At 40.7% G+C, this 72,089-nt stretch overlaps 1 long non-coding RNA gene across 2 annotated transcripts; it reads left to right on the forward strand.

Moving 5' to 3' along the window:
• The first annotated feature begins 10,773 nt into the window (after nt 1–10,773).
• Nucleotides 10,774–28,528, forward strand: LOC131922392 (uncharacterized). 2 transcript variants are annotated; one of them, XR_009382264.1, is made up of 4 exons: nt 10,774–10,886; nt 20,738–20,785; nt 26,124–26,375; nt 28,418–28,528. It is a non-coding gene; the product is annotated as an uncharacterized LOC131922392 (long non-coding RNA). The 2 variants fall into 2 exon arrangements; XR_009382265.1 differs by lacking the exon at nt 28,418–28,528 and adding an exon at nt 28,107–28,387.
• The last annotated feature ends 43,561 nt before the right edge of the window (nt 28,529–72,089 follow it).

The following is a 72,089-nucleotide window of genomic DNA, read 5'->3' on the forward strand; positions in this document are numbered from 1 at the left end:
CACATACAATCAGGGTTGACCCTTTTCATTGTCATACAGGTGTTTTGCACTTCTTCGTAAACTACAGGGGAAGTATGAACACATACATTTGTCATGTTCTGAAGAATTTCAATCACATCACCCATTCCGATGGAAAAATCAGTCCTGGTGATGGGAAGCCCTGGGTTCCATCTACAGAACCAGAGGAAGAGGGGGATGACAATGAGGAGCAGAAGGAGAAAGCAGAGGAAGAGAAGAAGCAGTGTATCTCCTCCACATGTTTATATAAAAGTGAAACATTTATTTATTTTTCTTTGAATTGGTTTTAACATATATCTGAGTCCTTGATGATGACAAGAAAACCAAAATTACCTCGGAGCAAACTGGACCCAGAAAGTGGCCATCTGATGTCTTCACTTTTGGAATACCCTGTGGCATGTGTCTCAGTATGACTTTGTGGGTGCTCCCACATTTGTCTGACCTGGTTGAGCTGCTTGCAATGCTTCAGTGCTCATCAAGCAGCTGCTGTGAGTCACTTCCACTGGTACTGTGAGCTTGGTGAATGAATTGCTCTTGAGAGCACTGGCCTGCACAATACCCTTTTTTGAAGACAAAACTATTATAATCAAGGCTTTTGATTTTCTACTGAAAAAAATTAACAACAAACAAAGCTGCTATGAAAAGAATATATATTATCTTAAGACTTATTGGAGAAACTATCTAAGTTAATAGTATTAATTTATCTTAGTATTCTGAAAATTATTTTAAATAATAGCAGAAACAATCCAATAGAAGTCTCCAATGTTGAGTTTTTAATGAAATGTATCTATAATATATAATATTTCCAATAATTAATTTTCTTATTTTGAATATCTGTGAGTGTGTTTATATGCATACGTATGTGTGTGAGGTGTATGTGTGTGGTTCATGAGCACCTATGTGGAGGACAAATGAGTATGTAGGCTGCACTGTTCTGTAACTTTCCATCTGACTCTTCTGAGACATGAACGAGAAGTAGGCCAGTGGTCAGCAAGCCCCACAGATATGCCTATCTCCTGCCTCATGGCACTGAGGTTACAGGTGCTTGCTTTTTACAAGGGTGCCGTGGATCTGAACCCAGGTGTGCATACTTGGCTAGAAAGCACTTTTATCTACTAAACCATTATTCCAGACCCTGGATATTCTTTTAAATAGCAAGAGAAATAATTTCATAGAAGAAATCAGGTGTTGTTATTGTTACTGCTTAAGAAAACAGAGCTCTGAGATAAGCTGGAGACCTAATACACACACTTGGCACATAGTACTTCTGACTGGTTCCATGGAACACTGCGTGCCTCAGTCTGATAACCATGAGTTCTGATCAGTTCCATCTTTTAGAGAACAGACAGAAAATGTAAATAAAGCAAAGATTAAGAAAGAAATCTGTTATCTTGTGTGTTGTGAAGCTATGAATCTCATTTATACCTCCCAAGAATTTTGTGACTAAAAATTATTATTAAAATAAAAATTGAAGAAGAAAAGACTATTTCTGGAATTTTATAGTACTTATCAGAGGGAGTAATGACTGCACTCCTGCAATTCATTCACTTCTCTTCAGTTCTTTCCTTGAATGGCAAAGAGGGTCTTCACTGTTAACTTCTTAGAAACCAGTTTGCTTTGAGCATGAATGCTCTTTGAAACACTATATTGAAATACTGGCAAATCTCTAGTAAGTTTCCAAATACCTATATTTTCTGGAAAGCCACTGGCAAGAAAATAGTGGTAAAATAATCCTTTTCTCAGAACCAGCCCTGCCCCACTAGACTACATGTTATTATACCAAGAAAAACAAAACAAAACAACTATAACTAGGAAGCAAAGCAAGCTGCCAAGAAATATGTTTCTGTCACTATTAAGAATGCTTGGTTACTGAACAAGTCAACAGTGGGAGTCTAAATAGACTATCCTGAATCAATTAGTAACATAAACCAAATCCCTTACTCCCCTTGGTGGGGCTTAGATTGCTGCTATCCTAAAACTTCAAGTAATCTTGATTAGAATGACAAATAAAACAGAATATTGTCCCCTGTGTTCTCTGCTTCATTCCTAACAGCTCAAGGCCTTTGTTTTCCAAACTGGCATATAAAGTATCTGCATACTGTCCCAAACATAGGATCTGAAGCTCAGCCCCGAATTGAGAGCAAAATCAGCTACTGCTCTCTGTGGCCCCTTAACCTCTGATAGATGGCCATGTCCAGGAAATGAGTAGCAGTGTTTCCATATAACCTGATTCTCCTACAGTTCCCTGTGAGGTGACTGTGCCCTTCACCTCCACATCCGTGTCCTCTCACTTGGCATGTTAGTGCTCTCTTAGCCCCTGCCCAATGTTCTTTCCTTCTTATACCAGACTCAGAATGCTTGACCTCTGGGGCTGGTCACTGGGCACCCAAAAATGCACTGAACTTCAGTAGTCCTCCCCAACAGTCCCTCTGCTTTCATGACCTATATATTTAAATCCAGATTCCACATGTTTAGTCCAAACATATTCCAAAATGTTTAGTCTTTCTTTCCCCATTCCTCACTCTTGTTTCCCTCCTTCTTCTTCTTTCCAATCCTTCCCTCTTCCTTATAGCCCTCCTCTACCCTTTCCTTTGTCATGTACACACACACACACACACACACACACACACACACACACACACACATGTTTCTGAGTCTAGCTTTTAAAAATTTTTACTAGGTCTTTGAATATTTCATAAAATATATTTTGACCATATTTACTCCTTCCCATATAGCTTCTTTTAAAAATTACTTTATTGTTTATTTATTTATTATTTGAGATGACAAAGGTCAAACCCAGCTGTCAGGCTTGGTATGATGTCTGCTGTATCATCCTGCCACAAGATACCTTATTTTGATTAAAATTGTGATCTCCATTCTTGTCCATTTTCCTTACATAATTTCTTTCTCCTTTATGACTAAATAGAATTCCACCATGTATATATATAATACATTTTCTTTATCCACTCACTTGTTGGTCCCATGACTTAGTTATTGTGAAGAGCACAGCAGTCAGGTGGATGTGCAAGTGTCTCTGAGGTGTGTTTGCATAAAGATTTCTACATGGTACAGTGAGGTCATATGGTAGATCAATTTTTAGTTTTATTTTAAAAACTCCATGCTGATTTCCATAGCCATGACTTTAACTTTCATTTGTTTCCTAAAATAATAAGACAGATTCCTGAATATTTAATAAATGGTTGATACAGGACATATATAGCATATCTGTATTACATTTTGGAAGTTACAGTTATAGTAACTGGTAACATTTATTAATCTATTTCAAGTTAACTAATAAAGCCCTCACAACAGGCCTTGGTATGTGGAGTCTTTGCTAACTATCCAAAGCATAATGTCAAGGGAGTGAAAGACTCACTGGAATGACCATACTTAGCAGCAAGAGTGGAGCTCAGCTAGCCCAAGACACTGTCATGTGGCCATCTGGCTTCAGAAACACAGAGAACACAGCTTTCCAAGGCTCTGATCAAATGGATCTAGGAAGTAGAAATTCAAAGCCAGGTACTAACTAGCCTTACTGAGTGACAGACTCCCAGAAAAGTCACTAATGACTTTCTGGAGGAGGAACAAAGCTAAAATCCACATGAAGAAATAAGATGGATAGAAGCCTTTCTCTGCTGTCCCCACCAACACAACTGCAAACCCAGAGGCAGCATAACGTTGTACTAGGAGGACTATGCATAGGTGAGAGGAGCACAGGTGAGTCCAAGACCCAAGAAGATAACACACAGTAGGGCTCACTCTCAAACAGAATAAGAACAGCATCACAAGTTCTGCTATTCCTAGCTCCCACTTAGAACAGAAAACATCCAGGTGGAATCATTTTCAACAATACTAGCAGAAGCTGACAAGAGCCCCAAGAGAATTCAGTACTATAGAGGAAGAGTTTCCTTTCTACTGAACCTTATAACACAGGTCTTTTCTGCTGAGACATGCAAAAGCAAGGGCTAGAGGCACAGAAGAGCAAGTAGCTTGTGAGAGCCTACCTAGTGAAACCTGATTTCCACTTCCACTCCTCAGTCTATCCCAGTGCGAGCCCTTGTGTGTCCTAGGAAATCAGAAGAACCAAGAAGACAAAAGCAACACAGAAGACTGATAATGACTGCCACCAGAGACTCAGTCCACAAACCAGCTTAGGACTATATGGATTGACTGCCTGCTAAAATATAGCTTACTTAGGGCTCAGAGTTTCCTAAAATCATAGAAAAATGCCCAGCATATAACTGAAAATCAGCATCATACCAAGAATCAAGAAGAGCAAAACCTGAAGGCACACAGAATAATATTGCCAACAGTACAGATGTTGATAAGGAGGGTCATTCAATGTCAGAGGCACTTAATAAGGATCTTTAAGAAACTGGCACAAAAGTGTTCCACAATTGTTAAAAATTCTCTTGAAATAAAAGAAAATATAAATCTTAGAAAATAAAAGATATTTTAAAATCCAAATAAAATCTATAGAACTGAAAACATACTAACATGTATAAAAAAACATATTTCAGAGACTCGTCGGTAGATTAAAAGTAAAGATGGATGTTGACTAAAATGCATGTTAGGACAGAACAGGGTTTACCCCACAGGAACAGCAGATGGAAAACAGAATTTTAAAAACTAATAGAATATTTTTAAGCATCTCTGGGACAGAAGAATTGACGTTCATATCATCCGATGTTCATATCTTAAGATTGTAAAAGGAAAAAATGCAAAGCCTGAGTAAATATGAAACTGCATCAATCTATTCAAAACCTATATTTAAAAAGTTAGACAAATTCTAATAATATTTTTAAGGTAACAAAAGAAACAGATGGTCAGCCAACATTTTTTATCTAGCAAAACTATCCCAGAATAAAGGGAAAATTACATATTCCCTGATGCATAAATTTGTGGAAATAATTGCTGGGATAATTATGGGTCAAAAGAAGATATACTCTTAAATATTTCCAATAAAATAAAGAGAAAAGAAATAATAGACGAAGGGATTGGGATGGAAGAAATAATAGAAAGAATATATATGAACACATACATACAAAAGATTATTTTGTTCTTTTTAAGTTTTACAAACCTGTGTGATTTATAAAAAATCATAATATGTTCTGACTCACAAGAAAAAGATACTTAAAAGTTGAAGATCAAGGAACCCAAAAGGAATTGAACTTTTTACCCCAGATAGAAAATGGTAAGACAGTGGTGCCAAGTGAAGTGTATATATCATGAAACAGCAATCACTACAAAAATTATTAAAGAAACACACTAAAATACTACCAGTAAATTAAGTGGGAACCCAAAAGCAGTACTAAGTAACTTACAGAACAGAAAGAATCACAGAGGGAAACAATAAAGATGGCACATTTAAGTATTTACAAGCAAACATCCACCTTGAATGTCAATTTTCTAAATATTTTAATCATAATCATAAATATAAGTAAACAGACTACACAAAGAAACATTACCAACTAAATGCTGGTTGCTTTTCTTTTTTAAAATATTTAAAAAAATACTTATTTATTTGTTTTTATTTTGTGAACATTAGTGTTTTGCCTGCATTCATGTCTGTGTGAGGGTGTTGGGTCCCTTGGAACTGGAGTTAGAGAGAGTTGTGAGCTGCCATGTGGGTGCTGGGAATTGAACTCAGGTCCTTTGGAAGAGCAGTAAGAGCTCTTAAACTCAGAGCCATCTCTCCAGCCACCCCCACCCTTCCAGGTGCTTTTCTTACACAATGACATTGGCATACTAAACACAGAACATTGAAAACAGATATATCAATAACATAGTGACTTTAAAGACCAATTTTATCTATATTCGTATTGATAAAATAGACTTTAAAACAAAGAAAATCATAGAAACAAAGAGAGATAACCTCTACCAATAAAATACCAAAATACAAGACGCAACTGAAAGAAATATTCACATCTACAAAACTACAGTTGATGGTTTCAATAGCCCCATAGCAATGACTGATAGCACTTCAAGACAGAAATCCAGAAGAAACAGGACCCAAACAATGATGCCAACCAGCAGGTCATAACTGACATGCACAGAGCATCCTGTGTGACATTAGGATAGGAAACTTTTTCAAGTATGTTTGGTATGTTTACTTATGTTGGGTAAAACAACAACAATAAACTTAGAAACATTAAAATCATACAGAACACATTTCTTAGCCACAATGAAATCAAACCACAAATGAGTAACAGAGACATCAGGATATCTCCAAATAAATTTCTAAAGAATTCATGAGTTAAGAAGGATGTCTCAAAGGAAATGTGAGGTGAAAACATGGTATAAGAGAGTACAACCAGAACAACATTGATCAGGAAAAACAGGGTGCAGTTAAAGTAGTGGTAAGGGAATACATTGCACTAAATTCTTAGAAATAACCAAAGACTCAAAGACTCAAATTCCTCCCTCAAGAAACTAGAAATAATAGCATAATAAATTTAAAGAAACAAGCCGGGCAGTGGTGGCGCACGCCTTTAATCCCAGCACTCGGGAGGCAGAGCCAGGCGTATCTCTGTGAGTTCGAGGCCGGCCTGGGCTACCAAGTGAGTTCCAGGAAAGGCACAAAGCTACACAGAGAAACCCTGTCTCGAAAAACAAAACAAAACAAAACAAAAACAAAAACAAAAACAAAAAAATTTTAAAGAAACGAGAAAGAAACCAATGAATAGCAGAAACCAATGAAGCTGAAAATATTTTACTGTTTTCAGGAAAGAAAAACAAATGAAACAAAATTCTACAAAAAAAACTTAATAATCATAAAGCTAACAAAAATAAAAAGAATGGCAGTAGGAATTTAGTAACAAAATTGGAGGTCTTTCTGCTGACCTTGCTGTCACTATAAGGTAATAAGGGGACACTATCACAAGGCTTACACTCACAAATTCTTAAACTTAAAACCACATGCTACACAAACTCAGCCTACATAAAAAAAAATCATCTGAATTGTTCTGTAGCCATTAAAGTCATTAAATTCATAATTAAAGCACTACCATGAAGTTAATTTTAAGCGCAATGGTTTTACTGGACTAGAGAATTCCACCAAAATTAAAAAAATATAAAACTAATTTTCCACAATCTCTTCCCAATAATGAAATCGAAAGGAATATTTCTAAACTCACATAATAACACAGGCAAGTTCAAACACAGAGAAAAGGGAAGAAAAGAACCGCATGCAGAAATAATGAAGTTTAGTCCAAAAATCCTCAATAAAACATTAACAAATTAAGTCAACTACATATAAAAAAATTTATAAGCCATGGTCAACTGAGTATGCAAAGGTGGTCACCTCAGCCTTTGAAAGGTGGCTGGTATATTACCTCTGCTCAGCAAGCCAATAAGAAAAGTTGAATTAATTGATGCTGAGAAAATATTTGAAAAAAGAAATTTCAAAACCATTCATGATGAAAATAGAAATTAGAAATGGAAGAATATTACTAGACATAAACCAGTAGCTACCCAAACCCTCACAACATTTTACATTTCACGTTTTTACTCTCTCTGTGTGTGTATGTGCTCCTGTACCACAATTAAAATTAGGTCATCAGGTTTGTTAGCAAATGTGCTCACCTACTGTGCTACCTCACTGGCCCCTAATATAATACTTAGTGCCAAAAGACTGGATATTTTCCCACCAAGATGGGGACACACTAAGGTTCTGTTCACTCTTACTTGGCACAATTGTAAAACTTCTAGCCACTGCAAAAGAGATAAAGAAATAAAGGACATGGGTATTGAAAAGAAGAAAAAAAGGCTGTATTATCACATTATACAATTTATGAAGATTATCCAAAGGAATCTACATAGAAAACTCCTTGAATAAATTAAGTTCAATAAGACCACAGGTACAAGACCAGTCTACAAAAATCACTTGCAATTCTCCCCAAAATGAACGTTCAGTGATTGAAATAAAACTCAAATTACCATTTATAATCATACAAAGAAAGAAAAATACTTAAACATATATCTAGCAAAGCATTTCCAAGACCTCTATGGTGCAAATTACAAAATGTTGATGACAGAAATTAAACACACACATACCATGTATTAGAAGGAGACTATTGAACAGTAGAGAAAAAGTCAACCTCTATAAACACTTTTATAGGGTAAGGACCTGGACCATGAAACACATATTTGGCTCAGATAGTGATATGCTTGCTTGCTTTCTGTTTTTGATTCTTGAGACAGGATCTTGCTCTCCAGTTTGCCCTGAAAATCGCTAGATTCACTGCCACTGTCTTTGTCTCCAGTGTGCTAAGAATTACCAGAGACAGCCACCTTGCCATGTTGGGTCACCTCACCATTCTGGGACAACTCTTTTGAAAAGGCTCTTTGGTTCCTTCCAGATTCTCAGTAAACAGAGCCACCACAATAATCCTAAATCACTGGAGATTCCTCCCCCTCCTGTCAAAGCATGTAAGGCCAGGCCTGTACTAGCTTTGATGAAAGACACATTACTCTAACCAGCCTCATTGCCACTGATTTTTATCCTGTCTCCATATCAAGCAGATCAGCTAATAGCCAATTTGCACAGTCAGACCCAGATTCTTTCCATCACTGTTTACTCAACTTTTAGCAAATTCATCAAAATATAGTCTGTGGGAAGAAAATGCACAAGCTCTATGAACCCAAAGTACCACAGTCTATTGCAAGGGTTTTGTGACTGAACCTTAAAACAGATAGCTCTGATGCAGTGACACAGGAGAGTTCTTTCCAAGGAAAATATCCCTGAAATCCAGAGCAGGACTCAGAATGCCCTGGCACACATCAAGGAAGTCACAGGAAGCTGCAGTTCTGAAATCATCCTCCCCCAGCCCCAGGGCCTTCCAAGCCAGTGGGACATCCCACTTCTGTTCTCCCAACTGGGCCCTCAGGGGTGCGCACCCTTCTTCTGCCGGTTTTCCTTTATAGATTTACACAAATCCAGTCCCTGCTTGACTGGTAGGGAAGTTCGGCCCTTATCCTAGGATGATTCCGTTAGTAGAAGTTTCTAGACGCGGTTGTTTAAATGGCTTGTTGCTGAACTGGAACCGCATCTATCTACATTTCATTTTAATTATTGGTGGTGACAGTCCAGGCTCTGCCATCATTTTGAATTTTCCCTCTCCACCGGCCATGTCAAAACAGTTTTGTAACGGTTTTATAGTTGGCTGATTTCTATTTTCATGAACGTTCTGAAAGGGAAAGGCTTTAAGGGCTCAGCCTGGCTGGACTGGATTCCACAGCTGGGGTAAAACCCGGAAGACCCCAAATCACGGCCACGCCCAAGAAAGCCCAGCGCCCAAGCCCGTGAGCCTGGGCACACAGCATGAGGACCGTTGTTGAGCAGGCAAGTCCAACTTTCTGCACAGAGACTCACACATGCCCTTAGCATCACGAACAGAAAACGCATCTTGCTTCCAATTCTGCTGTAGATAATGAAATTAGCTCCCAAATTACCAGAAACTGGAACAAGTAAACACACAAAGGCGGGAGCTGGGTTGCCAGGCTTCTCCTCCCATGCCCAGAAGAGATGGGTTGTGGCTTTGAGGCTGTTTAAATTCAAAGCAACGCTTCTGTTTTCCTAAGTCGCAATGCTGAGCCTGAGCAGATAAAGCACGCTCAGTGACACGGGGTTCAGAGCGGCTGTGTTCCAGCAGGGCAGCTCTGTTTACATCAGGAAATCCAGCCCCAGCGCACGGGGGCAGCGCGGAGGCGGCCCGGGCGCCGGCCTCCCTCGCGCTCGCCGCCGCGCTGCGCTGGCCCCTGGCGCTCCGCGCCTGACTCCATCCAGATGTGCCGCGGCTCCAGAGTGGCTGCCGCGCGCAGTAAATGGGCATCCGAGGCTCGTCAATCCCGGCCAGAGCAATTGCGGTCTCGCGGGCCGCCCCGCTGGCACGCGGAAACGCGCGCTCCAAAGGGGACCGTTGCAGGGGGGAGGGAGGGGGAAGCGCACCCCGGCTCAGAGGCGCGCTAATGACCGACCTGGGAAATGTGCCTAATGCATTTGTACATTTCCTTGTAAATGTTTTACACTTTGAAAGAAAGGAGAATGCTGAATATCAGTGGGAAATGTTGGCTGTCTATAGGTCCCTGTGGATATCACGGGGTTAGTACCGCTTGTAACAAGAGAAAGAGAAACATAAAAAAGTTGGGAAACACAGCCAATTAGTCATTACTGGGAGACTGTAAAAACAACAGAAAGAGAAAGAGGAGGGAGGAAAAGGAATCAAAGAAGAAAATGCCTCCGGGGAAGAAAAGAGAAGAAACTAAAGAAACTAGATGATTTGGGGAGCGCGGGGGGTGGGGGGTGTTCTCGGAATTGAATGGGGAAGCAGAACAGCTCGTGGCCTTCTAATCAGGAGCGACTTGCAAACTAGCAAACTAGCAAGTTCCAGGGTGCAGACGCCCCACCACCCTGGAGGCGGGGCTGAGACTTCCCAAACTACACCTATTTGCTGTCCCTGTAAAACTTGAGCTGGGTCAGTGGGCAGGCAGTGCGCTTTGGAGCGGAACCCAATTGTTCAAAATCCAAGTTAGACATTTATTTCTGATCTCCTGCCGCCTACACAGTCGTTACTAGCTGAGTCGTAATAAAAAGAAGACAGGAACCATTTTTTACAACCCTAAACTCTCACCAATCAAGCAGTGGGGCTGTGCCATGCTTGCTAGAACTGTTTTTAATTTTATAGTAATTCTGATGGTTGATTTTTTATTTATTTATTTTTTTTTGGTCAGACTCAAAAATCTAAGAACATACAGCATCACAATTTGAACAGATCTGGTCGAGCCTTCCGGTTCTCCAGTAACTATTGACCAATCTCAATACCCACAAAAATATGGTATATGGTAACTATCAAGTTCTTCAAAAACAGGTTTGCACTGCTTCTTCCAAGGAGGAACTGGTACAGTAGCTGAACCTCCCTGGGTGTGGTAGAAACAGGTAGACTGGAAGCTGGGCCTGGTCATCAGGGAAAGAGGCAAAAGTTTCTCCCTGCAGAACTACTTATCTCTTCAACAGGAGGGGACTCTGAGCCAGTCAGGCCTCCTTCGGCACTGAGTGATCTCAGTCCCCACCTCATCTGAGTCAGGAGGACTGACTGCCACATGTGTCTCAGATCCACTTTCTGGCAAGGGTACAAGTTTGCTAATAAGCTAGGGTTCTTTCTAGTGTCTGGCCACAAGACAGTAAGGGCACAGCTCAGCCTTAGCAGTACAAAAAATCTTGCATAAGATCTCCTTCAAAAATGAGCAGACAAGAGATAAAGTGTTCTTACAGAAGTACAAGTGTGTGTCCTCTCTCTTGAGCACAAAGCACTCTGGCAGGTGAGCATGTGGAGGCAAAGTGTCTCAAGGAATCATCTCTGAGGTTCAGCACTTCAGGGATTGGATAGAAATGAACACAGATAAGTTTCTTATCTGGCAGCAACTTTTACCTTTTTAAGGAGGATTTGAAGTTGACTGACTGAGGGGAACGCTACATTAAAGACAAACTGGAAAATCCCTGTGACCTGCAACCTTAATTTACCCACTCACATTGTTCATAACCTGGGCACATCTGACTAATGATAGTGCCCACCACCATTGTCATGTCTCTCCAGAAGACTCAAAACATACCATCCAGCTGTTGCTGACAAGCCTGTTCTAGTTGATGGCATTACTGGGTGGGTTTTTCTCTCTGCAGAGTTCATCCTCCATCTCTGGCTCTACTTGCAGCTCACCTCTCTCCTTCAACTCTACCTGATCCTGGTTGAACCCACTGTCTGAGGCTTTGACTCTACTGTTCTCTATAAATGTTGTCTTGGCATTGTCTCTCTCCTGATAGTTTTTACTAATAACACAGGATCTAAAGGTTAGACAGACAGAATCAGTACACTTTAACACTGCTATTAACATTTGCAAATGAACTTTACACCCTCCTTTTTTAACCCTCCTGGCAGCAATAAGGATATTCTGAAGAGAAACATTTGTGCCTCTCTTCCTATCAGAGTTATTAAAAAATGGTCCCGGAGGAGTTGTAATTTTCTCCCAAAGAGTCTGGAGGAAAGGGAGATGCTGGGAGAAAGGAAAGGGTAGGTCTGGTGCCAGTCAGAAAAGGAATTTGTTCCTCAGGAAGAGATTTCACACACTTCAAACAGTTTGTCAGACCACTTTACAGGAAATACTAGAGCCAAGATGGTGATGGGTCAGTGCTGAGGGACCCACACCTTAATAACTGCTTAGTGATGCATACTTCTTACCTTCCATTTAAATAAAGCTTCATGTTATTAGCCTACAGACAGACTGGAGTTTAGAGGGTTTCTCTTCCCATCTTGTTATTTGTTACTCTGACCAACATGGCCACATTGAATAAACCTGCTTTCTCAGCATTTTGTTATTGTTAGATTATAATTGGCATCTTGGGGCTGCCAGGGCCCAGGTTCTAGCAACTCAGATAATACTTTGAAGCTCAGTGTTTTGGCAAGGAAATGTATCCTCTTCCTTCCCAAACTAAACTTGTTTGGTCCCCCTGTCCTTCCAGTGTCTACCAAAGACAACATCACTGTCCTATCTCAGATGAATATCTGCAGAATTTCTCTTTAATTGATTTCCCTGTCTCATCACTCCTATGATAGCTCCCGTAACACACCTCTAAGGATCAGACCCTATCTCTGGCTCTGAGGATACAAAGGTGAAGAAGGCAGCTCACAACTACCCATGACTACTTGGCACATACTCATCATGTCTACTACATAGCTTCATGTTGTATCATAATTTCCTTGCTCAGAGTCTGGCAGTTCTTTATCTTTGCTCTATAGAAAACCTTGTGCTCACAGACATTGAAATTTCCATATTCAATGCTTGCTTCCTCTTCTATTATGACTGTCATCCTCCAAAGCCTTCCTGGGAAGAGGCTGTGTCTTCCCTATGTCCTGCCTGCTGAGGGTATTATACTACCATCCTGGAGAGTCACTCTTACTGTAGATGGTGATTTCTAGAAGGAAGTTTAAACTATTCTTTACTCTCTAATAGTAAAATCTAATCAAACCTTAAACCACAAATCAAGTCTATAATTCACTGCAGAAGACCATCTTTGATAGGGACCCTACATTCCAGTGAGATCTCACCATATTCTGAACCTCCAATTATTAATATCATCAGGTCTTCCACTGTCTACCAGCTTTCAGCTTTCAAGCCTACAAAATTTTTAGACTTCCAACATAAAAAATCTTCTTTTTTTTCATTTTTTTAAGACAGAGTTTCTCTATGTAGCCTTGGCTGTCTTGGACCTCACTATATACCCAGATGGCCTCAAACTCACAGAGATCCACCTGCCTCTGTCTTCCGGGTGCTGGGATTAAAGGCATGTGCTTCCACCGCCTGGCATCAAAAGTCTTAAAATCTAACTTTCTGCCTTTTCCCCTCAGTCTCTTTCTTCTTTCATAATTATCATTAACTGTGGTAATATTATATTCACACTCAAATCAAAACTTGAGAATAACCCATATTTTTTTCTTTTCCTTAACTCTAAAGTGTAGCCAGCTACTAAGCCCTGTCCTCTATGTCTTAGTGATGATTGAATGTATCCTCCAGAGGTTCATGTGTTAGAAACTTGTCTACATGTATTTATTTGTTAATTCACATTCATTTATTAATTTAACCACAAAGGTTCCATTCCCTGTTCCTGATCACTTGAACTAAATATACTTACTAATTCAAGAATTACACTATGACTGGGTGGGAGCTTCTCTGGCTAGAAAAAAAGCCCATTACAATGATTCAGATGTAATGACAGGTCAAGCCCATCTGAGACAAAGAAGTGTGGTCCTGAACTCAGAAAGCAGTGTTAAAAGTAGGACTGTTGTGACCTGACTTTCCCAGCATGACAGACACAGAGAAAGGAAGACCTTAAGCCTGAGAGCCCTCTCTTTCCTTGCCCTAAGGACCTAGCAGCTACATTTCAATTCTGTCTTCTGTAGTCTTTTCCAGTGACAGAGCCTATTCACTAACATTCATTTCCATCTTCCAGAGACAATGAAGAAAGGTCCCCAGTCTACAAGAGGGAGATTAGTGTCACATCAATTTAGGGAGGCCCCCAATGGAAAGCTTCACCAGGAGGGAACTCCCTGTGGATGAAGATGTCTCTCAGTTCAGTTAACCTCCAGTAATAAGACAATGGCTAGGTCAGTAACAAAGCTCTGCATCTCCTATCCACTCCTTCTGGTCCTCAACAATAGTAATGTCTGCACACTTGGATCTGAGAGAATTAGTAGCACAAATGACATGCCTGAGGCTCAATAACTGAAACCTCTATAAAAATGGTAGAGAGGTCCAGTAAGGCCTGGCACTGAAGTTTTGGCTCATAAAGTATTGGGGTGGGGACTGGTGGGGAGGGGAGTTTCCTGATGCATTCTATACAGATGTTTTTGTTTGTTTGTTTTTATCAGCATGTATTACAATCTACTAATTTTTGTGTTTGTATTTTTGTAGATTCAAAACAAAACCCATCTGAAACCTGCTGCATAAAACCATTGTTATCTCTCTCTCTTTGCAACTCAGAACAATTCCTAGCTGCCTCTTCTCATACTGGATGGAAGGAATAGCAAGGCCTTCCCAGAACTAACACCCTACAGTCTCAATCACACCAAGAAAAAGAGACTTACACAGGAGCACACATTAACACACACATGTGAGTAGACAAACATTTATGTGTGCAGATACACAAGGATACAGAGACATACACTGAAGACTTACACATCCAAACACGGGTAGAGAAACACAGACACGTACTCTTAAATATACAAAAATAGATCTCCTTAGAAAGACACATAGCACGAGTACGTATAATCATAGTGACAGAAGCAGTCACCACAAGTCTACAGGACACCGTTGATTATTGAAGGGTCAGCTTCTTTGACTTTATTCCTTTGACCTCAGTTCAGTCCCTAGGGAAAGGAAGATTTTGAGCACTGTAGGCTTCTAGGAAGTCTGGAAGAAAGAGCATGAACCACACAGTCTTGATGGGACCATCAAGTACTCTACCTATTCTGAGCCCCCACCCTCTTTTTGGTATTTATTTCTGTTGGGTCCGGGGTCACACAATAATAGGGGACAGACCACCAAAGTCTATTAAACTAGAAGCAAACTTTATTCCAGAAAAATGAAAATTAAAAAAATTAAAATTAAAATAAAACATCAGGAAGAGAGGCTAAAATCTTTTTAAATTATGGATTAGCCTATAGAAAAAATGTCTGTGGTTAATCAAACAGTGAAGGGGAAGATGAATAGGAATCCCACTTACACAACTTAAGTAAAACATAGCTCTCTGAATGGATGAAGATAGGTCTCTTCTGTATCCCAGAATCTAATCAATATTTATATGGATAATTCAGCTATCACTTGGCTTAAAAGTGCTTATTGGGAAATGCTATCATTTTTACTATTTTCTACAGGGTAAATATTTTCCAGTTTCAAATAACCCTGAACTTTTTAATTATAACCTGTTCTTATGTTCAAAAAATAAAACAAAATAAAATAAAACACTGCAGGGCACAAAAGCTGAGACCACAGCCAGTGTTGGAATTCTGGGCCTGTAGCAATGGAGGCTGTTACTGGGTCCCTTTTATAGCATCAGGCACAGGTGTATGCTAGGAGTCATGTAGGACCATCAGCCATGAGATGCATGCTAGAAGTCACATAGAAACAACTATTAAAAGTTAACTTTGGTCCAGGCAGTTGTTGGCTAGAAGGGGCAAGGGGGTTAAAAGTTAACCCCCGGCTGTTGACAGAGGAGCTGGCTGTAAAGCAAACAGCCCTTGTTAGCAGTTAACCTTTAGAGCTGATGACTGTCAGTTTTTATCTCTTAAGCTTATAATTTTATACTTTTATATTCCTAGACCCTTCAATTCAATTCAAGGGAGACAGTATACGGAAGTGTTGGGGTTTCGATGTGGTGGGAGTAGGATGTGTGTTACAGAATGAGCTTTTTCAAACAGCAAGGGAAAAAGTCCAATCAATGTGCCCTTGAATGTTCAGAATTGTTCTCAAAAAAGCTGGAATTAATTGTTCTGGTTGGTTTTTTGTTTGTTTATTTGTTTTGATTTTGGTTTTTGTTTGTTTGTTTGTTTGTTTGTTTTGGTCAGCTATGCCACACTGTGCAGCCTTTTTATTTATTGTTTTTTTATTTTTATTTTATTTTATTTTACAATATAATTTAATTCTACATATCAGCCACGGATTCCCTTGTTCTCCCCCCTCCCGCCCCTTCCCTTCCCCCAACCCACCCCCGATTCCCATCTCCTCCAGGGCAAAGACTCCCCTGAGGATTGAGATCAACCTGGTAGACTCAGTCCAGGCAGGTCCAGTCCCCTCCTCCCAGGCCGAGCCAAGCGATCCTGCATAGGCCCCAGGTTTCAAACAGCCAACTCATGCACTGAGCACAGGACCCAGTCCCACTACCTGGATGCCTCCCAAACAGATCAAGCCAATCAACTGTCTCACCCATTCAGAGGGCTTGATCCAGTTGGGGGTCCCTCAACCATTGGTTCATAGTTCATGCGTTTCCATTCGTTTGGCTATTTGTCCCTGTGCTTTATCCAACCTTGATCTCAACAATTCTCGCTCATCTAAACCCTCCTCTTTCTTGCCAATTGGACTCCTGGAGCTCCACCCAGGTCCTTGCCATGGATCTCTGCATCCAGTTCCCTCAGTCATTGGATGGGGTTTCTAGCACAACAATTAGGGTGTTTGGCCATCCTATCACCAGAGTAGGTCAGTTCCGGCTGTCTCTCGACCATTGCCAGCAGTCTATTGTGGGGGCATCTTTGTGGATTTCTGTGGGCCTCTCTAGCACTTTGCTTCTTCCTATTCTCATGTGGTCTTTATTTATCATGGTCTCTTATTCCTTGTTCTCCCTCTCTGTTGTTGATCCAGCTGGGATCTCCCTCTCCCCCAAGCTCTCTTTCCCTCGACCCTCACCCTTCATTACTCCCACTCACGTCCAGGCTGTTCATGTAGATCTCATTCATTTCTCCGTCATTGGATGATCCCCGTGTCTTTCTTGGGGTCCTGTTTTCTAGGTAGCCTCACTGGTGTTGTGAGTGGCAGTCTAGTCATCCTTATTCCACATCTAGTATCCTCCTATGAGTGAGTACATACCATGTTTGTCTTTCTGAGTCTGGGTTGCCTCACTCAGGATGATTTTTTCTAGATCCATCCATTTGCCTGCAAACCTCATGATGTCATTGTAATACTGAGTAGTATTCCATTGTGTATATGTACCACATTTTATTTATCCATTCTTCAGTTGAAGGGCATCTAGGTTGTTTTCAGGTTCTGGAGATCACTTCCTAAATATAACACCAGTAGCTCAGACACTGAGAGAAACAATCAATCAATGGGACCTCTTGAAACTGAGAAGCTTTTGTAGAGGAAAGGATATGGTCAACAAGGCAAAACGATAGCCTACAGAATGGGAAAAGGTCTTCACCAACCCCACATCTGACAGAGGACTGATATCCAGAATATATAAGGAACTCAAGAAATTAGACATCAAAATGCCCAACAGTCCAATTAAGAAATGAGTTATAGAACTAAACAGAGAATTCTCAACAGAGGAAACTCAAATGGCTGAAAGACATTTAAGGAATTGCTCAACATCCCTAATCATCAGGGAAATGCAAATCAAAACAACTCTGAGATACCACCTTACGCCTGTCAGAATGGCTAAGATCAAAAACACCAAAGACACCTTATGCTGGAGAGGATGTGGGGCTAGGGGAACTCTCCTCCACTGCTGGTGGGAATGCAAGCTTGTACAACCACTTTGGAAATCAATATGGCGCTTTCTTAGAAAATTGGGAATCAATCTCCCCCAAGATCCAGCTATACCACTCTTGGGCATATACCCAAGGAATGCTCAATCATACCACAAGGGCACTTGCTCAGCTATGTTCATATCAGCATTATTTAGTGTTTTTAATTCAAGGGATTCCATCAGGAACTCTTTCCTCCTCCTACCCCACGTATGGCCAGCTTGGGGCCCTGAAATCACAATCTCATATCAACCTGAAGAAGCTGAAGATTCAAATATATAACCCAGTGGTTCTTGGTTCCGTATTACAACATTCCTCAGGCACATCAGCAAAATCTGGATATATTTGAGGTTGCCATGGGTCTAGGGGATATGTGCTATTTGCAGATAGTGAGTAGAGATCAGGCTGTTTTTCCTATACCCTATAACACACAGGTCAATTCTGTCACTCCAAACACAGAATGATCTGGCCCTGAGCATCAGTGATGCCAAAGCTAGAAACCTCCTTTTTAACTTGCCCACCAAAGGCTCTTCAATGCAACTGTCTCACGGTGTTCTCTGACTTCATACCACAGCAAGAGTCACTGTGGAACCCACAGCTTCCTGGCAGGAAAACCCAGCAATCATGACTGCTAGCCAGAGCTAGAAGTCAATGCACACTACACAAGGCAAGAGCTTGAGTACAAACCTCCTGCAAAACTAAATTGAAATAAAATCAATGTCATCCTCAAACTATGGTCACCTTCTGCCAAGCAGTTAACAAGAATTACAGGCATATGATTTAAAAACAAAACCAAAAAGAAAAAAAGAAAAAAAAACTGACAACTTTATCTGGTGTCTTTCATACTAAAGGAAAGGAGGGCATCTTGCCCATGATGTAGTGGCTCTGTCCTTTTGTGGTCTGTTTTGGATTTCCTTGGACAAGATGCAGAGCTGTCAGGACTCTGAGGTCAGGATGAATGACAGCTGTGGTCATAGCCATCCATGGACCCTGCTTGTACTGCACAAGCCTTTACTGACTACAGACTGGGAGCAGACCTGGGGACATTTCTAGGGGGAAAGGCAGAAGTCTTTCTTGGACTAGCAGCAAGCTTTCTGCAGTTTCTTGTCCTGCTGCTGACTTTGTATGACTTATGAGGAGGTATCGTGTTTAGGAGAGAGTGTGGACAAGCTGCATTGGTGACCTTGGATAAGCTTGTTTCCTTCTGCACTTCAGTTTCTTCACCTGAGCTGCAGGATGTAATATGCAAAAGGTAGTGAGCAATGGAGAGCACTTGCCATGTGCCAAGTGTTGTCTAGGTAATTTTCACATGCCAATCTGATCTATCCCGACAGCCCCTGATGGTCACTTATACTACAAACAAGGAAACCAAGTCTCAAGAATGATTGTACTCGGGGCACACAGATGGAACTAAAGTTTTCATGTTTTTAACTGTTATGTGTTTTACTGTGGTTCTTGGCTGAAACAAATGGTGTGATATTTGCATTGTCTTTTGAAGAAGTTTTAAGCTTTTAACAGCTGGCAGCTGTCTTATAGGTCAATCACTTGGCTTGCTTTTCTGGTTCTTTATGAACATTTCTAAAGGGAAGCTGAAGGACCCATGTTCACACTAGAGAAGCACACAGTGGGTCCATCTTTTTGTTTTGTTTTGTTTGAGACAGGGTTTCTCTGTGTAGCTTTGGTGCCTGACCTGGATCTCGCTCTGCAGACTAGGCTGGCCTCGAACTCACAAAAATCCACCTGGCTCTGCCTCCTGAGTGCTGGGATTAAAGGCATGCACCACCACCGCCTCGCTAGTGGGTCCATCTTTAAGTGTAGCCACTTTGCGCTCTGTTATTTCCTGGGAGGCTCAGCCTTTAGAAGACTGATAGAGCTGAGACTCTGTAAGTAGTGATAATTATGACTGAGTTTTTGTAGGGAAGGAGTCCTTCCACTGGTCTACCCCAACCCTAGAAAAACCCTAGTCCTTGGATGCTGACTCTCTAGTAGGTTTGGGGAGCCCCACCCTGAGTGCCCATGGTTGCCACACTGAAGTAGATTGTCTTCTTCACTTGCAATTTATGGCTAATGCACCTGCTGTGTTTGGCACTAGATTACAGGTTCACATACAAGCTGAGAGAAAAGCTCCAAATTCACCCCTAACTGTTGACCTTGGTGGTGACTCCTAATCTGTAAGATTGGATACCCCATAAATATCTGTTAACTAAATTAGAGGCAAGGAAATAAATAAATAGAGTGAAACTCCAGTGTATTGAGTAGAAATACTTCTCCAAGAGTAGCACACAGGGTTCCACAGTTTTCTCCTATCAAATAACTTACTTGGTTGCATGATTGCACATTGCCCATTGTCACAGAATCTATTGCTTCTCTGGATCCACAATGTGGAAACAAGCCCTCCATACACAAAGGTTAGGTAACTGCACAGGGTGACACAGTTAGAACCTGACTTCCCATCAGTGTCATCCTCCCAGTCTGGATTGTATGAGGTTTGTTTCTGGCATCACAAACCCACTGGTTGGGTTTTTGTTGTTCACCATCACTGGGCATAGAGCACAGCCACATCTATTTTTGATGCTTCCAACACCTGTAGAGGAATCTTATGAAATCTGCAACTACAATATTAAGCAATGCAATCAGTAAGTGTCAAAAACATCCTGTTCTTCCCACAGTATTTCTCTCTGTATTCACACACAAATGCAGTTGAAAAATAGCAATAATAATAAGAGCACCTGTGGCAGTACCAGCCACACACAGCCTTGTTTATATTCTCAGTCTCTTCTGGTCAGAAAGCCTTACAATAAATAATTTATAGAGTCTATCTAAACAGTGGAGTAAAACTATGCATCTTATGAACACATGAACATAAAAAGAATTATCTTTGTGTGGTTTTATCTTTGAAAGCCTCACAATTTTCTTTTTCTCTTTAACATCAGTGAACATCTACTGGACAATAAGGAGTCAGCTAAGTGAACCAACCCCAGGTGAGTCAAGCTTGCTCTTTCACTTGTCTATACTTAGAAAGTCCCAGTATGGAGCAAAGGCCTTCCCACAAGCCTTATCCACAGGAAATGGGTGTCTGTCTAGAGCCATGGGATTCTCAATCAAATACAGTGGACTTCTAGCCAGGCCGAGGCTTTCTGGTGGCCCATACACATTTCTTTCCTTGTTCCTTATCGTGTGGAAGTCAAGGACTTCATTTTCAAGGATGAGCAAGTCCACTCTTTGTTTCTGGTGCAGGGAGTTTCTTCCTGATGCTTCTAGCATTAAGCATATTTTTATTTCTAGTTTCAAAAGCATTTTCCATAATTTCAAGTTGCCAAAATTCTGACTCCTGGATAATGAAGTACTGTTATAATTCACATGTATATTACCTCATAACCACTATAAACCATTCACCCAAGTTCATGAGATATTTTTGAGTGACTATTTGGACCAGATATTGTCCTAAGCATCTGAGAAAAGCATTGACAAGACAGAAAATGTCTCTTTCATTATAACTCAGGGCTCATGTTCTAGGAAGTGGGAAGTAGTCAATGCATGAGTGAAGTTGCATGTAAGCAGAGTATGTGGGGGTGTGTGTGGAATGGGTCCTAAGAAATACTTGAAAACTGAGTTCTATGGTGGAGCATGTGCTACTTAAGCAGAGGCATGAAGGTGCCTAAGCTGACATATAGTACCTTCTAATGGAGTACTTCAACCTTTTGTTCACATTTCATAAGCACCAACTGTGTGCTAAGACCACATGGAACTCAGAGGCTGCAACATTAAACATGGAGCTAGTCTTTCAATTGTAAGCAAAATGTGGAGTTGCCAAGCCTCTCTCCTAGCTGAAGAGAGATTGTCCTGTCATCATGATATGCTTTTGATCAGGCCAGTATCCTTAAGGAGGAGGTTGATCCAGAGTGAGCTGTCTATGAACCCTCTCTGCAGCTCAGCTAGAATCTTTAGCCCAGATGGCCAAGTCCACGGCCTCCTTATCCTTTCAACAGGGCAGTGCTCTGCCAGCTCTGCATAAGCTGCATCTATACTTAAAAGGGATCATACTTGTTCCATGCATCTGGTGCAAAGATGTTCTTAAAACAGTGAAGGGACCATGCTTATAAGATTCACAGAGGCAACCTGCTAGAAGCTTAGGAGAGGCCTCCTCTTGCCATCCCTGAGCATCAAAATAAGAGAACAAGTTCTCCCAAACTCACTGGGCCTGCCTTGCCACACCTCTGCATCCTGGATCCTCCTTTCACTTTCTGCAGAAGGAGAGAATTGCAGCATTGCCATCAGCTGCACAGCTGCCTCTGAGGCCAGCCTTGTTGTCAAGAGAGAAACAACAAAGGTCTTTCCACAAAGATCTGAAAATATGTCTGAAGAACGGGCCTTATGGGAATGAACACGGACATGAGAACTAGAAGGAACAGTCTTCAAATGATTGCGCTGGTCTTGTCTCTCCAACGCTGCTAGGCAGTGGTTCCTGAAGCCTAATACTCTCACAACATGGACTTAGCAACGCAGGGGTGGGAGACAGTTGCAGAAGGCTTTCCATATCTAACTTCATATGTAGAGCATATTTGTGGTGTCAATGTTATCCCCATTCATAGACCTGAATGCTGAGGGTGACTTGCTGTGACTGGCATTTGATTTAAAGTAAGATAAATTACTTGCTGAATTCAAAAGCTTAAGCAAGTAGAATGGAGCCATTTAAAACCTCCACCTACAATGCCTCAGCAGCCTTCCTACTTACCATCAACACAAAACTGGCCTCCACTCCTACTGGTGATACCCAGGAAATCAGAGCCCCTCTTGGGCTTTTTAGTATCATTAATACAAATTAAAAAAAAAAAAAAATAGGCCAGGCGGTGGTGGCGCACGCCTTTAATCCCAGCACTTGGGAGGCAGAGGCAGGCGGATCTTTGTGAGTTCGAGGCCAGCCTGGTCTACAGAGTGAGATCCAGGAAAGGCGCAAAGCTACACAGAGAAACCCTGTCTTGAAAAACCAAAAAAAAAAAAAAAAAAAAAAATAGGAACAGAGTCAAACAGAAGCTCAAGGACAATTTTATTTGCATGTAGAAGAAAAGCTCCAGAGCAGGCAGGTTTTAAATCTCTGGCAGCTGCCCAGAGGAGGAAGATAGGGAAGAAGAGAGAAAGCCATACCATTTGAGTTGAGGTTAGCCACATGGCAGGAAGCAGGGCTGTAGGAAAGAGTAAAGAAACCCAAAGCGCCATAGAAAGTATACTTAAACTCTGGATAGTATCTGAAAGAAAGAACCAGAGTGAATGAATGAATAAACAAACAAACAAATAAACAAATAAAAAGGTGGGCCGACATAGCTGAACTTAATTGCAGCTAGTAAGGAATGTAATGTGGAGGATTCTGAGGAGGAAAATTACAGTGTCTCAGTGAAGAGCTAATTATTCCTATCTCTTTAAAGTTTAAGGTGTGCCTTCCTGAGGATGGCTACGGTTGGCCAGCCCAGCTGGATTAACTCTTAAAGGAGGAGATTGGCAGTTTTCCACAAGAGGTAGATTCTATTGTTTTGGCAAAAGCTCTCCCTTGAAGGGCCTCAGTAGTAGTGCAGCACTGAGCCATTGCTAGACCCAGTCATTTCACTGAAGTCTCTCCTGCTTTCCCCATTTGTGTTACAACCTCTTACAGAAGACAAAGACTTAGGCATTTGCCCAAGCCCAAGACTGAAGTAGGTGATATGCTCTTGCTGGACAGATATACTGGAAGCAGACCCACTAGGAGGCCACCAACCACCCAAATCCTGTTCTAGAGCTTTCTGCACCTGTATTGTGCACCTGAATTTGCATAGGTACTCTGACTGTAGCATTGAGGACATTGTTAACTTGTTCATGTCCAGCAGACCCACTGCACTGCCAAATTTATCAAAAAGCCACTATCCTGGAACACTGCACCCAAGCCAGGCAATGTGGTTATAACTGGGAACACACAAAAGCTAGCAATTCATTTGCCATTCTTTTTCACACTGAGGAAGGAACTGGGGCCTTATACAAATTGTACAGGTGCCTACCCGAGACTCACCCCAAGTCCAGCATGAGAGAGATCTGAGTACATTCAAGTTAAATTTGAGGCTTTGAATTAAAGTAAACATAATTCATTTTCAAGGACAACAAAGTAAAAGTATTTAATGTGGAAGAAATTGTTCCTTGAGCTATCAACAAACGCCTTCACACTAATGTTTCAAGTCAGTGGTCATCACATCTGTGAGCCTTACGCTCCAAGCCAACATTCATTTTCCCCAAATCTTCCGTATGTGGAAGGCTGGTATTTGACTAAAATTAATATTGAATAAAGAGAGCTCAGTTCTGTTATTAACTCTGGCAATTCCTTTTTTGAGACGTGCCTTGTAATGAAGCATCTATATAGGGATGCCTGTTTGGTGTTCCTGTCCTAGACCCACTTCCTCCCCCTTCATATACTTCTCTATTCTCTCTCTCTCTCTCTCTCTCTCTCTCTCTCTCTCTCTCTCTCTCTCTCTCTCTGCCTTTTTTTTTATAGTGTGATGCTCTTCTTCCATGAAGCTTAACTTGCTGGTGCACCATGTTGGCTAGTTTTATGTCAGTTTGACACAAGCTAGAGTCATCTGTAAAAAAGGACTTTCCATTGAAAAAAATGCTTCCAGATGATTTGATTGTAGACAAATTTGTAGGACCTTTTATTGATTATTGATTGATATAGGAAGGCTCAGCCTACTGCAGGGTGGAGTCTCCACTGGGCAGGTTGTCCTGAGTCGTATTATAAAAACAGAGCAAGTCACGCAGAGTAAGCCAGTAAGTGGCATTCCTCCAAGGCCTTTTTTCAGTTCCTGCCCACAGGTTCCTGCATTGACTCCTTCAGTGATTGAGTGTGACCTAAGAGTTGTAAGTTGAAATAAACCTTTTCCTTCCACAAATTGCTTTTGCAAGATGTTTTGTTATACCAGTAAAAACCCTGAGTGAAACACACACCTTCCATGAGGGCCATCAAGTATATCCACACAGATAAAACACATCATAACAGATTAAAATGGCTAATCAGAGAGAGAGAGAGAGAGAGAAAGAGAGAGCTGAGACTTTAAGACAAGGAAGGAGGTGTGTTCTTCAGCAAAGCAAGACTTTTGCCCTTTGTGTGTTCATAAAATTACTTTGTAAAAATTGACTCAAGCTGGTCATAGGGATAGATACCTTTTCTCAGCTACATCAGAGGCTAAAGTTAGAGATGGCCTGAGTCCAGGTGTTCAAGGCCAGCCTGGATAACATAGCAAAACTGTCTCAAAAAACTATTTTCACTGTTTAATCAGTAAGGATGGTAGGGAAGTGGGAAATAAAAAATAAAAAAAAAAACCACACACACACACACACACACACACACACACACACACACACACACAAATTCTGTCTAAATAGTTGTTAGTCAACAAAAATGACTTCTGCTCTGTTCCATTAATAGAATTTTGAAACCTTTTCAATGAACTCCATTCTTCCAACTACAACAGACAAAAATCAGTCCCACTGCTCTCTTCCAAAATAGCTTCAGATCTGTTTCCCTGTAGGTGATCCCAGGAAGGAAGATGGGGTGGGCAGAAGGGATAAGAATGAGAGGGGGTGGGCAAGAGAAGAGAGGAAGGAATGTACCTGTTTTCTTTAGAAGAAAAGATGCTTTTCCCTCTTAGGATCTTGTGCCCTTTAAGTATTCAACACCCCTAAGCATTTGAAGTCAGGAAGAGGGATTTTGGAGCCTTATTGTCCTGCTCATTTTAGCATATTCTCCTAATCTTACTTAATCAGACAACCAGAGAGCAAGCCTGACTACTCCCACAAGAGCATTTGCGGCCCTCATTCCTATGATGTGGCTTCCTGCTGTCTGGGGCCTTGAGCAGCTTTTGTGTTCCACCTGGGACTGCTCTCTGAAACCAGGTCACTCTGAAAAGCTGTAGGGTATCTTGTAAACACTTCAGGCCAGCAGTTTGTGGCCTGATAAAGAACAGAAGTGCCATTCCAGGGAACTCCTGAGGAATTTCTCCTGTTCTGGAAGAGGATGGATAGCCATGTGAGCTTCTGGAAGAACAAAAAGACACGCCCTTTGGAGACAACAGGAAGGTCCATTCTTGAAAGGCCTTCTGAGAATGTCTGCTCCAGGCACGCTTGGCTGGTGATTGAATAGATGAAGATGGGGTACTGTGTTCCCCAATATTTCCTAAGGGCAAAAAGTCAGGGGGCATAAAATAGAACTGCTAATCTTTTGTTCCCCTCTATATGGATTTATTAGTTCTTGAAGAGTATACCTAAAGAACAAATAGTAAAGCTATGTGTTTGTTTTCCTAGCAGGAAAATAAGAGCTGCACAGAGGCTTTGTTTATGTCTATGTGCTTTGTGGGAACAAGAGCTTCGTGGCCTTTTGGATGATGTGAGAACCTCAGACAGTCTACACCCAACACCAGATGAGGAGACAGAGAAAACACGGCACATGTATAAAGTGGAATACACAAAGAATTGAGTTTCAGACAATCTGCACCCATCTCCAGATGAAGAGACACAGAAAACATGGCACATGTACACGATGGGATACACAAAGAAGTAAGTTTTGTCATTCATGGCAGTATAGATGAGAGGGTCTTTCATGATCTAGTATCCTTATATGGCAGACATGACCAAAGCACACAGACATTAAGCACAGAATTACCCTGGGGGGACCATCTCAACACAGCCCCACAAGATGGCAGAAGAAATTTTTGAGAGGCCTTTATGATTTTTATGAGTGTATTTTAGTTTCACCATACCCAAAAAACCTGACAGAAGCAACATACAAAACAGAAGATTTGCTTTTGCTTAAAGTTCTAGAATCTGAGGTCCATGACATGTGAGAGTATATGCCACCAGGTACATGGGGCTGAGGTTCCTCACATGATGGTAGAACAAGAAACAGAAATATTGGGGTTAGAATCAGATGTAGTCTTTGTTGTGCCCAGATCGTGACCCCCAGAGAGACCACCAAAGACGAGCATGCCGGAATGCAAAAGCATGGTTTAATTCTGGATATCCAAAAGCAATACAAGCCTAGGCAGGGACTTCGTCCAATACATCCAACGCAGTGGAGGCTGGAGGAAGCGCCCACCTATCTGCAAGCTCAGCTTTTAAAGGGAAAAGTCACAAGGTTACATCATTTAGGGGTGCTAGTACAGGTACAATTCTGATTGGCTCGCTTCTAGGGGCTTCTAGAAATTACTTCTAAGGGAGTGGTTGCCCGCCACCATTTCTCATTGGCTGCCCTCAGGGGGGCATTTTTATGGTCAGTTACCCTGGAAACCAGGGAGAGGACATTCCATAGTCTGGCAGGCATTACCTCGTGACTATCTTGTGACTCTGTACTTTTACACTTCCTGGTTTCTGAAATCTGAACTGACTGGTTTCAGTAACTAATGGCCTATTCCCAAAAGGAAAAATCTTAGGCCTTAATTTTAGGGTGAAAGCATTTTGGTCTTATTTCTAAGATGGCTCATTTTGGTCTCACAGTCTTCAAAGCCCCCCTAATGGCATACTTCTAACAGATGGGCCATACCAAGAAGTGGGACCACCAGCTAGCATCATCAGCTGGGGAACAATGTGGGGAACACATGAGCCTGTAGGGGGACAGGTCAGACTCAAACTGTAATGATGAGAATCTCATAATCAAATTTTCTAAACACAAAGAAGTTTCTGTCATGAATGAATTAGTAAATAGAAACAATAAATCCCAGGAAATTGAAGTAATAAAACAATAAGAATGCCATGAGTTATAAACATTATTAGATTATTAAAAGGTAAAGAGTTTCTATAAGAAAGATAAGTCACCTTTAATCCCAGCACTCAGGAGGCAGAGGCAGGCATATCCCTGTGAGTTTGAGCCCAGTCTGGTCTACAAAGCAAGTTCCAGGACAGCTAGAATTGTTACACAGAGAAACCCTGTCTCAAAAAACGAATTTTAAAAAAAGGAAAGAAAATTTATTTTAAAGGAAAATAGGTTCACCTTTAATCCCAGCACTCAGGAGGCAGAGGCAGGCATATCCCTGTGAGTTTGAGCCCAGTCTGGTCTACAAAGCAAGTTCCAGGACAGCTAGAATTGTTACACAGAGAAACCCTGTCTCAAAAAACGAATTTTAAAAAAAGGAAAGAAAATTTATTTTAAAGGAAAATAGGTAGCTGAGAAAAAATTTTAAATTTCAGAGAAGAAGCAATAGCAATAGTTACTAGAATTAATAATTTTAATAAGTGAGATATTATTACTAATAACATTAATAATAATTCATATTTGCTTACAACTCACCTTAGATATAGTGAAGAAGAAATGCGTATTTGAAGAAGTCAGACTGAAAGGGCAATGACATGAAAGCATTACTGAGAGACAAAAGATGCTGTGCAAAGCCACTCACACAGGCAGGTCCTGGTTACCAATACCATCCTGACACCTTGACTACAGAGTACTGATTTGTTTGGGGTGACATTATTCCCACTAGAAAACAAAAAAGATTTCCTTGTTTTCCCAGGGCAAAATGCTTACCCAGATGACATAGTTCTGTCCAATAAAATAGATGTAGCAATTTCCAAGTCAAGTTTTGGAAGTTCACCTCTTTCCTTCCCAGTTCTCTGTGTGGAACATGGACAGAGTGCAAATGGTGGAGTTGCTATACACAAAGGAGGGAGCTGAGAGGTCTTCAGACTGTGAGAAAACCTAAATAAATAAATTAATAAAGAAACAAATCTCTCTTACTTATTCAGTTCACACTAAGTTGTGTTTTCTGCATGATGTGGCTGCCTTTAGTTGATAAGCTGTACAAGAGGAGTATGACAGGGGAAGACAGAAGCAGAGTGAGATAATATTTAAGTAGAAAGTCCTTAAGAAACTTCCAAATCAAATGAAAACACTCAAAATGAAGAGTCTCCTTTCAACCAGAAAGTTTAAAAATAAATCTGTGCCAAGACACACTCAAAACGCTAACAGGGGAGAGGAAATCATAAAACTACCCACAAAGAAAACATGCTCAGATTAAAAGCAGATTCCTCCTCAGAAGGAGGCCAGAGACAATGGAATAATTTCTTTGTATTGAGAGGAAATCATTGCTGGACAAAGTTTAATGCTTAGCTAATTATTGTTTAAAAGGAAGAGAAAGACTCTCAGATAAAGAATTTGTTGTCACAGACCTACAATAAAATGTGTTGGTCAGGAGAAAGGCTAGAGGCCCAGCCAACAAGACACCATGGAGCATGTGCATAAACCTGAGCAGCCAGTCTGCTAAATGTCCAGGGCCAGTTTGTAATAGAAAGATTGTCTGGAAGGAAAGATGCAAAGCACAGTTAGGTGCCAATTTTTTAAGCTCTAGACTCTACTATTTTACACACAGACCTCCAAGCCTGTCTCCATTCATTTTCTATTAAGCACACTTTCCCATCACATAGAGAATAATGGGCTTTCCTTGTGTTTCTTGGAGTTCCCTGGAAATCTCTGATAATTGACATGATTTTTTTTGAAATTTTTATTGATTCTTTGTGGATTTTACATCAAGCATCCCACTCATCTCCACATCCCATTCCTTCTGCCTTCTGTCCTTGCAACCCACCCCCCAAAAAATTGAAAAGTGAAACCAACCAACAAACCAAACAAACAAACAAAAATCTCTCAGAGTGGAAGCTGTAGTGTGGCCCAGTGAGTCATACAGTATTCCATTTAGACCATAAATCTTTACTTGTAAGTATTCACTGCAATGAGTCATTGGTCTGGTACAAGGCCTCTGGTTTCTGTTACACTATTGATATTGGTCCTTCACTGGACTGGTCTTGATCATATTGTTGCCTTGTGTAATGGAGATCATGTAGCTTTGAGTCTGCAGATCTGGCCCCTTCACGCGCTACAGTGTTCATATATGAGGTGGATACTGGGATGGGCTACCTTGTTGTCCTGGTTCTGGGCCTGTATGGTAGCTGGGTTGGTCACCCTGCCAGCTTTCCTTCATTGTCGCACCCAGGCAAGCTCTCCAGCACTTCTTGAGCTATTTCACCCATGAAGTAGTAGACAACAAGGAAGTGGGCCAGTTCTCCTGCTCTCACACCTCAGGTTCAGCCCGCTGGCACTCACACCACCACAGCTAGCTCTTCTGTTTTGCCCAGGCAAGGTGCAGGACCTGGTCTCCAGATTGGTGCACTTGGTTAGGGGCTGTAGCTGGACAGTTTCTCTCTGAGTCCTGCCAAGTCCCACAGTCCCACAGCCCACTTATAAAATAATCATTCAGATGCTTATATTACTTATAAACTGTATGGCCGTGGCAGGCTTCATGCTATCTAGTTATTTTATCTTAAACTAACCCATTTCTATAAATCTATACCTTGCCATGTGGCTTGTGGCTTACTGGTATCCTTACATCATGTTTCTCATCCTGATGATTAGCAGCGTCTCTCTGCCTCAGCTTTTCACTTCCCAGCCTTCTCCTCTTTCTTTGTCCCACCTATACTTCCTGCCTGGCTATTGGCCAATCAGTACTTTATTTATTAACCAATCAGAGTAACACACTCAGAGCATACAGAACATCCCACAGCAAGGGGCAGGGCCAGCTCTTCTGTTCTCATGTCCCCTAAGAGTGTACATTGACAGTGTGTAATAATTTAAGAAGTCATTTAGTTCTATTTGCTGGATATTCTCCCTTTGTGTTGAGATTTACTTAACTGACTTTCCTTAAATAAATAAATCATCCAATTCTAATCGTGTAATATTAAAAACTCCTCCTAGGTTCTCAAAAATTGAAATTTTGAAGTAAGGGAGAAATATTTTGCTTTTCTTTTTTTATTTTGCTTTTCTTATGATTGATTTTCTTTAGTCTAACTATTTAAAAAACATCTATGAATTTCTCTGACATTTGTCAGAAAATTCTCAACCCCAAATCCAGACCAAGTCTAGCAACTTTGCACAGAATTTGATAACCTTGCATTAGAAATTTCTTCTTTCTCCTTCCCAGATTAGAGACTTTGAATTATTGAACTCACTAGAGAAATATACTAGGAGTTGACAAAATGTTCTTGGGAGGAAGACACAGACACAGACACAGACACAGACACACACACACAGAGACACACACACACACACACACACACACACACACACACACACACACACCCCACCAACAACAATAACAACAACAAGTCATTCCTTTCCATCCTACACCGCATGGGAACAGAACCTATTCCCCAGTGCACCGGCCCCTAGTGGTCACATTCTTTCTCAAGCCTGGTTGATGAGGTGGTCTGGGAAGCATTCTGACTGGGAGGGATCACATTGCTGAAAGGCATGCAAAAAGGAATGTGGTTTCCAAAAGGTTTCCAGCAAGTACATGAGAATGAGGCTCTTGAAAGAGCCTCGAACTGGAACTTCCCCTTCTGAGAAACACTTCCAGTCCCCACAGAGCCAAGTATAATAACAGTCCTTACATTATTACGGAGGAAAAAATCATTCATGCAAACTTAATGCTGTAATTTGGATATTTATAAGCCATACTGGCTTTGCAACTTTACAGTTCCTAGGTCCAAAATGGAGCTCACAGAAAAGCAGGGCCACGAGTAAAAGTCATAAGGCAGTTAAGGCCCAGTTTTTGAGGGTGTCAGGCAAGAGTAGCTATTTTTAAGTGTTTTGAGGTGATTTAAAAAACTTTGCCTCCCTTTCTCTACATGATATATATACACATATACATACATATAAATATATATACATATATATGTATATATGTATCACATCATTTTTATAAAATTTTTCCCCTTTGACCACAAGATAGAGTTCCAGACATGGACAAAGAGCCCCTGTAACCAAAGCTCATGGTTAGGGGAATTTAATACAATAATCATGTGTTCAGGACAAGGTTTTGCAACTGCAGCTCTTTTTTTTTCCTTTGAGTGGATCTGCTTTATTTAGAATGAGCCAGTGGCTCCCATTAGCCCCCATGGCCTCCCACCAGGCCCATGTGTCATCAGTTATGCTTGGACTGACTTCCTCAGTGGTCACAGACAGAATGCTACTTCAGCAGACTCCATCTCATGCTTTGACCTTGCAGTTCCTGTGCAACAGCATGATGATTGTTTTAAAGACTGTAATGGAATATACATAGCATAAAACTTATCATTTTAGCTATTGCTAAGGACGTGGTTCAGTGGCATTAAACACATTTGAATTCTGTACAGACAGCCGTCACTCTACCCATCTTCAGAGCCACTAAAACCCTTTCCCTGTCAAACACAAGGCCTGTCTCCTTCTTCCTCTGGTCCTTGGCAATCACCAGTTTTCTGTTCATAAATCTCCTGTTGTAGATGCTTTATCTAAGTGTGGGTTGTGTATCATTTGGACTTTTTCATCTGGAATATTTCAGTCAGCCTGACAGCTCATGTTCACTCATGTTGTAGCATGTGTCTGAATTTGTTTCCTTTTTAAAGTTGAATAATATTCTATTTTGTTTATTCGTCCACCTACCATTTATACACTTAGATTGCTTCCATCATTTGCTATTGTGAGTAATGATTCTATGAACATGTACAAATATTTGAGTCACAGACAGAATTATGGCTCATGTGATGAATCTATGTGTAATTTCTCAAATAACTGCCATATTCTTTTCACTGCATTTGTGTCATTTCACTTCTCCACCAACTACCATCAGCATTCCATTTCCATATCCTCACTAATGCTCGTCATTTCTAGGTTGTTGGGTTTTTTTTTCTTTCTTTTTAATTTTAAGGTATGTGTGTTAAGTGTTATGTGTGAGTACTGGCACACACGTGACTTGGCATGTGTGTGGAAGTCAGAGGACAACATCAGATGTTGGTCCTTTCTTTTCAATGAATGAGACCAGATCTCTGGGTGCTTCCTGCTGAGCTGCATACAGGCTGGCTAGCTGGGGATGCTCATTCTCTAACACTAACCTCTTCATAGGAGAAGAGCACTGTGATTCACAAGCTCTGGTGCCTGGTTTTATAGGTGCCTGCATTCAAACACAGATCCTCAGACTTGTGTAGCAAGTGCTTTATCCATACAGCTTCTGATATGTAGCAATAGTGAGAATTTTTTCACACACATTGACTATAAATATTATCTATTCAAGTCTTTTGCCTGTTTTAAAACTAGGCCATTTGTTATAGAATTATTTTCTCTTTAGGTGACTGCTTTTGGAGCCAAATCAAGAGATTATTGTCCAATCCAACCATGAAGTTTACTCCCTATCTTTTCTATCAAGATATGTTTCAGTTAATTTTCAATGTGATGTGGAGTACAACATAATTCTATTGTACACACAGGCCCCATTTCTCTAGCACTCTTTGTTGAGCAAAATGTCCTTTATCTTTTGAATGTCTTGATGCCGTTGCTGAAAGTATTTAGACTTTGTGTGGGGATTTATCTCTGCATTTTTGAACATATTCTATTTGTCCGTGTGGGTGTCTGTCTGTAAGCCTGCACCACACAGCTAGGATTATTGTAGCTTTATGGTAAGCTTTGGAATCAGGAAGTGTCAATGTCTCCAATCTGTATTTTTTTCAAGGTTCTTTTTCTAACAGTTTTATGTTTCTTGAAAAATATCATTGGTGTTTTGATTGATGCTGCACTGAGTATCACTTTGAATGGAACTCACTATTTTGCTATTAGCTATAAATTAAATTAGCAAAGCCAAATCTTCTAATCTATGAATATGTGACACACTTTCCTTTATTTCTGACCTAAACATGTTTTTACAATATTCATAAGTTTTCTATGGATAGATACTTGGTTATATTTTATTTCAAAGTATATTCTTTCTGCTGTTATTATAATTTCTATTTTTTCTTCATTTCCCCTTCAGCTTGTTTATTGTTTCTATTCAGAAGCATAGCTACATTTCTGTTTATCAGGTGACTTCCTTTTATGTATTAAGAGATTAGGTATCACCTAATTTTAATCAGAAGCAAATTTTAAAATATGCTATAATCACTTTATTTGTTGGTGTATGTATATTTATTTCCTCAGAGCTTTGATGATAGAACTGTTGGAGAACAAAGAACTGAAGGAAGATAAAAAAGCTATCCTACATAAGAACTCATATGGGACAGGCAGGGTGGCACATGCTTGTAATTCCAGAACTTGTGAGGAATAGGCAGGATGATCAGGAGTTCAAGGTCATACTCAGCTTCATAGTGAGTTTGAGGGCAGCCTGGCTAAGTAAGATATTGCCTCAAGAGGAGGACAAAGAAAAGATAGACAAGCTGTCTCTGGTTGAGGAAATAACCATGAAAATTTTCTTTTCACTTACTAGACTACATGTTGTACCTCAAGCTTTGTGCAGAGGTTTCTGCAAAGCATGAAGTTCATCAATAAGCTTCTCGCCTGGAAGGAAGAATCAAAAGCCACAAACAACTGTGTAAAATGTAGGATATAGGGCTGAGAGATGGTCAGTGCTAACAATACTGGCTGCTCCTCGAGAGGACTCTGATTTGATTCCCAGCCACCCATATGGCAGCTTACAACAGGCTTTTAACTCCAGTTCCAAAGGGATCTGATGCCCTCTTCTGGCCACCAGGCACTGCACACAGGTGGTGCCCAGACATCCATACACATAAAATAAAAATAAATGTCAAACAAAACAAAAACTTAAGAAAAGTAGAATATGTTTTCTACACTATGGAAACAACAAAGTAAAAGAGAAAACTGGAGTATACTTGCCAGAGGGCTAGGGGTCACCAAGAAAACAAGGCCCTCTAAATCAATATGAACAAAGCTCATATGAACTCATAGAAACTGAGGCTGAATGCACAGGACCTGCACAGGTCTGCACCAAGTTGTCTGTGTATGTATTATGGCTTCCAGTTTAGGGCTTTTCTGGGATTCCTGTGTGTATGAAGGAGAGGGTATCTGATTCTTGTGTCTTTTCTTAGATTCTTTTCCTGTTGTTGGTTTTTCTTATCCAGCTTTGGCTTGGTAGTTTTTGTTTTATTTTATTTAAAAAAATGAATGAATGTATGTAAACTTAGCCACTAGGATAAAGGTTAACAACTTAACTGTTTTATCTGCTGGGTGAGGGAAAATCAGCTTTCTGCAATAGAGTAACACTGGGTACATCAACTACGCCAGGGCAGGCCTCATGTTCAGCAGTAGTAGACCAACACATAATGGACTCCACGGTTTTTTGTTTGCTTTTATTTGGTTACAGTTTGGTGTTTTGGTTTTTGTTTGATTGTTTTGGGGATTGTATTAGAGTCACAGAATTTATGGAATATATATATATATATATATATATATATATATATATATATATATATATATATAGAGAGAGAGAGAGAGAGAGAGAGAGAGAGATCACCAAGAGCTGCCCTAAAGAATCTCCTATACTCTAGACATAATCTTTCTTACCTCCATTGTGGAGAGGCAATCTAATTTCCCAAAGGTAATCTGGACATTTCACCCCTCCTAACACTGTTATTCCTTCATAGCCCAAAGTGACTAAAGAAAGTCTTAATTTTTCAGTTCAATAAAATGTTTGTTGTGGCTCCTAGCAGGAGCACTCTCCCCTCTGGAACCAAAAATCCCAGCAGAATATAGGGTTGCAGAAACAGGAAGCAAAAACTTTCCTAGTGGGTCACTAAGGGTGATGATAGTGAGTGGAAATATTCCCATTTCCACCCCTTGATTCCTGGACCCATGGATCCTGGCTATGGGAGAAACAGTACCATATAATGGATGCTTATTCAAAGCATATACAGCCTTCTGGAGAACCCTACACCAGCCCTTCATGCTGCTGCCACCTAACTGGAGCTGTAACTATGTCTTCAAAAGGCCATTCCATCTTTCTGTCAGGTCAGCTGTTTCATGATGGTGGGGAACAAGGTAAGACCAGTGGATTCCATGATCATGGACCCACCCTCACTTCTCTGCCTGTGAAGTGAGTTCCCTAGTCAGAAGCAATACTGTATGGAATATCATGTTGGTGGATAAGACATTCTATAAGTCCATAGATGGTTGTTCTAGAAGAAGTACTACATTAAAAAAAGGTAAATCCATAACCAGAATAAGTATCTACTCCAGTAAGGACAAAGCATTGTCCTTTCCACTGAGGAAGTAGTTTAAGGTAGTCAAACTGCCACCAGGTTTCTGGCTGGTCACCCCGGGAATGGTGCCGTATCTGGGGCTCAGAGTTGGTCTCTGATGTTGGCAGATCTGGAATATAGCAGCAGCTGTAACCAGGTCAGTCTTGGTAAATGGAAGGTCATGTTGTTGAGCCCATGTATAACCCCCGTCTCAGCCATCATTACCACTTTGTTCATGGGTCCATTGGGCAATGTCAGGAATGGCTGGGGAAAGAGGATGACTGTCCACAGAATGAGTCGTCCTATCTACTTGATTATTGAACTCTTCCTCAGCAGAAGTCACCTTTTGGTGAGCATCTACATGGGACACAAGTATCTTCACATCCTTTGCCCATTTGCAGAGATCTAGCCACATACTTCTTCCCCAAATATCTTTCTTACCAATTTCTCAATCATGCTCTTTCCAAGTCCCTGAGCATCCAGCCAATCCACTGGCTATAGCCCATGAATCAGTGAATAATCAAGTATCTGGCCATTTCTCCTTCCAAACAAACTGTAATACCAAATGTACTGCCTAAAGTTCTGCCCACTATGAAGATTTCCCTTCACCAGTATCTTTTAGGATTGTCCAGAAAGGGGTTGTAATGCTATAGCTGTCCACTTTCTGGGTGGTGCCTCCATAATGTACAGAACCATCAGTAAACCAGGCCCTAGTTTTCTCTTCCTAAGTCAACCAATCAAAGGGAACACCCCATGAGGCTACAGGTGAATGCTTGTTAGCAGATAGCATTGTAACAGGAGTAGAAACCATAGGCACTTGCACAAATTATTCATGTAGCTTGCTTATGCCTTCAGGACCTGCTCAGGCCCAATCTTATATATACCACTTCCATTTGGTAATAGATTGCTGCTGTGCATGTCCTCATTTATGAATTGGTGGGTCAGATAACACCCAGCTCATGATGAGTTCAGGCCACATGGTAACTTGGTGGCTAATTGTCAAATGTCCAGTTTCCACTAAGGCCCAACAGCAGGCCAAGAGTTGTCTTTCAAAGGGAGAATAATTGTCTGCAGATGATGGTAGAGCCTTGCTCCAACATCCCAACTGTCTCTTCTGTGATTCACCTATAGGGGCCTGCCAAAGGCTCCAACCAGCATCCCTATCTGTCACTGACACCTATCTGTCACTGACACTGACATTGACATTGGGTCTCCTGGACCATATGATACAAGTAGTAAAGCAACATGCACAACAGCCTTGACCTGCTGAAGAGTTCCCACACAAAGCTGGCAGCTTTCCAAGTCTCTTGGTATATAGGTTGGATATATAGGATGGGGAATGTGTTGTCTCCAGAAACCAAACAGGCCCAACAAACATTGTGCTTCTTTCTTGGTGGTGGGAGGGGCCAACAACTTATCCTTTACCTTATACTGAATATGTCTGTAGGCCCCACACCATTGGAATCCTAAGAATTTCACTGAGTAAAAGGTCCTTGAATTTTGGTTGGATTTATTTCCCATCCTCTGATACACATATTTGTTACCAATGAGTTCAAAGTGGTTGCTGTCTCCTGCTCGTTTGGTCCAATCAGCATAATGTCATCAATATGGTGTACCAATGTGATATTTCGTGGAAGAGACAGACAAACAAGATCACTTCTAAGTGAGTTATGATACAGGGCAGGAGAGTTAATATATCCCTGAGGCAAAAGTGTGAAAGTATAATATTGACCTTGCTAACTCAAAGCAAATTGTTTCTGATGGTCCTTATGGAGAGGTACCGAGAAAAAGGCATTTGCTAAATTAGTAATTGTATACTATGTACCAGAAGATGTGTTAATTTGTGTAAGAAAGGACACTACATCTGGTACAGCAGTTTCAATTGGAGTTATTACCTGATTGAGTTTTCTGTAGTCAACTGTCATTCTCCATGATCCATCTGTCTTCTGTACTGGACAGATAAGAGAGTTAAAGGAAGATGTGGTGGGAACCACCATCCCTACATCTTTCAAGCCCTTGATGGTGACACTAATTTCTGCAGTTCCTCCAAAGATGCACTACTGTTTCTGATTCACTATTTTCTTTGGCAAAGGCAACTCTAGATGTTTCCATGTAGTCTTTCCAACCATAACAGCCCTCACTCCACAAGTCAGGGAACCAAAGTGAGAATTGTGCCATCTTCTAAGTATATCAATCAAAATTATATATTCTGGAACTGGGGAAATAACCATTGGATGAGTTTGGGACCTACTAGACTTACTGTGAGTCAGATACCAGTCAAAACTCCATTAATTACCTGGTCTCCACTACTTCAACTGGAGGGCCACAATGTTTCTTGAGCTCTCCCAGAATCAGTGTCAATTCAGAACAAGTATTGAACAGACCCCAGAAAGATTGTTTGTCTCCTTTTCCCCAGTGTACAGTTGCCCTTGTAAAAGGCCTTAGATCCCTCTGGGGAAGAATGGAAGAAAGGCTAATTGTAAAACTCTTAGGTATTTTACAGGGTCCTTCCTCAGGGAAACCTGGCAACCCCTTCATTGAAGGGGTTCTGTGTCTGAAAACTGGCTCAAGTCTGGAAATTGATTCATGGGCCAAGATTGTCTTTTGCCATGATCCAAATCAGCCTCTCTTTTCATTTGTTTGAGAATTTTGTGGCTTATACAGATCAAACACAAATGCAGTAGGTTTCTTACATCTTCTATTTCATGATTGGAACCCCATGATTGATTATCCAGTCTCAAAAGTCCATACAAGTCATTGACTTGTGCTGACCATTACAGGGTAGGCCATTATGAACATTGTCTTGTCTATGTTACCCATTGTGCATTACGATAATTATGATCACCTTGCCTCTGGTGATTCAATGCTGCCACCTGGCCCCTGCTACCTCAGGCCCAATGAAACCCGTTGCATTTAGTTTGTCCAAATGAGGATCAGCATCTCCAATCTTAAGGTCTGGCACAAGGAAAAGGGTGACAACAAAACTCTTCAAATGTGCCCCTCTCACCATTTTGCATCTTATAGGATTTGTGAAGGGCATGTCTTCTGTGCCTTCCCATTGTAGAGGATTGGGTTTTACACATCATACCAACTCTAGCATTGCAATTTTCCTAAGCCTTAAAAATCCCTCCATCAACACTAAGGCAAAAGATAGCAGGCATCTCCAACTCCATTTCAGTAGGCCATCTTTTGATAAACACTTGGGCCCACAGACTTTTGACACCTTTCCTAACTGTATAATCTTCCATATTAAACCTAGAATCACCACCCAGAGGGCCCATATCAATAAATTCAGTCTGCTCTAGTTTAATATTCCTTCCATCATTATCCCACACTCTTAAAATCCATTCCTACTGTTATTCCCCAGACTTCTGCTTGAATGAATTAGCAAAACCATTAAGCTCCTTAGTAATGTAGAGCACTTCCTCATGGACTACACTTTCTACCTCCCCTCTTGAGTCTGATTATAGACCTAAAGACAGCTATATGTGGGCCTTGAGAGACATCAGTATTGTGTTGCCTGGCATTTCCTTCATAAAGTCACTGCTAGTTTAGTAGACACTGAAGGATTAATTTCCTCAGTGAAAGGTGAGAAGGAAAATATTTCAAGGGGTGAGGCTGAGGGTACAACTTCAGGTGAGATAAACCCTTGAGAATCTGAGAGTTCAAAGTTCTTAGCTTCAATAGGGTCCTGCCAGACATCCCCATCCCAAGTTATAGGATCCCATTCTTTACCAATTAATGTTCTTACTTTCACCACTGGTACCCTCTGAGGTTGTCTTGAATTTTTGCTATAATTCAGACAACCTTATAATGAGGGCTTCAGTTTGATTTTCCACAACTCAAGGTCTGTGGCTTCTGGAGAGAAGTTTCCCTTCCAGGGCACACTTACAAACATTTAGACTGTTTATTTGCATCTGGAGCTGATCAATTTTATCACTAAGTTTATCGTTGTCCTTCATCATATTCTAAAGTTGGTTAATTTTATCATGGAGCTCAGTTCTAGTCTTTATCAATGTTTCCAGAGATACTAAGAGCAACCAACCAGCAGCATCATTTTCCTTATTTTCCCCAAAACTATGAAAAGTTTAAAATATAATGTCACTAAAACCATTGCCACTCATTGGTGAATCAAGATGATCAAAAGCATCTATCTCTTTAAGTCTGAAATACAGTTTACACCTGGGCTTTCAGTACTTTCCGAGCTTCCAGGAGAGAGAGTGACTGAAGACACTTCAGTAGTTGAAGGTGATGGTAAATTTGAAGGTACTGGTGATTTAAAAAGCCTATTCCAGGTACTTAAAAGATTCATCCTCACACTTCTGTCTTTCTAGAACCACTCTGGTACCAAAATCTGTATTAGTCAGGATTCTTTAGAGTCACAAAACTTATATATATATATTCATAAATGTGTGTGTGTGTATGTGCTTGTGTGTATATGAATTCTTGGAATGACTTACAGACTGCAGTCCAACTAATTCAACAATGGCTACCTGTGAATGAAAAGTCCAAGAATCTACAGTTGCTCCATCCCATAAGGCTGAGTGTCTCAGCTGATCTTTTGTATTTGCTGGAATCCTGAAGAAGTAGGCTCCAATGCCAGTAAGGAATGGATGTGCTGGCCAGGCAAGGGCAAGCAGGTGAAGAAGAAGAATCCTTCCCTTTTCCCATTGTCCTTATATAGGCTTCCAGCACAAGGTGTGGCCCATATTAAAGGTGTGCCTTCCAGCCTCAAGATCGGGATTAAAAGTGTGTTGTCTTCCTGCCTCAAGATCCAGATCACAAATGTGCCCTCCATTTCTGGATTGTAGTTCATTCCAGATTTATTCAAGTTGACAACCTAGAATAGCCACCACACAAGGGTATTGATTTGTTTTCTTGGTTTGGGGAGGTTTGTTGTTGTATTGGGTTTTTAATACCTTAATACCCCACAGCCTCCACATTAGCACTCACATAGCTCAACTCTTAATACCCACAGAATCTCCACCTTAACACCCACACAGCCTCCACCTTAATATCCGCAGAATCTCCATCTTAATACCCACACAGCCTCCACCTTAATACCCATACAGTCTCTACCTTAACACTCACATAGCCTCCACCTTAATATCCACAGAAACTCCACCTTAACACTTACACAGCCTCCACAGTCCCCTTTCTGGGGGAAAAATGTCTTGCCTACTGTTATAAATATATTTTTTAGGGGATTGTATTTCTTGTATTTGATTGTTGACACTGAGGGACCGGAAGGAACCAAGTGTGGAGTGGCATGACCATTTGGATATTGTGACACTGAGCATCTACTGTGTGCTGTTGCTGCTGTTGTGAACACAATCCCATTCAGTAGGGGCTACTTGCCTCAGCATACCAAGGAGTCTAATGTAAGGAAGAAACTTTTTCAGTGACAGAAGGCAGAAACTAAATGTTCTTGGCTACCAAGTATTTCTAAATACATTAGTCAAATCTGGAAACTTTGGCTGCTGGCTGCTTAATAATGCCTGCCTACACCTTTGCTTCCCTCAAGCATTGCATTTCTGCATAGTCGCCTGTGTGAATCTGAGACTAGAATGTAAGAAAATAAGATGTTGAAGAAATCACCTCTAATTTTATTTTAGAGCTCTGAAAATGTTCGTTTTGTTTGGTTAAGGTAAACAAAATCAACATTATTAAATCAAATTATGACTTTTCCAAGATCACTGATTGCCAGTGTTTTCAGAGAGAACATGTACATGGTAGGGAACCAGCTTACATTACATTCCACATATGGGGGCTGCTCTATGCATGTGTACTCAGAAAGTGTGAGAATTCAAGGGTACATGAATTCAACACCAGGTTAATTTTAACCCACACACTCAAAATCTGAGACTGGCTAGGTCAGAAAAGACCCTGGTAGCCCTAGTCATGTTGTTCTCCTAAACAATCTGAATGTGATGGGACAGTTGATGAGGAGTTGCAGAGCAAACAGTAGGTCTTCTCTTGTCTCCTTCTACCAGCCTCTAGTAACCCAGGGCAGCCTCAGGAACAGTGTTGTCATCAATTCTTGTCCGTAAGGATCTGAAACCTTGCCTCCAGGGTACAGCCACCCACTGGAATATACAGGACAGAAGGCAGCTGTCTTTCAGTAACTCTCATCTTGAACAGCCCAGCCACAGCTAATTAGGTGGGGTTGGGTAATTAAACTCATAAGCTTTGATCTTTTCTTCAGATATTTCCAGATATTCTGTGTCATTCTCCTTCAGACAACATTAACACTTCTTCCCTGTGAGCAGATGCCTCCCTTGGTGACCTTGGTCTCCCCCAAGCAAATAAGCCAGCATCCGTCAAGGACATGGATGTAAAGTCATTCTTCACTTGCCCAGGCTGGCATACACCCCCAAAAGCTTTATCCCTCATGTTTCTGCAGACTGTTCTGCTCTTATACCTAATAGATCAGGCTTCCCGAGTATCAGAAGTTATGAGGCTGAGTCATCTACACCTCATAGAAACTGGGTGCCTCAGACAAGAGTGGGGCACTTGCCAGATACATCCCAGCTGCACCTTGGACAGACTCATCATGTGACTCCTTTTTACTGTACCTGTCCCTAAAAGGATGAGACTCAACTAGAAAACCCAGTTCAATGGAATCTGTCACCTGAGGTGAATCTGTGAAAAATCTTTCCCAAATTACTTTATTTTTGCCTATGTCTTCCATGTATATTTAAGTACATATATTGTAATAATATAAAACTTGTTATTTAAAACGTATAACAAGATACATTCTCGTGAACTTGCAAAAGTCTCACAAGCAAAGCTGAATGAGCTTGGGGAGTCTCTCAGAGATAAGAAACTAGCTCTAAATTTGTTACTTTAGTTTTTGTGGTGTTCGGAGGTTGAACCTAGAGCCTGATGCATGCTAAACAGCCATCCAAAAGGTAAGGTGCACTCCTCACCCTCCCCTTATATTTCTTCTTTTTAAATTTTTCTTAGGAATATATGTTATATGTTGAGCATGCCCCCCAACCTATATCCTCTCTTTCCTGCTTCTCCCTCCAATTACCAAATGACTTCAATTATATAGTAGATGAAGATAAATACTGTTCCTGTTCACCAGTCCTCTACAGTCTGAAAATCAGAAGCCCTTTCCTAAGGAGGATCTTGGAGGCAGCACAATTCTGTTTCCATCACCCAGGCCCCAGGACACACTGGTGGAAAGCACACCCATAACACACAGACACACCACTGTATTCCTGATGGTCTGATTTTCAGAGCCATCCTACCCCGAGAAAAGAGGCAAAGGTCTGAGGACCCAGGCATTTCTCTTCTGGATGAGCAGAAGCATCCAGTTCCATGCCTCCCAGCAGAAGCAGCTATTTCATTGCCAGTTGCCAGCTTCTGTTGCATGAGACCCCATGTGAGGCCTTACAAAATATTCAAGAGCAGTGTAGAGTTTGGAAAGAACTGGATCCTTTGAGTTCCAGGCCTTCAGTCTCTACCCCTTCTGTGAAATTATGCTGGCCAATCAAACCCTCCTGTCTCTGAGGGGGCACAGTAATTCTGAAATTCAACTTCAAATGGCTGGTCACCATGAACATTCCATCAACTCCTAGAAAAACAGCCCTTCTTCCCTTACTCAGAATGTCAGTGGGCTCTAAGAGGAAGTGGCTACATGGGGAATCGACTTAGTGAAATCAGAGCCTACTCCAACCCTTGCTTCAGTCAATTTCCAAATCAAGCAGGAGCCTGGATGTCTAAATGTTTCTATGACTTCATCTGAGTGTAAAACACAATCAGTAAATGAGACAGCCTTTGAATGTGACGCTGCAAACAGAGGGAAGGCTGTTTCATGACTTTTCTGTCTCTGATTCAGGTATGGTGAAGCTCTTCTGGGATGACACTTAACAGGAAGTAGCAAACAACTCAGATGAAACAGTCATAGAGGCTTTTCAAGGCCATTTTAGCAGTCTGTTGGAGACATTTTCGCAAGTTTCTGCTGAAGACCCAAACAAGTGGATGCTTATCTGCACTAAACTAAAAACTTTGGAATTTTATACCTCACTTCTGAAAACCTTGCCGCATGCTCCAACTTGCAGCTCCTTTGGGCGCTGTCTCCTAAAGTCAGCGTCACTTTTATATACACCTGTTCCGCCCAGGCAGGGTGTTGGGAAGCCAGTGGCAACCACTCACTGCTTCCTCCTCTGACTTTGTCTGTAATTCTCCATTTCATTCTATATGGCCTGTGAAACCACCACATGTTCAAAGCAAGCCCACTGGAATGCTTCAGGGTTAGATGATCATAGGAGAGCTTTATAATAAATCCACTTAGAACTGCTCAGAACAGGTATCAGCTAGACAGACAATTAGAGCGCATGTTCTGCCAGGAAACTCTGCCAGTTTTTACCTGTTAAAGCAATTGAGAAATAGACCTGTGCTTACTGAAGAACCATACCTGTACATGCATGCATGGTGTGGGAGGCTGAGCAGGTGTTTGCAAGCCACAGTTATATCTTCAACAATGCTGTTGTCAATTTAAAAAGAATGTTTGGTGCTCAAACTCCCTTACAAATGTGGAAGGAAATGAGCTCAAGAGGCTACTGGGGACACTGGTATTTCAGAATGGAAGAAAGTATTTATTTTTTAGTGTGAATTCCACAGCTAACAAGTTCTGAAGGTTTTAGTTAGTTATTATTTTTACAGCTATCAGCTTTAGATTCTTCTATCTGACTCTTCTTTCAAATAGTACATGGAGCTAGTAAAGAAGCCCCAGAGAACACCTCTAGTCACTTCTTTACCTCCCCTGGGGGGTAGTATTTGCCCAGCAATAGACCTTTTTCCTTATGTCCATATAAAGAGACCGCTAGGGGAACAAAGAGACAATAAAGTAATTTATTGAGTAATCTTGCTGAGAAATGAATCCTGTTTGAAGCCAAATCTAATTGCACACAGATACTAAATTAGTGGCTAGGTGATAATAGATAAAGAATGCTTTCATTATGTCACAATGTATGAGCAAGGCTCTTCAAGAGTAGGCAAAAGCTGTCTGATAATGCTCATGAAAACAGATGAAACACAAAGCACGTTTTTATAATAAAAATAATTTGCAGTTTCTTTCTCACTCCTCTAGCTCCTCCTTTCTTGTCCTAGGTTATCAGCTGTGCAGTTTGGGCAAAATAGGGGATCTTTGGTTTCTTCTGCATACATGAACAGCTGCTTCCAGGAAAAATCTGAAACCCAGTTGTTAACAGACTGAGAATGCTCAGCATTCCACACAAGCCGGAGCTCAGGTGAACCCCATACTTGTTCTCTGCTGCTTTTCCAGTTCTATCAGCAAAGCCACTGTACTTAAGGAAGTTGTGGCCTGTCTATTCTTGGTGTATGGTCTGTGGTCCAGTCTATTGTGGTCAATACTGTGGTTTCTTCCTAGAGACCTGTTACATGAAAAGACCATCTCACTCAATTACATATGGCTCCTGTCAGCACTTTTCACCCCACCCTGTACCCTAAATCTCTTCAGCCTAGGGGCTTCACTTCCCTCCCCCCAGCTTATGACTCCTATAAAAAAAAATCTGCCATTTCAGCCCTGTGCTCTCTTGGATGGCTCTTGTTTCTCTTGATCCTCTCCTTTTTGGTCCTCTCTTTCTTCTCTTCCTTTCTAGCTCTTCCCTTCTCTCTCTCCTTTCATGTTCTAGTTCAGTCTGGATCTTCCAAATGTCTCTGGCTGTGCCCCCTCCTACCTACAATAAAATCCCCTCAACCCTACCTTAGAGTAGCCATGTCCTCATTTCACTCAAGCAGGAACTATCAACCTGATTAACCAACCTTGTCCTTTGGAATTTGACTGTGTCTTTGGTTATCATTGTACTACATGGCTTTCTAACTTTCCCAGAAAGTTTAATATTAATAAAAAAAATGGCCTGTGTATTCATAGCAACCCTGAGAGGACCTACAGTTGAGAAATCCAAGAGGATAGCTACATTGTTTCCTGTAGCCTAAGACAAACATATTTATTAGTATAAAACTTAATTAGGGTCTTAAGTGGTCAGTTATAGGCAATGTTGAAAGGGAAGTATGCAAAGATACTGGTGTCTATTCCTTTCTTATATGCTTATCTCAACTCAATTCTATCTTGGACAAGCAATGTCAACTACCTGTTAGCCATCACACTCAGGTATACTGTCATCAGAGCAGCGCAAAGTGTACTTGCTTCCTATTTTCTTGTCCTCATCCTACAGTTCCATGCTGTAGCTAATCTACAGAGGCCCCCTTACCAAGGGAGCCAAAGTGATTAGGTTTATTCAAAATCAATAGGACTTAGTGAACATTATAAACAAACCCTTTGGAGTAAAAATCTCTGTCAGCCTCCAAATCCTAACCAAATAGGGTTTGTATGTCTGGTGGGCCTTCTCACAAGTAGTTTCACAGTGTCAGTTAGTCTTGAAGGGCTTTAAAATTTTCTATCTTTGAGGTAGGTAGGCTCAGGACAGACTATCTGAATTTTGTAAAGTACAGTGAAAACATGCTTTTGTGCCTATAGCCCTGCTGGCATTTATTGCCAGTTTCACAGTGCTCTGGATTCTTTGCAGGCCTCACCACCTTTGCCCTTATGAGGCAAATGACATCTCCAGCCTAGTCTCCTGGATAAGGAAATGAGTTACTGAGGGGTGAAGTCACTGGCACTGGTGACAATAAGAAGTGGCAAATCTGACATCTGACTCCTCAAGAGGCTAAGCACTAACCCATTTTGTGGGCCCTGAGGGATTCAGGATGAACACTATAGCAGAAGTCCTGCATCTCTGGTTCCCACAAGGTAGAACACAGAGACCAAGCAGATGTAAATAGGATATTAAATCATTTCAGGAAAAGCAGAAAGAACAGATTACTATGGCAATCCAAATCCTGAGGAACTGGGTAGTTTCCTTGTATGGAAGCATAAAGTGCACTCTCGGTGGGGGGCGGGGGGCAGGGGAGGGAGCATACAACCAATTCATTTTCTCTGGTCTGGCTTCTAATCCTTATCTGGAGCAGGTTAGATTTTAAATTAGAATACAAAGAACTATTTACAATGCCCCAATTCTTTTTCTTTTTTCTTTTTTTTTTTTTTTTTTTTTTTGGTTTTTTGAGACAGGATTTCTCTGTGTAGCTTTGCACCTTTCCTGGAACTCACTCTGTAGCCCAGGCTGGCCTCGAACTCACAGAGATCCACCTGTCTCTGCCTCTCGAGTGCTGGGATTAAAGGCGTGCACCACCACTGCCCAGCAACCCCAATTCTTTCATCCTTGGCTTGGTCTGATCTAAAACTCGAGAAGATTACTAGTACACACAGCTTAAGTTTTTTTTTTAAAAAAAAAAGAAATCTAAAAAGCATCATCACTTACATTTTGCTAGGACAGTATATATTCCTCTAAGGTTAAAAATCATTTCTCCAATGGTTAGAACATAAAATGTCCACACATAAATGCTTTCTGTTTCATACAGTTGTTCCTTTTTAGAATTTGTTTCTCCAAAGAAAATTTAGTTCTAAGCAAATTGTCTCCCTCCTATGAGATGGGAATGATACAGGGAGGTGTTGACAGTGAAATAGAAACATAAACCATAATGAGGAACCCTGATTGATCTGCTAGGCTCACCATGATACTTTAAAATGATCTGTGGAAAAGGGCATTGATCCTATTGTTCAGTCTAAAACAGTTTCTGTGGTGGTTTGAATAGGTATAGTTCCCATGGACTCATGTGTTTGAATGCTTGGCCCATAGGGAGTGGTATTAAAAAAAGTGTGGCCTTGTTAGAGGAAGTGTGTCACTATAGAGGCAGGCTTTGAGGTCTCACATGCTTAAGCTATGCCCAGTGTGGGACACAGGTCTCTTTTGCTGCCTTTGAATCCAGATAGAGAACTCTCAGCTCCTTTTCCAGCAACACGTTTGCCTACATAGCACCATGCTTGCCACCATGATGATAATGGACTAAACCTCTGAACTGTAAGCCAGCCCCAAATTAAATGTTTTCCTTTGTAAGAGTTGCCATAGTCATGATGTCTCTTCACAGCAATAGAAATCCTTAGTAGGACAGTTACCTATGAACGTGAGTTAGTATACTATTCTCTAACAATGTCTGTGGTTGTATGTTGAACATGAGTCATTACACTCTAGGCAGAAGATTCTTGATGTTTCCACCTTTTCAAGCAGATATTCATAGAATGCCACAGTGAGCACTCTTCCTGACTGGAATGAGCTAAGTAGACATTATTCATCAATGAGTAGCTCAGCATTAGAATCTGTTAGGTTTCAAACCTGGGACAAATGGCAAAGGTTCCTGCTTAACATATCAAATCGATGCTGGCTAGATGACAGCTTGTCACCGCCCTACCTGTTACAGGGCCCTCCTGGCTGGCATACCCTACCCCTTACCCTACACTTCTCTAGCCCAGAGTTGGACTGCCCTACCCCCAGCTGCCCTTCCCCATATAATTAACCATTTTGGTTACCTGGTCCCTTTTTGTCTACTATTTGGAGCTCTTGGCTCCTGCACCTGGTCCCCCCTCCTCTGTCCCTCCCCCTCCCCCTCTCCTCACAGGGCTCAGGGTAATTTCCACTTTGAACTCTCCTAGATGTCTCTGACTCTGGATATGCTCTCCCACATATCTACAAAAAACCCTTCTCCTCCACCATACCTAGGAACAGTAATTTCCTTTCCTTCTTCTTTCTTTCTTTTTTTTTTCATTCTGAATCTCCATGGAAGTTTGCTCCCTACACTTCAGTTGGGCTATTGCATCCATAAGACTGTTCCCTTACAGAGGAGCAAGTCTCCTTTGGATCCTCAGTGGCCTTGTATCTCTACAGCAGCCTCAGACAACTGACCACGGCTTAGAAGCTGTCAAAGTCCAAACTTCTGGTTCAGGTCACCTTTAAATGTACTTTTCCAACTGTGCTCTAGTCCCTTTCCTGCAAGCTTATTCCCTGCTTAAATAAGCCAGTGGTCACATTGATGTTTGCCAGGAAGAATTCTCAGTGAAGCACATGGATTATATAATTTACTCCTCAGAGCAATAAATCTTTGGCCAGGGATTCTTATTATGTTCATCTTCCAGACAAGAAACTAAGACACAGAAAGACTGAACACTATACTCAAGATTGCACAGCTAAAAAAAAAAAAAAAAAAAAAAGATTGCACAGCTCGATTGTAGAGATGGTTCAGGAGTTAAGAGTACTTACTGCACAAACATGAATATCTGAGTTGGAATCCCAGGACCCACATAAAAAATGAGGTGTGGCCATACTTGTAAGCAATGAGCAGTATGGTTCTCTCATAAAGGCTAAATATTCCTGAACCCACATGATCTACTGTATAGCACAAAGGAGGCCACTAAGTCAGTGAATATTTTTTTCTTTATTTACTAAGATTGGAAAAAAGAATGCATATTTGCATTGACTGGAGTCAAAGAAAGAGAGAACATCTGGTAAATCATTGCCAGTGTAACTACCATGTTTTGTGAATTTATTGTTATTAAATACATTTTGACAACTGTAGAAAGACATAAATGTGTTTGTGTGTTTCTGATCTAGTATACCTCAAATGTAGATTGACTCAGTCACTTTGGGCTGGTATAATAAATTACTACAGACCAAGTAGCTTCAACAAAAAACACTTCTTACTCTTCTGGAGACTGGACAAATCAAGACGATGATGATGTTGATGTTGGGTGGATTCTCTTCCTAGCTTGCAGATGGCTCACATTCCTGTTATTAACCTCATTCAACACAAAGCAGAGACAGGAAGATCTCTCCTTCTATGAGGGCATGAATACCATCATGATGCTCCACCTTTAGGACTTCACATAAATCTTATTAATTCTCAAAGGCTGCATTTTCAAATACTAACATGTTTGGGGGTTTTGATACAGGAATGTGAGGACTTCAGTCCTGAGCATTCACCTTCCATGAGGGTTTTTTTCTCTACAAGCCCTTATTTTTGCTGTGTTCCATGACAATGTGTTCTGACTAACAATAGTGAAGATGCACCTTTGTTACTCAGAAGGCACTGCAGAAGGCAGGGGATTTTTCTCTTGTACCAAGAACAATATATGGTGGCATCAAGAAAAAATGCAAAATAAATATCATGTGTGCTAGATCACTAGATCTTCTCAGGAACAAGAAGACCTAATGCATTTGTGTAACATCATGGTAGCAAGGAGGATAGAGGAACTAATTCACCAAGTGATTACTAGGCTATATCATAGCCACATTCGTTTGACCTCTGTTACCAATAAGAATTCATCTCAGAGTAAATGGACCTAGATTCAGCCCCTGGCCCCTAGATGTCTAAGTTTATGACTTTCGTCAGGTTACCCTAAGCTCTTTAAGGTTTAGTTTCTTCAGCTGTAAAATAGGGATTTTAAAAAGCACTTACTCCCCCAGATTTTTTGTTGGTTGTTTTGTTGTTGTTGTTGTTGTTGTTGTGTTTCTTTTGTATTTTCGAGACTTATTTTCTCTTATAACAGCTCTGGATGTCCTGGAATTTACTCTGTAGGCCAGGTTGGCCTGGACCTCACAGAGATCTACCTGCCTCTGCCTCGAGTGCTAGGATTAAAGGCATGCACCACTACTGCCTGGCTCTTTTCCAGGTTTTTTTTTTTTTTAAAAAATAACTCCTTAATTCTTCCTTCCTTCATGGAAGACCAAGAACTCTATAAACGTCAATTTCTCTCACAAATCCATAGCTATTAAAAATAAATAAATAAACCACCACTAAACTACAGTGAAATAAGACAAGAACCCAAGTCCCAAATATCCTGGATTATTAGAAAAGGTCTATTTCCAATTATTTTTTCAGTTACCTTTTTGAGTACTGATGAGTTCTCAAAGTTCAGTGATTGCTGGAAACCTCAGGAAGGAAACATTCATAGTAAATGCAAATAAGTTTCAGCCAGGGTTAACCTGAGTAGACATTTTATTTTCATGTTGGTCTTTTCCTCCAACATTAGAGCTAATGAAAATAATCAAATACGCTACAATCTCCTGCTGCCCAGTTACATGGCTCCATGATGGTCCTGTGATGTGTGGTTCTGATGCTGTATGAAGGAAGGAAAAGTGTACTGCCTTTCTCTCTCATGGCAATTCAGTAATAGGGTGGAGCCAGCAATGATGAAATCGTGGATGAAATAGAAGTAATATGCATAAAGACATATTAATTTTCCATCCTGTTTCACAGAAATTAAGAATAGCAGAACCTCAAATCTTGTGGGGCTTTAAGACAGTATGAGTTTCCACAAATAATGCAGAAATGAACACATTCTCCTAGGCAAAAACACTTGCACAAGAAGAACCCTACGTCACCTCCAGGTCAGCACAGTCATGGCTACCCATGAATGCTTCAAACCAGCCATAGGGGTTTGGTAGCTGTATCTGGCCAAGAGATCATCCATGGACATGGGCAAAATAGGTTGGAGACTTATAGTCACCAATTTCTGGCAGGAACCTGTCTTATAGAGGGGGGCTCTTAAGAATGACAAAGGAAACTGGTTAAAAAAAAAAACCCTTGCCGGGCGGTGGTAGTGCACGCCTTTAACCCCAGCACTCGGGAGGCAGAGGCAGGCGGATCTCTGTGATTTCGAGGCCAGCCTGGTCTCCAAAGCGAGTTCCAGGAAAGGCGCAAAGCTACACAGAGAAACCCTGTCTCGAAAAAACAAAACAAAACAAAACAAAACAAACAAACAAAAAAAAAAAAAACAAAGCCCAAATCACCCAAGGGTGACATACTAATCCACACATTGCATTTAGTCTTCACAAACATTGCATTTAACCCTCACAAACATTTTTACATATGTAAATGGGCTGGTATTTCTGAGAAAAGACACAAAAATATTCACCTATTGAAGAATGACTTTCAGATGACCTTGATATTCTGGGGTAAGATACCTAGTGGAAAATTTAGGAAGACATGAGAGAACTCAAAACATTTCCACTAAAATCAAGAACAAGATAGGAGTACTCACTCTTTCCATACCTGTTCAATATAGTAGTTGGAATATTAGGTACAGCAAAAGACAACTGAAGGAGATCAAGGAGATACAAATAGAAATAGAAGAAATTGAAGGATCTTTAATTGCTTATGATATGATTGTATACATAAATGATCCTAAAAACTCTACAGTTGATAAACACTTTCAGCGAAGTAGTAAGATACAAAGTTAACATGCAAAAATCAATAGTTCTCCTACATACAAATGACAAACTGAGAAAGAAATCATGAAAATCTTTCACAATAGCCTCAAAAAATATCTTGGGGTAGCTCTAACCAAGCAAATGAAAGACTTGTATAATAAAAACCTTTAAGACATTAAAGAAAGAAATCAAAGAATATATCAGAAAATGAAAAGATTTCCCATGTTCATGTATTAATAGGACTAATATAGTAAAAATGGCTATCCCACCAAAAGCAATTTACAGATTCAGTGAAATCCCCATGAATATTCCAACACAATTCATCTCAGAAATTGAAAGGATAATTCTCAGCTTCATATGGAAACACACACACAAAAAAAAAAAAATCAGAAAAGCTAAAAACAATCCTGAGTAAAAGAACTGCTATAGGTATCACCATCCTCCATCTCAAACTGTACTACAGAGCTATAGTAATAAGAACATCATCATAATGGCATAAAATAGACATGCTAATCAATGGGTAAAATTGAAGATATAGACATAAGTCCACATACCTACAGACACTTGACTTTTGGTAAAGAAGCCAGAAATATACACTGGAGGGAAAAAAAAGGGCATCTTCAAATAACGGTACTGGTCAAACTGAATGGCTACATGTAGATGAATGAAAATATATTCATACTTACCACCCTGAAGAAAACTCAACACCAAATATATCAAGGATCTCAACATAGGGCCAGATATCCTGCATCTGATATAAGAGAAAGTAGGGAATATCCATCAACTCTTTGGGACAGGAAAAGACTTTCTGAACAGAACACCAACAGCACAGGCACTGAGAACAAAAAATTAATAAATGAGACCTCATGAAACTAAAAAGGTTCTGTAAGGCAAAGGACACCATCATTTGGACAAAGTAGCAGTCCATAGAATTGGAAAATATTTTACCAACTAGACAATCAATAGAAGACTAATATCTAAAATAGATACAGAACTAAAAAAAAATTCTTTTTAAATTGAAAACAAAAACAAAGAACTAGACATCAGGAAAACAAACAACCCAATTTAAAAAATAGGCTGCAGAACTAAACACAGTTCTGAAAAAAAAAACAAAAAGAAACACAAATGGCTGAAAAACAGTTAAAGAAATCCTCAACATCTTTAGTCGTCAGGAAAATGCAAATCAAAACTATTTTGAGGTTTTATCTTATGCCAATCAGAATGCCCAATACCGATAAAACAAAGACAGCTCATGTTGGTAAGGATATAGGACTAGGGTGTTGTGAGTGTAAATTTGTATAGCCCCTATAAAAAGTGGTGTGGCAGTTTCTCAGGAAGATAGTAAATAGATTTACCTCAAGATCTAGCTGTATATATCCAAAGGATGGGCATATATCCAAATGATGCTTCACTATACTGCTAATGTACATTTACACAACCATGTTCATTATTGCCTTATTCATAATAGTCAGAAATTGTAATTAACCTAGATGTCTCTCAACAGATGAACGAATTAAGAAAATGTGGTATATCTACACAATAGAGTATTACCCAGCCATAAGAAAGAGCTGACACCATGAAATTTGTAGGTAAATAGATGGAACTAGCAAAAAATCATCCTGAGTGAAGTATCTCAGACCCAGAAAAACAAATATGGCATGTATTTACTTAAATGTGAATGTTAACTATTATGTCTTTAATAAGCAGCCTATAATTTATATAACCACAGAGGTTAAGTATAGAGTACAGGACTAGTGGGGAGAAAAGGATTTTCCTAGGAAGGGGAAATAGAATAGATCGTTACATATGGAGGGGGGGTTGTGACTGGAATGGGAAGATCAAATAAAGAGAAGGAGTGATATGGGGAGGAAATGAGGGAATACAGGGAGGGACAGCTTAAACTAGGGTCATTTGAGAGGCAATATGAAAACAATACAGTAGAAGCTTCTTAAAATATATGCATATATGAATGAAATTTAAATTAGAATCACCAAATGGGGGGAGACAAAGCACTAGCTAGACATCTCTAGCCACCAAATGTAATCTCCATTGCTGGAAATGGGTTACATCTAATCAAGTTATTGACCAAAGGGGCCTCATGGAAAACCCAAATATGCCAGGCTATTGCTCTTTACAAACTGACAATAAGGCCCTATTGCTGAAGACAACACCTACATAGCTCATTGAACAAGGAGAGGTCACGCTGGTGCCTACCTAGAACCTTTACCGATACTGACTAATCTTGATGACACTGAAGGATACTGTGCACCAGACCAGAGGAAAAAGGTAAACACCAACCCAGTTGCAAATGCTGTGATCTACAGTGGTAACCTGCCTACAATATATGCTGGTATGATAGTGGCACAAAATTATAGGAGTAACCAATCAATATCTGAATGGATTTAAGCTCTACTCCGTGAAATAAAACCCATGTCCACACTGCTTGGGTTGACAAACACCTGTGACTAGGTAGGCTGTAGTGGCTGGTTTTGTGTGTCAACTTGACACAACCTGCTGACTAGAGTCATCAGAGGATAGAGCTTCAGTTGAGAAAATGCCTCAACAAGATCCAGCTGTAAGGCATTTTCTTAATTAGTGATCAATGTGGGAAGGTCTAGCCCATTGTGGGTGGTATCATCCCTGGGATAGTGGTCCTGGGGTCTATAAGAGAGCAGGATGAGCAACCCATGGGGAGCAAGCCAGTAAATAGCATCTTCCATGGCCTCTGTATCAGCTCCTGCCTCCAGGGCCCTGCCCTGTTTGAGTTCCTGTCCTGGCTTCCTTCAGTGAAGAACAGCAATGCTGAAGTATAAGCCTAATAAACCCTTTCCTTCCCACCTTGCTTTTTGGTCATGGTATTTTGTTGCAGCAATAGAAACCCTAAATAAGGCATAGGCCATGGACACAGAGGAAAACCAAGTACTATTATTCTGCTAAAAGAACATAGCAATAAAATGATTCCTAATGAGTAGTCTGTAGTCGGAAGTTTTTCTGTGTCCCACCTGGTCCTGCAGCTGCTCAGACCCAATTAAATATACAGAGGGTTATATCAATTATGAATTGCATGGTTGTGGCCTATGGCTCAATTTTCTTGTTAGCCAGTTCTTATAATTAAACTCAGCCCATTTCTATTGATCTATATGTCACCACATATTCCATGGCTTTATCTGTGTACCATTACATGCTGTTCTCTGGATGGTGGGACGGCATCTTTCCTGTCTCTCCTCCTTTCTCCTTTCAGTATCTCCCTTGAATTTTCCCACCTGGCTCCATCACGCCCTGCCACAGGCAACTGCAGCTTTGTTTATCAAGCAATCAGAGCAACACAAATTCCCAGTGTACAGAAAGACATCCCACAGCAGTAGTCATTTGGAGTCATTCTGTTATATGCTGTATGTATAGATCAACATCTTGTTCAGCCATCATCAGAGAAGTTTTCTCCTTCAGTAGGTGGGAACAGAGACCCACAATTGGACAATTTTCAGAGAGTGAGGTACTTGGAACACTTGGTCATAAATGAGATGTCTCCATCAAATCCCTCCCCTCAGGGCTCAAAGAATTCTGTGGAAATGAAATCAGAAAGATTATAAGAGCCAGAGGTAATGGAAAACACCAAGGAAACAAGGCCCTCTAATTACAACTGGGTTGACACACATATGAGTGCACAGAGACTGTGGCAGCATGCACAAGGCCTGCACAGGACTGGAATCCTATTGCTGAGAGGGGAAGAAGACACAGGTCCCCATCCCTAGTCCAGAATCTTATTTCTAGTTGATCACCACTCACAAGGTAAAAATTTGTTTCCTCCAACAGAGTCTCACCATATACATAAACCACACTTTAGGGCAGGTTCCATGCCCACCAGTAGATGGCCAACACAAAATGAACTCAAGAGCATTGTCCCAGGTTTTTGTTTGTGTTTGGTTTTATTGTCTTGTTTTGAATTGCTTTGTTTTGTTGTCTCACAATGCTTTGTCTGCTCATTTTTTTGTTGTTGTTATTTTGGTTTCTTTTGTTTTTGTTTGTTTGTGTTACAAATATGTCCCAGGCATTTCCTTTTCTTTTTGCCTCATTGTCTCTTCCTTCTTCTCTCTAGATTCTTCCTCCTATTTATTCTCTCTGCCTGCCAGCCCCACCTATCCCTCTTCTGCATAGCTATTGAACATTCAGCTTTTATAAAACCAGTCAGGTCCCCAGGCAGGCAAGGTGAACCAGCAACACATCTTTACATAATTGGACAAATGCAGCATAAACAAGTGTAACACATTTTGCAGTGTTAACAAAGGCAGCATAAACAAATGTAACACCTCTTTACATAGTTAAATATTCCACAATATTTCCCTCTTTTTGATTAAATAAAAGAAAATGTTTTAACTTTAACATAGTAAAACCATATACAATAAGAACAATCAAGTAAGAATTACATTTACAATATTCAGTCCATTTGTATTTAGCAAATTCAGAGAAATCACTCTATTATCTATTCTATCTTAATGAGTCCAAAGCTCTGTACCTAATTTACCTTCGAGCATAACTAAGGAAAACTGTAACTATAAATATCTAGTCTTCAACTTCATCAAAGACCCCAGAATGATATAATATAACCTGAGTAAACAGAAAGTGAAGAGCAAGCAACTTCCAGAACTATAGAAATGACAGAGACATCTAGCTGCCTAGACAGTCACCCAAGGTTCTGCTGCAATGCTAGGGCATCCTTCATTGACCTACAGACCTTGAATATCTAGCACATTTTTCCATGAATGAATAGTTTCATTCCATTCCATTCAACTTCCTCTTCCCCAATGCAACACATTTTCTGATTCTTATTTTAAAGTTAAGGCATCCCCAAAGAATTCCTGCTTCACAGAAAAAGGTGCTAGATATTCAAGGTCTGTAGGTCAAGGATGCCCTAGCATTGCAGCAGAACCTTGTGGATGAATGAATCCACAGGAAGTCTTTCAACTTCCTCTTCCCCAATGCAACACATTTTCTGATTCTTATTTTAAAGTTAAGGCATCCCCAAAGTATCTAGGTTGGTTTAATTCAGCAGCCCCTGTTACAATCCCATGTTTCTTAGCAGCTGTTGTTTGTGTTCATCAGCATTCAAAAAATTCAAAATCAACAAGGTACCATACAGGATCCAGTCTCCCTGTGAATTTCCCACTTTTTCATGGCTTATCCTTTTTATATTACTTGACTTTTTCTTTAAATACTTTACTTTATTAATTTTAAACTGTTTGTTTTTTCTGACTGTCTATATCCATTTTTTTTTCTTTCTTAAGCCTACAAACCTTTTTAAATACACTGTAACCTGTTTAAAGGGTCTTGTTTCCCCTGTCTATTCCTGCTTGACTAAGTGTCTGCAGCTGTGCACTGGCAGCATTCTCTGATGTGTGAGACAAACTTTAAATTGCTAAGAGGCAGTGGCTAGACCATCTGCTAGCGGCTCTCATGGCTGGCCCCACCCCCTTCTCAGATCCATGAAAGCCAAGCCTAAGCCTGCAACCCAGTTAAGAGCTGCATTTGACTGGGAATCGCATTCAACCACCACAGCCCTAGGAAGTGGATGTCCATACTGTAGCAGGCATTTTTACTTAGTTTGCTGTGTCTACTTAACATACCACTATGAGAGACTCTTAAAGAAGCCATATTCATTTTTTTGTTTGTTTTGTTTCCAGCTTTCTTAGGCCCTATATGAAAGTTCAGGCCCCACATTGGAATGCCAAATGTAGCAGGCTTTATTTTTTTGGCCACCAACTAATTCCTAAATCGTGAAATAAAGATTTCTTGTTAGTTATGAACACTCAGCCTTATCTTATACTTATCCCACTAGCTCTTATACTTAAATTATCCTGTTCCTCTTCATCTGTGTTTTGCCTCAGGGCTTTTTTCTTTTCTTTCTTTCTCTATGTCCTACCTTTCTGATTCTTGTGCCTAGCTGATTGGTGGCTGCCTGGCTTCTGGCCCCAGGCATGTCCCTTTCTTTCTCCCTTGTTCTCTTCTCCTTATCTCTAGAGTCCTCCTCCTATTTTATTGCCTCTGACTGCCAGCACCACCTAGCACTCTTCTGCCTAGTTATTGGCTGTTCAGCTTTTTATGAGACCAATTGGATTCCTTAAGCAGGGAAAGTGAAACAGTGACACATCTTTACATAATTAAATAAATGCAGTATAAACAAATGTAACACATTTTTCATCATTAACAAAGGCAGCATAAACAAATGTAACACACCTTCACATAGTTAAAGTAATATTCTGAAATGTAACACATCTTTACATAGTTAAGCTCACCAAACTATGGATGATGATGGCTGATGAACACTGCATCTTCAGCACTCTCTGAAGGACTATCAGGCATAAGCACTGGTTGAATAAACTCTCTCTAGTAGTTGGTGCAGCTTCTATAGCCTTTGGAGGAGCCTTTCGAATTCTGTAAATTTGTGGAGCCTCCTGAGAATTCTGAGTTGTTACTTCCTGAGCCTAGTAAGTCCTGTTTACTTCTTGAGTCTTAAGGAATCCGACTCCTGCATGCAATGTTTCAACTTGAGTAAATTGTTACACATAAAATAATATAGTCGCTTGTTATCAAGTATTATGTACTGTCCATAATTGAACATGCAGTATGTTATACAGGGCACCACTGGAGGTTTGTTCTTATCAACATCACTGCAAGATGTGACTGACTTGTTTTGCTACAGCACTGTAATGACTATGGTCTCATTTTTTAAAATTATTTCTTTGTATGGGGCATTATCGTTCATGCATCTATCACTGTCATTTTCCTTTCTTTTTAAAAATGTTATCATTATTTGTGTGTGAGACAGTGCATGTGCATGCAATAGCATGTATGTAAAGGTCAGAAAACAACTTTGTTGATGTCAATTACCTCCTTCCACCCACACATGTGTTCTGAGGGTCAAACTCTGCTCATCAGGCTTATGTGGCAAGTGTTTTTAATCTGCTGAGTCATATGATCAGCCTCTGACTAGTGTTTTATTTATGCTGTGAATGGCTTTGTTTTCAAGAAGAAAGCAGACTCTGGAGAGTCTCTTAACATAACATATAGTCTACTTTGTTTAGTTTTATTTTCCTAGCCACTGACTTTAATTCCTCTTGGGTATTTCCCCTCTCTTGGCAAAATTTTCACACATTTGTCATATAACCATACAGTTCTGTAGTAAATCCGAGGCTGTCTTTAATAGGAATTCCAACCATGCCCCCATGGTCATGCATGCCCCAACGAGACACTTAGTCATTTCTGGGTCATACATCCTGTATAACCCATGCCCCATGTACTGCATGGTCACATAATCATGTGGCATGACCATGTGATCTATGTGCATGTGTGGAGTAGCCTCGTGGGTCTGTGTGCACAGGTGAAAGCTGGCCCTTAAAAAGGCAGGTCCCATCTACCCCCATACCTCCTTCTCACACACATGTCCTTCTGCAGGCCTGATCACATCTATCCCTTTCTCCTTGTCTTAATAAAACTCTTGTTAGTGGACTCTGTCGTGTTTCATGACTTTTTCTCGCAGGGTAAGAGTGCCACTAAAACCATCATTGGTGCCGTGCATCTTTACATTTTGCTTCTCGTGGCGGCAGCTAGCAGTGTCTCCACTGTTCTGCCTTTCTCCTTCCTCTTCTCTAGCTAGAATGTCACACCTATTCTGTCTCACCATTGGCCAAACAGCTTTATTTATCTACCAATCAGAGCAACACATTTTTACACCATACAAAAAGACACTCCCTCATCACTTCCCCTTTTCTTTCTAAACAAAAGGAAAGTTTTAACTTTAACATAGTAAAATTACATACATCAAGCTAGAATTGCATTTACAATATCTAGTCTATTTGTATTTTGTAAAATTAAAGAAAATATTTTATCTATCCTATATTTGTGAGTCTAAAGTTTCATAACTAATTTATCTTTTCTCATAACCAAGGAAAGTTTTAACTATCTAGTCTTCAACTACATCAAAGACCCCAGAAGGATATAACATTACCTAAGTAAACAGGAAATGCATTGTAAGCAACTTCCGAAAATCTAGAATGAGAGAGACAGCTGGCTACCTAGACAGTCACCTAAAGTTCATCTGCAATGTTGGGGCATCCATCTTCAGCCCACATGCCTAGAGTCTCTCAGTTGCTTCTTCTTGTGTCCTGTAGAATGTCTGGCAGTTTCCTCTGGGAAGCAGGAAACTAAAGGACTATTTTGCCTTGCAAAGTTCAGTGGTCACCTTCCTATGGGTCCTGCATGTTCAGCCAATACATTTTTTCAAGCAGTCCAGGCAAAAACAGTTTCTTGCCTAAATGGCTATTTTTGCCAAGAAGAAGATAAATTCCTTATGGAGTGTCCTCAATGCCCATCTTTTTCTTTGAAGTAAATCAGTGCTGCCAGAAGCAGACATGTCTCACTATCCAGAAAGTCTAAATTTTTAAAACATTTTAAATTCCATATTCTGTAGATCTTTGAAGTTTTTGAAGATTACCTATCTATCTGAAATACATCTATTTATACCTAGAAAACTTAACATGACTATAAGTTTGACTATCATAGAAGCCTAATTGTTAATCTGTATTTCTTAATTATCCACTACAATTTCAAATGAGCTGCACAAACATAATACCTTAAACAAGAGTAGAAATATAAATAATAACAAAAGCAACTGTAAATTTGTATGAATAAACTATAATCCATAGTAATGGAAAACATTTTAAACAAGTTGTTGCTCTTTAAAAGTAGGTTCATTAATCTACCCGTTCATTCCATCATATCTATACTATCCCCTCTTCTGTTTTTAGAAAAAAATTGTATTTATAATCAACCTGCTTTAAATAAAAATAAACATTTATAAACAATATTTTGGAAATTTGGGTGTAGCTTCTCATACTACTTCTTGCTGGATGAAGGCACTGGTAATCCAATGGGGATCCTGAGAAAATTAAGAATTATGGTCAAGTCCTGACTGTTAATAGTCTGTGAGGGTGTATTGTCTGAGCCAGTTGCCTTGAAACCATTCTGAATGTTGGATGAAATGGGCCATGGTGTCATCGGTGACCTTTCTGGTGGTCTTGGCTAGTCAAACTTGGTATATCTTAATCTGGAACAAACCCATAGCCTCTTGATTCCTGTGGAAACAAAAGCAGAGCCTCCTTTCCAAAGCAACATATCCTTAGATCCAAATTTTGAAATCAAGATACCTTTAATATCTATCTATCTATCTATCTATCTATCTATGTATATCTATATCTATCTATATATAGATAGATATATGTATACATAGGTTTAATTGAACAGCCTTTACAATCAAATGTCTTTCTGCAGTTAAAAATATCAAAGACAGCACAATCCAGATTCTCTGTGTCATATCCATCTTTACATGGCTTATTTTTATATTAGTTTTTCTTTTTCTTTAAATACTTTAGTTTTTAAAACTATATTTTTTACATAACTGCATATATTTCTTTTTTTCTTTTTCAAGCCTACATACATTTTTACACACATTATAAACTATTCCATCTGAATCTGCCTTATTGTGAACCTATTGCTTTAAACTGCAGCATTACTAGGACTGAAAAGGCAACTGTGGCTGCTGGTTCTGCCCAGCACAGCTTTCCAACGTGGCGGAACTACGCTTACCACCATCTTCGGAGGAATCATGCTCACTGCTGGACTCTGGGAGGCAGTGGATCTATGCCTGTATCAAAGCAGCATGTAGCCCAGAAAACTTTTTTTTTTTTTTTAACTAGCAAGAACTATATCCACCATGCAGCATAGTGCACAGCTTGGAAACACCTCTGTGTAACATGGCGTAGGTCAAGCCCACACACCATGAGCCTGCCATAGAGTAGATCAAGCTTATATATTGTGGTGTCTCACCACCCACATGAGACATGAAGTAGAATTTAGGTGGAAACTCGAGCCATTGGGTGCCATTTGTAGCTAAAAGTTTTCCTGTGTCCACCCAGCTCCCACTGTCTGTGGTCCTCCAGCCACTCAGCCCCAAATGAACACACAGAGGCTTATATTAATTATGAACTGTATGGCCTACTGGAGAAAACTCCAGCTACACAGTTCCTTTCTCTTGCCAGCCTCTCTGGTAGACCCAAAAGTCTGGGACACCTAGAACCCTTCTATCACTAGGCACCATCCACCTATTACTATCCAGTTATACTCCAAAGCCTAAGAGGACTTAAGCCTATCATTTCTGACTTTCTCAGGAAAAAGCTGCTCTGCCAAACCTCTTCAACTTCTAACACCCCCATACTTACAGTTAAAAAATCTAATGGAACCTACCGCCTTGTTCAAGACCTCTGGCTCATTAATTCTGCAGTGGTCCCCCTCCATCCAGTAGTGCCTAACTCTCATACTCTCCTGTCCACTGTCCCTCCAGGAACCTCTCTCTTCTCAGTTCTAGACCTCAAGGATGCCTTCTTTTCTATTCCACTCAGTCCTCTGTCTCAAAATATCTTTGCTTTCACCTGGACTGACCCTGACACTCATCTGTCCACACAGCTGACCTGGACTATTCTGCCATAGGATTCAGGGACAGTCCATACTTATTTGGTCAGGCTCTGGCCTCTGACCTGCTTTCTCTGTCTTTTCCTAGCTCTAAACTAATACAGTATGTAGATGACATTCTTCTCTGAAGCCCATCCTTACAATTTAGCTAAACTAACACCTCTGCTCTCCTAAATTTCTTATACAGCTGAGGTTACAGGGTGTCCTCTTCTAAAATTCAGCTGTCCACTCCCCAGGTCATCTACTTGGGTCTAACCATAACTCCAACCCACAAGGCTATTACTGTAGACAGAAAGCATCTAATACAGTCTCTTGCAGTCCCTTCTACTAAACAGGAGATTCTGTCTTTCCTAGGAATAGCTGGCTTCCTATGGTCTTGGGTTCCATCTTTTTCTCACCTTGCTTGCCCCTTATACGAGGCAGCTCAGGGCTCCCCACATGAGCTCCTCCTTCACCCTATTATTTAACCTTTCCAGAAGCTCTAATAGGCTTTTTTCCAGGCCCCAGCGCTTTACCTCCCAGACCTAACCCATCCCTTCTCCCTCTATGTATCAGAAAAGGAGGGATTTGCCCTCAGAACCCTAGGGCAACAGCTGGGACTCTCCTTTGCACCTGTAGCATATCCATCAAAGAAGCTAGACCTTACCAGTCAGAGATGGGCACCTTGCATCCATGCTTTAGCAGCCACTGAGGTCCTTATTTGGGAATCAAAGAAGCTAATCTTTGGGTCATCTATTACTGTTTTCTCTCATCATAACTTGTCCTATCTCTTAACTTATAAAGGCTTACAAACTTTACCTCCTTCCCGGGATCTTTCTCTCCAGGTGTCAATACTAGAAGATGACACACTTACTTTCCAGACCTGTCTACCTCTTAATATTTCAAGCCTTCTCCCTCAACATAATGCTAACTATTCTCCTTCTCATTCCTGCACTGAAATCTTGGAGGAACTATTACCTCATCCTTCACACATACAGGAGGGCACATTGCCTCAGGCTACTTATACCTGGTACACAGATGGCAGCTCCTTTTTACATGAGGGGACCCAAAAAGTAGGCTATGCCATAGTGTCAGATACTGAGGTAATAGGGGCACAGGCATTACCCACACACACCACTAACCAACAGGCTGAGCTGATAGCTCTCACCTGTGCCTTCCAATTGGCACCGGGGCAATCTCTAAATGTTTACACAGACTCCAAATATGCTTTTCATATCTTCCTGTCCCATGCTTCTATTTGGAAGGAGCATCCACATGGCCTCCTCACAGCAAAAGGGGGATCCATATCTAACTCAGGCCAAAAAATGGCCATGCTAAAGGCTTCCTACCTCCCCAAGGCTACAGGAATTGTCCACTGCCAGTCTCATCAGACCAATAGCTCCATCATCTCTAGGGGAAACAACTGGGCTGACCAGGCAGTCAGGACAGTGGCCCTCCAGGGCCAAGTCTTACCCCACCTACCACAGGGAATCCATATAGTGCAACTCACACCCTCACAGGGAACTCCAGACACTAGACAAATTCTGTCCTATCTACACCAGCTCTTTCACTTTAATAGTCTTGCTCTCAATTTGTAAAAGCCCACCTGCAGCCCAACTCTGAGGACTTAAAGTTCTTAAGAACTATTAGTGCCTCTTTTGAGATTTGCCAAAAAACAGACCCCAATACCAAATACAGAAGTCAGTCTTTTCCCACCCACCAGGCTAGAGGTTCCCTTCCAGGGACTGACTGGCAGCTCAATTTTACCCATATGCCCACTATCAGGAAAATTAAATATCTCCTCATGATGGTTGACTCATTTTCAAATTGGGTGGAGGCATACCCAGTTTCTAAAAAGCGGATTCAGACAGTTGCAGATCTCCTTCTCTGAGAAATTATTCCTCGGTTTGGGATTCCTGCTTCCCTTCAGTCTGACAATGGTCTGGAGTTCACTTCCCAAGTTTCCCAGACACTAGCTAAGGCTCTTAACATTCCTTGGCATTTTCACATTCCATACCATTCTCAGTCCTCAGGAAAGGTAGAGCATACCAACCAGTCTTTAAAAATCTATTCTTACTAAGATGTCACAGGAACTTCATTTCTACTGGGTAAGATTATTGTCCCTAGCTCTTTTCAGGCTCAGGGCTCTTCCTAAAAAGCCTCTTTCAATTTCTCCATTTGAACTAATGTATGGAAGGCCGGTTCTAACACCACATCTTCTATCCAACTCTTTGACCATTCCAGATAGCCTGTTAACTCCCCTTTTATGTCACCTAAGGTCTATCCTATGGAGCTACGCAGACTGTTCATTACCTCAGCCATGTGACAATAATTGTCCACCTCCAATACACATCGGGGATCAGGTTCTTCTCTTCCCTCCAGGCCAGCGCCCTTCAGCCCTTTCCCCTAAGTGGCAGGGACCCTTCAAGGTAATTCTTGTGACTCCTACAGCTGTTAAACTCAGGCTTTCCCCACTGGGTCCAACCTGTCTCATCTGAAACTTTTTATCTCACCTCCATCTGAGAAAAAAAGTCTCTCTTCATACACAGAGACACAGACATGGCCCTGTTCTCTCAAGCTCCAGAGGACATTAGGATCCACTGCCTTGTCACCAATTCCAGAGGAATGAGGTATCGCCCCATAAGGTCTTCCTTTCCTAATTAGGGCCACCACAGAGCCAGAGGCAAAAAGGACCATCAGACATATCCAGGTAGTAAGGAAAAAAAGAGTAATAATCAAAAGGTAGTTACACTCCCAGACCCAAAAGTATCTGGGCTCTGCAAAAACAGACTCTACTGTAACAGTCTATCACTGTTGAATGCTCTTAGTAATTGATCACCTGTGTCTCCTGAATGCTAAACTAATAAAGAAAACAGGTGCCTTAAATAATCTACCTCTAATAAAGCTTATCTCAGGTAAAAATTAAGCGGAGTACTAAACACTACAATGATCACTAATTTTCTCATGGCTGCTTCTTCACATGTTCAATTTTTTCCCCAAGCTCCAGAAACCAACTTAAATCCATCTGGACAGGCCGGCTCTACTTCAGGTAAGTGCCAACTCCCCTGGTCTGGGTGGGAACACTCCAAAGAAAATAAAAATAATGATGATTCATTTTTCCTAAGGTTTTTCTGTCTCACCAGTATCCTGTCAGCCAAAGAGTTCTGAACCAGAAAGGATGGACAACTCCAGGGCAGCAGATGACAGACAGCCCACCATCCCAGGACACCTGTCTACCTCAGAAGCTCCCTTCCCTATCTCCCCAAGAGCCAACCGATGCCCACCAAGTCAGCTGGAAACAGTTTTCAGGAGAAACAACACCCCATACCCACTCATCCACCATCTTTTATGAAAACAAAGAGTCCAGGATGATAGGAATTCCAACCACACCCCCATGGTCATGCATGCCATGACGAGACACTTAGTCATTTCCGCCTAGTCATTTCTGGGTCTTACAGCCTGTGTATCCCATGCCCCATGTACTGCATGGTCACGTAATTGCGCAGTGTGACCACGTGATCTATGTGCATGCGTGGAGTAACTATGTGGGCCTGTGTGTGAAGGTGTGAGCTGGCCCTTAAAAAGGCAAGCCCCATCTACCCCTGTCCCCCTTCTCACATATGTGTCCTTCTGCAGGCCTGATCATATCTATCCCTTTCTCCTTGTCTTAATAAAACTCTTGTTAGTGGATTCTGTCATGTTTCATGACTTTTCCTTGCAGGGTAAGAGTGCCGCTAAAAACCTTCAGTCTTAGTCACTTTTCTATTGCTATAACAAAACACTATGACCAAGACAGCTTATAGAAGAATTTATTGGGTGCTTCCTTACAGTTTCAGAGTATGAGTCCACAATCATCATGGTAGGGAACATAGAAACAGGGAGGCACTCAAGGTACTGGAGCAGTAGCTGAGATCTTACATTCCTGCAAGTAGGAAGCAAAGAGAGATAATTGGGAATGACATGGGCTTTTGAAGACTCAAAGCCCACCCCCACAGTGACCACATGTCCTCCAACTGAAGGAGCTGGAATATGATCCCATCTTAGACATGGAATAATTCCATTGTAGATAATGGCCTGAGCCTGTGTCCAGGAAATCCCCAGCCAAGTTTAGATAGTCAGCTAAACAGTTTAAAACCTGGCCTCATAAGGCTGGGGGTGGGAGGGGGCAAAGTTACAGGATATGGCTGTTATTGATCATATATGACAAAGGCCCACAATGGGTGAGACTGTTACTGGCCCTGTCCAATCAACATGTACCCCATGCAACTGCCCCTTGACTGCCCAAGTAGAATAGAGATTAACTCATCACATTAGAATTCCCCCAAGTTCCCTTTTAAAAGGGCCTGTGAGCCTTTGTTTTGAGTCATCACTGCCATTTTGTGTGGATGATTGACCTCTGCATGCTTGCTTTTCTGCAGAATAGACGCTCTTTGTGTTTGCATACTATTTGAGTCTGGGGTCTTTCTTCAGTGATTCTTAGACCCTTACAAAACAAGGCCATACCACCTAATCCTTTCCAAACAGTTCTACTAAATGGGAAACAAACCTTCAAACATATGAGTCAATGAGAGGAATTCTAATTCAAACCAAAACAGGGGCCTAGAGAAAAAATAGAATTCATAAAGTTGAGAACAATTTCTGGCCAAGTAGCTTACCAGGAAGCAGGTCAATGTGCTCAGATTTCAGAGGTAGGCAAGGCAGTTAGGGGAGATAACTGAAGTCATAAATTATATAGGAAAAGTCTACCAGTGTTTAATGGGGGAGGGGAGAAGAAATCTACACTCACCACTCAAGGTCCCAAATGGCCAAGCCTCTTCTAATCCTTGTAGGACAAGAGAGATAAATACTGTTTCATTCCATCTAAAAGCTCTCTTAAGCTAAGTATGACAGTGCACACCTTAATCCCAGCACTCAGAAAGTAGAGACAGGAGGAACACAAGTTTGAGACCTGCTTGAGCTACATAAGCAAGCAGACTTCATCTAAAAAAAAAAATCTTAATACCATTTCTGTATAACATGTACTAACCAAAGGAGACACATAAAAGAAACATAACTCCTCTGATATCTTCCAGCAAGAGTGCTTCTCCCATTAGTTTGTATCTCCAGAAGTTTTCCTTCATAGTACTTTGAGCATAAGCAGGGCACCTAGCACACAAATCTCTCATTCTAGATTGACAAAGCTCTGTTAAAACCCTCTAGCTGGCATGTCTTCAAATGCTTTTCATCCCCAAATGCTAACTAGACACTGAAAGGAAGAGGTTGTTATACAATGGAAAAAAATACCAGTAAACAGAGGTTAATAATAAAAAGCAGTCAGAACATTGTCAAAGGGAAGAGCAACTGTCATATTGCACAGCCACCATCATCTGACAGCAACCAGCACCATGCTCCATCTAAGAAACCAAGGCACACAGGACTGTTTCTTCCTGCTGCTTGTGTGCTACCCACAGACAAATCATAAAGGATGCTTCAGGCAGAGAGCAGTGTGTGTGGCTACAAAGGCCACAACAGAAAGAGGTTCACTGTGCTCGTCCCAGGACCTCTACTCTGCTGAGGCTGAGATTCCATACTTTCAACCATAACAAGATTGTTTTTTAACAGGGTCAGACTCTGTCCAGCCTGGCCTCACACTAGTGATTCACCTCCCACAGACTTTAAAGAGGTCAGGTTACAGATGTGAGCCAACACAGGTGGCACTCACTCACTTTCTGAATCACAATAATGATTTTCAAATCTGTTTCATCTTATTTGTATATTAGTAAAAATTAAATCTATGAGTTCATCTATCTAATATTTGAATCTTTTTTTAGCTTAAAGATTTGTCGGCACTATTGTGTTGATGGAATATGTCAAATATTCATAATACACACACTAAAATATAAATTTTAAAGGATAAGACAGAAAAAGACACAATAGAAATACAATTGTATTATAATAAACAGAATAACTAATTTTTCTTTTACCATACTTGTCTATACTTTTTTAAGAGATTGTAAGCTTACTTCTCCAGAGTAAAGAGTCTCAGATAGTACCTGATTTAGTGCCTTATACTTGTTATGTCTTTAGTAAACAGGGAATGGATAAATGAGGGGATATAATAGATTACCAAAGGATTACAATGATAAGGAGAATTGAAATAAATTAAAATTTTTCACTGCACTTGCAGCTGAAAATAATGGATGCTGTGATCTGCTTCTGTAATCTTGCAACTGTGGATTGGAGTCCAGCTTCTCAGAGTGTTAGCTTAGCTGAGTCTGCAGATGCCTTAAAGCTGAGTTCTCCAAATCTCCACGAGAAGCTTGTTCCTCCTATAATACTAAGGAGAGAAAATGCATACTGAATGAAGCCAGGAAATGGCTGCAGGGGAGGGTCCAGCCTGGCATCTTACCTGATAAACAATTGCCACTGGTTATGGCCCCTGATACCCAAGCCAACTGAGACTATACTACCTCAGCAGGGAAAAATGCTCTCTGAAACTCTTTGGATGATCTCCTGCAAGAGCCAGAGTTTAAAAGCAAACTAATATGTCTAAAAACACTGAAGTTCTCCAAAAATCCAAGGAATTATCAACAGAGTTGGTGAGATATTGTGAGGTAATCTTTGTCTATACCCTTTTAGATCCAGAAGTACCTGAAAGCAAATAGAAGGTCAATGTGCATTAGTGTCCCAGTAATTTGGTGATTTGGCATAAACTTTACTTTGTGAAGTGTAGCTGGAGAATTTTTCTCCAGCTCCCGCCACCAAGTCCCGCCAGTCCCAGAGCCCACTTATAAAATAAACACACAAACTCTTATATTATTTAAACTGCTTGGCCATTAGCTCAGGCCTGTCATTGTCTAGCTCTTACTCTTATATTTAGCCCATTTCTATTAATCTTTACTTTGCCACATGGCTTGTGGCTTACCGGTACTTTACATCTTCCTTGTCCTGATGGCGGCTGGCAGTGTCCCTCTCTCCTCCTTCCACTTCCCAGAATTCTTTTCCTTGTCCCGCCTATACTTCCTGCCTAGCCAATGGCCAATCAGTGATTTATTTACTGACCAATCAGCAACACACTTGACATACAGACCATCCCACAGCACTTCCCCTTTTCTTTTCTTAAAAAGGAAGGTTTTAACTTTAACATAGTAAAATTACATATAACAAAACAATTATCAAGTAAGAATTACAGTTACAATATTAAAGAAGAGATCCTATCTATCTTCTATTTGTAAGTTTAAGGTTTTATATCTAACTTATCTTTTATTATAACTAAGGAAAATTTTAAGTATCTAGTCTTTAACCACATCAAAGACCTCAGAAGGATATAACACTGCCTGAGAAATGGGAGAAGGATGCAAGCAACTTTTGGGAGTCTTGCAGGGTAGACAGAGACAGCTGAGCCTGGACAGTCATGCAAAGTTTTCTTGTAAAGTTGGGGCATCTGTCTTCAGCCCACAGGCCTAGAGTCTCTTATTCACTTTTTTCTGTGTCTTGTAGAATGTCTGGCAGTTTTCTCTGCAAAGCAGGAACCTGAAGGACCATTTTGTCAAGCAAAGTTCAGTGGTCACCTTTCTATGGGTCCTGCATGTCCAGTTGATCAAGCAGTCCAGGCAAGAACAGTTTCTTGCCCAAATGGCTATTTTTGCAAAGGTGAAGATAAACTCCATATGAAGTGTCTTCGATGCCCATCCTCCTCTCTGAAGTAAATCGGTGCTGTCAGAAGCAGACATGTCTCACTGTCCAAAAAGTCTAAACTTTTAAAACATTTTAAATGCCATATTCTGTAGGTCTTTGAAGTGTTTGAAGACTACCTATCTATCTGAAATATATCTATGTATACCTAGAAGACTTAACTAACATGGCTACAAATATTATCATAGATGACTAACTATTAATCTATTTTTTAATTATCCATTACAATTTTAAATGAGTTACATAAACATAATACCTCAAACAAGAATAGAAATATATATACAGTATAACAAATTAAGTTTAAATTTGTATCAATAAACTAAAATCTATAGCAATGTAAAACATTTTAAACAAGTTGTTACTCTTTAAAAGTAGGTTCATTAATCTACCCTTTCATCCTATCATATCTAAACTATCCCCCTTTTTGTTTTAGAAAGAGATTGTATTTATAATCAACCTGATTTAAATAAAAATATTGGTTTTTCTCTGTCCCACACCAGAGGGCTCTTCTGATTTGGGACACAAGAATCTCTTAACCATTTTTTTTTTTTTGAGCAATATGTCTGGGTTTAGAGGGGGAGTGAGCCAATTCCATCTCTAAAGCCAGCTTGGTATATTTGGGAATTTGGGCGTAGCTTCTCTTACTACTTCCTGCTGGAGGGGGGCGCTGTATCTTATGGGGACACGAAGAAAATTTTAGGATCATGGAGTAGTCCATGAGGCTGTATCGTCTGAGCCAGTTGCCTTGGAACCATTCTGGATGTTGAGTCATCTGGGCCATGGTGTCATTGGAGACCTTTCAGGGGGTCTTGGCTGGTCAAACCTGATGTATCTTAATCTGGAACAAATCCATAGTCTCTGGCTTTCTGTGGAAACAAGAGAGACTCTTTTCCAAAGCAACATATCCTTACATCCAAACTTTGAAGTCAAGGTACCTTTAAAATTTACATTTTGGCATACCTCAACAGCTTTTACAATCAAATGTTTTTCTTCAGTTACAAATATCAAAGACAACATAATCCAGATTCTCTGTGTGATAGCCATTCTTTACATGGCTTATTACCTTTAATGTTTCCTTAAAGACTTATTTTTAAAAACTATCTATTTGTTTATATAACTGTATATATTTCTTTTTTCTCTCTTTTAAGCCTACGTACATTTTACACACATTGTGAACTATTCCATCTGAATCAGTCTTATTGTGAACCTTTTGATTTAAATAAACTGCAGCCTTCTAAGACTGAAATGGTGCTGTGGCTGTTGGCTCCGCCCACTTCAGTTTCCCAACATGGCGGTGGTCCGCTTTCCGCCAGCTCTGGGAGCCGTAACTCTCAGAAATAGTGGGTCTACACTTTTACCAAAGTAGCGTGTAGCCCAGAAACCTCTTTTTTTGTTTTGTACTAGCAAAGGCTAAATCCACCACACAGTTTAATGTGCTACTTGCAGAGGTCTCATTCCCACCATACTGCAGGTCGAGAGCGCACACTAGGAACCCGCCAGTAGCTCAAACCGGCAGCTGCCGCTCATTTGAGAGAGACAATTAGGAAGCTGTTTTTAGGTCCGTTTTTGAATCTTTTTTCTAAGTTTTTAGGTGGAAACTCTTGCCACCACGTTGGACGCCATTTGTAGCTGGAGAATTTTTCTCCAGCTCCTGCCACCAAGTCCCGCCAGTCCCAGAGCCCACTTATAAAATAAACACACAAACTCTTATATTATTTAAACTGCTTGGCCATTAGCTCAGGCCTGTCATTGTCTAGCTCTTACTCTTATATTTAGCCCATTTCTATTAATCTTTACTTTGCCACATGGCTTGTGGCTTACCGGTACTTTACATCTTCCTTGTCCTGATGGCGGCTGGCAGTGTCCCTCTCTCCTCCTTCCACTTCCCAGAATTCTTTTCCTTGTCCCGCCTATACTTCCTGCC

The sequence above is a fragment of the Peromyscus eremicus genome, chromosome 12 (assembly GCF_949786415.1).
Source record: "Peromyscus eremicus chromosome 12, PerEre_H2_v1, whole genome shotgun sequence".
Lineage (NCBI taxonomy): Eukaryota > Metazoa > Chordata > Mammalia > Rodentia > Cricetidae > Peromyscus > Peromyscus eremicus.